Source organism: Xiphophorus hellerii, chromosome 2 (genome assembly GCF_003331165.1).
Source record: "Xiphophorus hellerii strain 12219 chromosome 2, Xiphophorus_hellerii-4.1, whole genome shotgun sequence".
In the NCBI taxonomy this organism is placed as follows: domain Eukaryota; kingdom Metazoa; phylum Chordata; class Actinopteri; order Cyprinodontiformes; family Poeciliidae; genus Xiphophorus; species Xiphophorus hellerii.
In genome coordinates, this window is record NC_045673.1 from 30,777,698 (window position 1) to 30,849,572 (window position 71,875).

Consider the following 71,875-nt stretch of genomic DNA (forward strand, 5'->3'; position numbering starts at 1 on the left):
GACATCATACTGTAAGTCCTTTCAATAATTTTATGAAATCCCTGCATCCCCTCATTCTTAGCTCCTTATTATTTCTTGGATAGAAATCAACAATTCCCTTTGAAAATAAAATAAATTGATAGACCTGACTAAATGCTTTCACAAAGAAAGCATTTAGGTTTAATGTGGGTATTGAAAGTAAAGCATAACTGAATTCAGTTCTGAGGAAGTCCTAGGAAACAAGCCTTAATATAGATGCTTCATCTCCCTTTGACTCAAACTGACCCCAGGCCTCCAATATAGAGAATTAATGTCAGGAAGCAGAAGTAAAAATGCTTCTGTTGTTTCTTCTAATATGGCCATTTTCTGAGAAAGGAAATTACACACTTCAAATTCTGCAGCCACCATGTTGAGTGCAGAGTCCAAACAATGGTCCATGATATAATTCTATCAGGAAAACACTTCAATGCAATGTTTTTAAAAGTAACAAAAAAATTAATTAACCCAACATTGTTCAAGCCAATTTTGACATGTTTTGAAGTGTTTAGTGGGGGAAAATCTAGTAATGCTTTTATTGAGGATTGAAATTTCATGCACTGAAAGATATCACTAATGGTATCATATTGTATGAGTCATCAGTGTCTGGTAATAACAGACCCAAAGGAAAAATAACATTGACCTGGCAACAATGTTGACACGCTGTTAGGCTCTGAAATAAGAAGGTAGAAATAAAACAAAAATATTTAATATCAGAAAAGTTCAGCTTTTAAGTAAGCCTTGGTTTGGATTTGAGACAAAACAGATCACCATCTGATCACACTGTAAATGGTCTTCAATTTTATACATGTTCAAAGGGAACATCACACAACCTGTGACTCATTGGATAGAGCAGTCATCTTGGTTGTAGGTTATAGATCAGGCTGAAATCATTCCTGATAAAGTTCAAATCCTGGGTTCTGCAGCAAATCTGATTGCTTGTTGATCATTTTCTATGTTTTGTCAATGTTTGTTATAAAAAGATGTCTTCACAAATTTTATACAGTTGCCTTGGTAATAAACCATTTACCATTTAGCCTAAAGGCTGATGTTAGATCTAATAATCATTAATTTTACTTCAATCGTTTTCCATCCTTCATTTGGACCTTCCCCCAGAGTTATTAGGATAGCACAAACATATTGAATTGAGAAGATGTAAAAGCAATGTCTATAGGGAGATCAATATGGATTTATGCTGATGCTGTTAGAAGATCTGGTTGTTCTCCTGTTCTGGTTTTTCTCTCTGCTGTCAGTAATGACCCATGTGAAGCTGTCAATTGAGTTATAGTGGCAGTTATGAAAAGATCTCTTCAATGTAAACTATTGACTTGTTTATTTCCACAGCTCTAAATAAAGCTGACTTTGAAGTAGTGATTTAAAAAATGATCATCTTCATCAGAGTTTTATGCTACAATATAAGTAACTCTTATCCTTTCTTAAGAGGGAATTGGTGGGAGGGTTTATCGTTTCAGGGCTGGACAGCTGCCATGAGTCCTTAAGGGAAAAATCACAGAGTGGCCCAGACAGTAAAATTCCACTCCTTTAACTCATCTATCTAAACTACATCCTATGGTGTTCCCCTGTGAAGTTCTTTTCATAATCTTATGATTGATAGGTAATCAGAGACCACCAAGTTCCTAAAGAATGGAGAAAATATTTTTCCCCTAAAAAATAAAAAGTGATGCCACAGACAGCTGGAGAATGGTGTTTCGGCCTGCATGTGTCTTCTTGCAACTAAGATTTACATTGAAAACAAGACGAAGATTGGCCGTGGCTCACAGCGTGGTTTTCTTATCTCAAGATTGCAGGGTTGGTCCTTAGCACAGATACCTTTGTGAAATGATACCTGACAAAGTACCATGTATCATACTAATGGGGGATTAACAAACAAACTGTCCTAAGTTAGTGTAGACCAAATAAGAGCACCATGTACAAGATAAAAACATTAAAATGTCATTGAAAAACAAATGAAAGGCAGAGACTGGAATGTGAATTGTAATGGGTTTTTTCTTTTTATTCCCCAAGAATTTTCAGTTATGATGCTTTAAGAGCTGGGGATGGGACAGCCTTGTGCGCGTTGCCGTTAAGCTCAAAGCAGACAAGGGGAGGACAGGGCAGGACAGACCCCTATTTTCTGAGAACACAAAGAAAAGAAAAGAGGATATGACTACTGAGCTATTATGGTAGCATTAACAGGTCCAGGAAAAGGTAGATGGAGTTACAGCCACAATAAGAAAGCCACAGCAGGCCACAAAGACATGCACCACAGAGTCCATCAGTGTTGAAACTGGCAACATGGGGTTAAAGTACTCTGCACAGCCTTCTTACGGCACCATCTCCTGCCAAACACTTAGCAGGTGAGTTGGGTCCTTCTTTTCATGCATACTGACTTGTGTGTTGAGGCTTGAGAGTTGATGTTTAATTAAGCACACAGTTAAGTGTTTAATTGAATAAAAAGGCACCTTATGTTACTTTTGAGGGGTATTGCTACAACCCTCAATTTACTGGAGGGAATGTTTGCCATGATAAAAATGAACTCCAAAGAATTTATGAAACCTGTGGTTGTAATGTGATAAATGCTAAAAAGTTCAAATGATATGAATACTTTCACTTTATCTGTGTAGCCCTTTTCTCATACATCCATCCAGACATAGAAGCAATGGGCTTATGAGGAGACACGTGGCAGCTCAGTGTCGAACACCTTCAAACACTTCATCACAAAGCGGGGCTGAGGATCGAACCATTGATCTCCCATTGGAAGCCAACCAAACAACTTCCTCTTCAAATAAACCTTCAAAGAGATTCCATAATCAGGTTTAGCAATAAGAATGCTATTGCTTTTGCAAAGGCAAAAATGATTTGTGTAAATGCTAATTAGGGAACTATGCAGCCCTGAAGCAACCTTTGCAGATGAATGACATGATCAAATGGAGAATAGCAAATGCTCAGGGAGTTCAGGGACAAGCTGGAGAATGTTATCTGAATGATTGAATGTAATCAAGGTAAACCAAATAATATGTCTAATAACCATTACAGTGTTTATTTATTTATTGTTTGTTCACACATACAAACACAGGCATGATCATTATGAATATGAGAGCAGTTTCATGTAACCCAATGGAATTTTCAATTTGTCTTCTATTATCTCTCACTGAACCTGTGGATGGGTTGGCCCATTGTTCAGAACGGTGCTGCTCGCTGACTCTGTGGTAGTAAAATAGCTGGCAGGTTGGGATTAGTGACTTTTAAAGATTAATTCATGAAACCAATCGCAGCTGATTGGTAATCAGCTATAACACTAATTCTTACTAGAAATATAAACTAATGATAATGTACTCCTCTGCATCTTGTACAGAGTACAGAGATAGTGTACAGTCTGTCATTTATGCCACTGATGTTTAGCTGTCTATGCCTATTCTCCATAAAAACAACAAACATAATCAAATATAAAACGAAATCAGTGACAAAGTTGTTGTTGTCCATGTTTATAATCTTGTCAGTTATGTGCCTTTGATGTGGAACAGTAATCTCTAACGCTATACCGACAGTCTGATGATATGTTGTTTACATATCTCGTTGCTTGTACTTGTGACAGTGCAATGACAATAAAGTTGAATTCTATTCTATTCTTATTGTTACTGAGTCTTTCCCAACAGTTTTTCAGAATTTTAGAATTTGCAAAGTCTCCAGCTTTAAATATTGGAGTGATTTTGGCAATTTGATGCCAAAACATTTGATGAGGAAATGACACCGTTGTGAATGACAAGTTATAGATAACGGTCAATGGATCTTTCTTGACTATTGTCATATTTTTTTTAATAAATAAAATGAAAAGTAAGATCATTTTTGCATGTTTTAATACATATAGGGAGAGTTGTAACACCATGTTACAACTCACTCCTTACTGTATGTACACAAAATAGATTTTTTCCAAAGCACCAAGCTTTCATGTCATAGACTCCAAGTCCCACACAGCTCAGAGGACTAAAGGGCCTTTGGACCTTTAGGTGTTTCTTGCTGAAACAAAGTCCTACAGCATTGCATATTTAGATAAAACTTTTACAGGCTGTTCTTCAACTGATCAAAATTTTAAGACTATAACACAGAATTAAAAGTGAGCTAAAAATATTTCCAGCTGGCTGATTGAAAAGTTGCTCCATGTGGTGAAGATGGCATCACAAAGGGAATCTGTTGTCTGAAAACGATCTCCATTATTGTAAATCTCTCCTGACATTCGTCCCAAACATTCTCAGTGAGTTCAGTTGGAGGATTTAGAGGCAGGAAGGGCCTCCTAAAAGAAGTCATACGGAGTGATGAACTGCATTCTCAACAGAGAATAAAACTTTCTTATCTTTTATTGTTCCATGTTTTATTCTCCCTTGTAAAGTCAAAACTGGCAAGTTTGTGGTGGGAAGAAGTTATATCCTACAAATATATTCTTTTTGTTTTTTAAGCTCTTTTCTTACATATGATATTTTTCTTTAACAGCACTAAGAATTTTGATCATTTTTCACTTTTTTCTGTCCTCTTGTCTTCATCAGAGAAGGGCAGATTCTAATAAATCATAAGTCTTCATCGTTAAATATTTAAATTACAAAATATTTTATCCATTGACAATAAATACATGATAAATACAACTGTAATATTATTTAACACTCCAAATCTTGATGTCTCCAGGTTTACTCAATGTAAAAAGTGTGTTTGAATCATATAGGTTAGCATTCTTATTAATGAATCTCAGGTGGGGTTTCTAAGGACCACTTCCTGTTTAAACAGACAGCGGGACCGTTGTTTCAGAACTAAATGCTTCATAACTAAAATAAATAAAAACGTATACGTTATAAAACGCCTTGGTTATGATCATTGACAAGAAGATGCTTTATCGACCAATAGGACTCTCAGTGATGGAGGGAACTCAAGAAATGAACTCTTGATCAGATTAGAAGGAAAAAATATAAGACAGGCGTGTTTTCTCCGTAAAATTCAATCTCAGGTCTCCGAGGGCGACAAGGAAAAATCTAATGATGGCACCATTGAATTCTGCCTAACCTCCCCATCCTGTGAGCAGGAGCAGGAGGGGCTGCTGACGGCAGCAGGCGGCGGCAGGATCAGGCTGCTGAGGCTAATAAAAGGAGGCCAGAGTCCTCACTTCATCCCAAGCAGATCAGAGACTCAGCGGCAAACTTCAGCTCGGACAGCGCCACCTGACGGACAGACCGATCAAAGAAAGGTAGGAGCACTTTTTTTTTTTGGCCAACACTGTTTCTGATGAAACGGAGCTTTTATTCAGCCTTTATTCTGTTTCTGACTCAGATGCAGAGGTGCTTCGGCGTTTTTTGCGTGACGCTCATCTTTTGCGCAACCCTCTCTGAGACCATCGGTCTGGTTATCGCGGTAAGTTTCTGCGCAGTTAACGCAACTTTGTCCATTTGGCACAATAGCTTCACATTACCAGCTTCTGTTTAGCTTTAGTTCAAAGTCTAAACATTTTAAACCAAATCAAATCTGGATTAAATGTTTGAACATAAACATATCAAAGCTCACCTCTGTTTGTTAAAACCTCTAATGGATGCTCTCTGTTTTTTTTTTCTTTTTTTGTCCTTTGATATTCTCACAACAAATTATTTAGTTTTAACTTTTTCTTTTCATACAGACATCAATGAATTTAGAAGTAGATTTGTGTATTTAAATACATGGCTAAACCACTGATAATTTTGTTAATTTCATTGTATTAGCAGAAGGTGAAGTTGACTAATTTGGACAGATTTAATCATTTACCTATCCTAAATTTACAAATGGCTGCATAATAACGTCTTCTTTTTCCAGCCATTTAAAAAATGTATTTGTTCATGTGACATCCAAGACAACCAATCCAACTCAGCTTTTGACAAACATTGCAAGACGGTTAAGGCTTCTGTTAGTAAAACCCTGAATTGAATCAAAGCTGTTGCTCTGTAACCTCATAGTTTCATGTTTAAATGATTGATATTATGTGAATTATGAGGTAAATATTCAACTTTGCATAAATTGATATTTGGAGGGTGTTAGGCGGTTATTTATTTTGCATTATTTTAAACATTAAAAGAAAATAAATCAGGTCTAATTTTCTTCTCATCTGTGTCTTAACACAGAAAAGAAAAAAAAAAAGTTTTTCAATGTAATATTTAATACATTGTAAAATGTTTCAAACTGGTATCTAGATTCCTTAAAAGCCATGAAAGAAACAAATGTCCAGAACTTACAAATGAAGATAAAACTGTGAAATGCAGCAATGCTAAAAGACAGCTGGGAAAATTTAGGACTCACTTAGCAAAGGTGACATTTAGCATAATAGTAGTTGACTGGACAATAAATAATAATATGTTTGATAGAATATTCAATATTCAACATATAGCTAAGCAAGGTGAATGGCATCAGCTGACTCCCTCAGACTGTGGTTGAAACCTGCAGGTTGCGCAGCAGCAGTTGAATTTTTCACCCCCGTGCTTCTTAACTACTTTAAAATAAACACTGGGAAAGAGTGAAAACTGTGTATCAAACAGAAAAGGTTACTCCACCAGTCTGGTAGTAATACAGATATTTAAAATAAAAATACAATCAATAGTTACCAATATCCACAGATCTGAAATGCTCATACAGTGATGTGTTTTTCAGCCATATTATGCAGACCCAGGTGTAACAAAAAAAACATGTTTAGCTTACGTACAGTATATTATAAGAAAAAACCCAACTAAATATATTTTCTCTTCTTATTCTTAACAGGGATGTCACAACCCTAATAACAATTAGGGTATATTTCATACAATAGATATTAATATCCATATTGTTGTTTTACATTTGGAAGTATTCCATTCCTTCTGATATCTGGGGTCTAGAGTTCAAATCAGCATCATGTCATCTTTTATTGTTAGAGAACTAAAACGACAGGAAAACGTATGAATGAGTTTGTTCTGCTGTGTCTTTGGAACCTGCAGGCGAAAGAGAAGCGTGGCTGGACTCTGAACAGTGCTGGCTACCTGTTAGGTCCTCGTAAGTAAGACTGCACACACCCCATGAGACACACACACACACACACATGCGCACCCCCACCAGCTCACACCCATCCGCTATTCTTTGTTCTCCCTGAAAATGTTGCTCATTTAACAAAGTGCACAAAAGAGCTGATGGAGCTCATCTTTGTGTTGATGTGTTTCTTTGTCTGTGTCCGTCTTCTCTGTGTATCAGCTAATGTAGTGTAATTTGAAGATGACTTCATTAGCTTCAGAGGACACATTAAGTTAACAATGGGTGTCCCAGATGTATGTGTGTGTTCTTAATAAGGTCCAGTTAGTTGAGAACATAAAGCCTGTACCCTGAGCAGTGTGTCCCCGCTTGCGTGTGCACTTGCGGGTGTATGTATGTGTGCGTGGGCGGGTGGGGGTGTGTGTGTGTGTGGAGCCCAGGTAAAGGTTGCTCCTGCCTCATCCTGTGTTTCAGGTCGTATTGATCACCTAATTCAGATAAAGGATTCCCCCAGTGCCAGAGGCAGAGACGAGCTGGTCACTCAATGTAAGATAGAAACATACGGCCGCTGCAGGGCCTTGGCATCAGGCCAGGAATTGCTCTTTATTAACATCTTTTCTTTTTAGCTGCTTCTGTTGTCCGTCAGAGGACACACCCTCATGCTGTTCTCTCATGCCGCCATTCTTCTCCATCCCAATGGTGAATTTTTGCCGATGCGTTAAACAGAAGGAATTGAGTGCATCATGAATAAGATTGAATCACAAAAAAAAAAAATCTGTAAAACCTCCTGTAAATCTCATAAATAGTCTGAATATATGTTCTTCTAGACTGTTATAACAAGTGGAATCATATTTGAAAAAAGCAACAATTAAGTAATAACTACATAATTTTGGAAAGGACAAAGGAGGTAAATTTGAATGGCAGTCATTATTTTCCATTGATATCAATTCAGGTTTGTCCAGGTGGGGCTCATGTTGCTTACAGCAAGACTGAGTAAAACCCAGATGAGTGATGTTGGAAACATCCTGAAAGATACTGGAGAAAATGGAAATTGAAGAATCTTAAAAAAAGACCTGGATTAAATAAAAATACATCATTTATAAACAGGAAGAATGGAAGTGCAATACCACCATTCCCACGGAAATAATAATAGTAATAAATCATCTGACTCCCAGCAAAAGCCAAAACACAAAAATCATGACACCATTGTCTTCTGATTGTTCTTATATCTGGGCTGTATATTTTCTTGCAAAATTCTGCAAAATATTCTATACCCAGACATAAAATCTCTGTAACCATAAATACATACCTGACTTTATGCTTGTTTCTTGTTGTTTTGTTTTTCTTTTTTACATTTATGTCTATCAGTATTTTTTGTAGTAACTGACATTTTAAGATACCAAACAGCAATCTGTGTCCTAACGCAAACCTTTTCTCATTGTGGCTTCTTGCATATTTTTATTAACCCACATAGCAAATAAAACAATATATGTATATTTTAGTTAAACTAAGTAAATTCATCCACAGACAAAACAAATTTAAACATGAATTTAAGCATCTATAAAAAATGACCTGATTTGGATGTAACTTGACCCACATATTGACCAGGAAATGGTACACTGTCCTGCCAAAAGTATTCACTCATCTAACTACAATCAGATTAACTTGAGTTAAATCTTATTCTTAATCCATCTGGTTTCATATGATTTCTACCCACCTTTTGCAACTTTAACAACTCAGACTATCGTGGGAGGAGTTCCACTTCCAGAAGCTTTATGACTTTATTTATGGCACCATTCTATAAAAAAGGTATTTCTGCTGTCTGTCTGTTTTTGGACTAATCCGGCTCAGTCTCCACTAAGATTTATCCAAAATGTAATATGACTGGTGCTCAGTCATATTACATCACACAGCTAGCTAGTTGCATCTAGTTGTCCAAAATGTTTGGCATGGAGAAGCACTGGGGGCTCTCCTCACTGAAACTAAGGGGCTGAGACCATCTGCTGAAAAACTGTCTCATATCACCATCTCTTTGGATCAAACTTTATACTGGACTCTACGCAGTCAGAGTAAGTTCTGTTGTCCTGGTAACTGCCAAACCCAGACTTGTCCATTGGCTTGACAGACAGAGGTGTGTTTCATCACAGTTGAGAACGTATCTCCACTTCTTTAATGTCCATCGTTGGCTAGTTTTACACCACTGCATCACCTTACATCGCTTTGCTTTACTCGGCTTTTGGTGATTTAAGGCTTGGACGCAGCAGCTCAGACATGGCAACCCATTCCATGAAGATCTGTCTGCCCTGCTCTTGAGCTGATGTGAAGGGAACATGAAGTTTGGATTTCAGTCATTGACTCTGCAGGAGGTTTGTGGTCGCTGTACATTATGGCCATCAATACTTCATGGCGAAGTTACTGAAGTCATTTCCACGTTGTTATGTGGGTGTGCAGTGACTGGTTCCACATGTTGGAACTAAGAGTTACCCGGGTCTGGATGGCAGACACTGGTATCACTGGCTTCTATTATGACCACAGCATGATACATCAACTGTCTCTAAGTGTGATCTGTCTCAGGCAAACAGATTCACTGGGATTGTTTCAATTGGTTCCAATATAAGGACAAAATATATATATTTTTAAAAATGTTTTCTTTTTCTTTTTTTTTTAAGCACAACCATTTGTAAATTTCTACTTGCTGTTAGACATACAGGGTTTCCCTCCAGTGTATTATAAACCTGGGTTTACTTAGTAACCCCGAACTGGAAGCGTCTTTGCTGCGCTGAGCATTGAACCGGCAGAGCAGACTCATTCCTGAGAAAAGGGGTTTATATATAGTGTATTGAACATGGCATGAAGCTGGGAGCATAACGATCAGCTGGCATCTTACCGCCAAGCGCATCACCGCAGCTGCATCTCTCAAGTTTACTCCGGTGCGGCTGGCGCACCACTTCTCACTCAAACTGGACGATTTGGCAGGTTTTCTTTTAGAGAAGCTTCACCTGCATTTATATCAACGCCCTGAGAGGAGTCATGTTTCTTTGGAGGACACTTCAGATTGTGGCTGAAGTACTCTCAATCTTAACTATGAAGACAACTCTTTGAACTTTTACAAAGTCAATGTTAAAAAATGTAAAATTTTTTAATTTATTTGGAAGCATTTAATTTAACAGCACTGACATTCTCAATAAACGAATGTTAAAATTTCTGTATCTGTGGTCTGTGTTAAAATGTTTACATTTATGGGGCCATGGAGATGCTTAGTTAATTTATGCCATGGGCCAGCTCTGAATGCATTAAAAGTGTTTTTAGATCTACTAACTGATGACTTAATTTGGAAGTGCAAATCATTTCTATTCATTTTGATTGTTTTTTTGGTTTTTTTTGGTTTGTTGTTTTACAACTCTTTAGTTCTGTTTTTATTTTTTAATTGTTCTAGGACATTTTGTGTGTTTGCATTAAGTCATATTTTGAATGTACCTTTCTGTTCTCAGCTTCATTGCAATTCCATGAGCCAAGCCCTGCAGCTGGTCTGTACAAGTTCTAAAACTGAAGAAAACATTAACAAACCAAATGTAGTGCTTAGTTATCCAACTGTTAATACTATCCTTGAACTCTTCTGTAGAGAGCATGTATGTATGTATGTGTGTCTGCATGATGCCTCTGAAACAGTGGGGTGTTTAGAAAATACTGTTTATCCTCAAAATAGTTAAACTTTTAATTGTCAAATGACATTTTTAGCTGAGCTAGCTTGGAAATCATTCTTCCATTAAGTTGTAGAAAACAAATGTAATGTATTATTAGAATTAACGCTGCACTGGTTAAAAAACTAATTTGACCGCTTCACTGCTTATATGATTACATTTGACTGTGGTCACTCCTCACTGTCCAGACGGAATAGATGGACACAGGACACTAGGAGACAAGGCGGGTCTGGCTGGCAAGAGAGACATGGGCCAGGACGAAGACTTCAGAACAGGTCTGTCACTCTCTCACACAGATTTTATGTTATATTCTGGAGTAGATGTGGCTGAAAGTTGCTTGAAGAAAAACCTGGTAATCAGAAAACCTGCATTTGATCATTTGTAAGAAGAAAAAAAAAAGTCAACTCTAAGGTTCATGCATTTTGCTGCTGTGCCTCTGTAGGTTCCTTGCGAATAGGAGATGAAGACATCATCCATACTGTCATCGATTTCCTGTCGTACCTCAAACTTAAAGGTATTTTTGAGTTAAAGTGAAACTGATGGCACAATTTTGAAATATGAAATAATATGAGAGTGTTTAACTGCCAGAGCTTGGAAATAAATTCAGGAGAGGTGTCTTATTTGAACAGGAAAACTTTCTTATAAAAGAATGCAAATCTTGTCAAAATAACAAAAAGATCATAACAGTAAAACAGCAAAATCTCTTGGGATTTTTAGATGTTGCCTAAAAGAAACAGAGTGAGAAGGATGGCGGCGAGCCCCTTTATGCAAGTCGTAATCTGTCAGAGGTGCGTATTTTTATATCTCATTGAAATGAGAAACTTCCTTGTTATAACAAGATACTGCTCCTCAATGTATTCCCAAACTCTGGCCATGAAAACGCTTCTGTAATTATCTGATTAATTCAAACAAATAATTATCTCACCATTTGGGGGCATTCATTAAATTCAGTAAATATTTTTCCACATATCAAATCTATTCAAGAGGGTTAGGGTTCTTACTGTTACACGCCCTGTCGAGACATCTCTAAGGTGATGATTAACTTGTGGCTCTAGAGGAAGCAGGACACGTTTTTCTGAATGCTGTTCATGTTTGTCTTGTGTGTGATTTCAGAGATGGGAGCCCTGGACAGCCTGTCTTCTCCTGTGTCATCAGATGAACTGGCCAATCCCTAACATCTCTCCTCCAACAGTGTTTCAGATGTTTGACCTCCCAGTTCTCTAAATGTCCAATTATCTTAACTCCATGGGCAAACTTGTATTCCCCAACTATACATCTTGGTTATTTCTGTTCCTGTGTAAATAAATCTTTTATCTACTGAAGCTCACTCTGTGTTTGTCGGCTGCAGATGGGTGCAAATATTAAATATTGTTATGTATATTTACCATTCTGTCACAGGACTGCAAGAATACAGTGAAATTAGCAAATTAAAATAGATTCATGATATGCCTTATTTTATATCCTTGTCTTTACCATTTGAAACAACAATTAATTCTAAAAATGACACAGCTCTTATTTTAAACAGCAAAAAGTAGTGAGTGGTTGAGTTTTGCCTTCTTTGTCCTCAGGTAAGGCAGCGCACACCTGGTGAGCAGTGTTAACATGTAAATACAACCAAATTTTACATACTGGAACGTTATTTGATAAAAATGAAAAAACTTAATACAAGTAAAAAGTTTTGTTAATCTGTTAACATTTATTAAACCACACAGACATCTGCCCTCTTATTTTTTTTTATTCATACAACTCATAAACAGTGAATTCAGAAAGAAAATAATTTAAAAGAAGAAAAGAAAACTGAAACTACTTGACACATTTTGTGATGGAGTGTATGTGCCAGGGGCATGACGGCATGTTCATGATGCGTCACGTTAAGCATTCAAAAACTGTAATACCACTATTGTACCACTAGATGTCAATAATGTCAAGAAATGTTTTTTTCTTTAAATCAGAATTCAAAGAAGAAAGAAACTGATTTTGCTATAGCAGTGATGGGCAAAATATTCTTTCAAATGACGTTTGTTCTTTTTGAGATGTTTGCATTTCCCTCCTATTTATCGCCTTAGTGACTTAGATATTGGTCCAAAATAAGTGATTAGTACATAATTTAATGGTAAACAATATTGGTTGAAGTGGTTTAAAAAAACTGTCCAAGAGAGCAGCAAGTGTGTATGGCAGACTATATTACCATTTAATTAGCTTGGCTATTGCCTTCCTTCAATTCTGCTCAATTCTCATCTCCATTCAATGCTTCGTCTGGAATTTCTCCCATTGACCTCAATTTCTCATAGTGAGTTTCAACCAGGCCAATCAGTGAACAAAAGTTGAGAAGAGAGATGCAGCCACGGTGGTGTGCTAATGCGCAGAGACGCCAGTGGTGTGATTGGTATGCTCCCAGCTTCATGCCATGTTCAATGCATCAACTATTTTTCAGGAATGAGTTTGCTCTGCCAGTGAAATACTCTGTGCAGCAAATACGCTTTACCACTGTAGCTTCTGTCCATGGTAGTCAAGGAATTCTCCGTGGTCCCGCTCGCTAAGGCTGAAGAGGACAGATAGGATTCCAGAAACACTCTGCTCTACTGTTAAGTCAGCCTGTAACACAGAAATAGATCGTCAGTGGATGATTTCCTCTGATATACACAAATTTCTCAGATATAGACCCAAATTTATATTGGGTTAGATCAGGGGTGGGCAATCCTGGTCCTCGAGGGCCGGTGTCCTGCAACTCTTAGATGTCTCCCTGGTCCAACACACCTGAATCCAACAGCTGAATCACCTCCTACGTGCAGTCAAGTTCTCCAGAGTCCTGCTAACGACCTCATTATTTGACTCAGGTGTGTTGAAGTAGAGATGCATCTAAAAGTTGCAGGACACCGGCCCTCGAGGACCAGGAGTGCCCACCCCTGGGTTAGATGATGGTTGAATCAACATTGATATAGTATCAGCTATGGTTGAAACCCCAACAATGATTCAGTATATAAGTCACAGACTAATTTTTGTATAATTTCAATGTCAGACTTCAACATGGATTCAATATTTCTGCCTAACCATATTTCAATGTTGATTCACTCATATTTTGCTGGATCCCAAAGTTTATCAGTACAACACCATATAGGATGTTCCTGTGATCCTTTTTTAAGTATTGTTGAAAGAAGCCCGGAGAGATTGATTTTAATCTAAAGAGTGCTTACATGAGGTCCTCCCATGTCCGTCCTCACCCAGCCAGGGTGAAGAGACATGCAGAGAATTCCACTGGACTCCAAATCAGCAGCTAGACACCTTGTCACCATGTTTAGGGCTGCCTGTGGAAAATAAACAAAAATATTCTTTTAGTCTGTTGTTGTGACTCACAAAAACATATAAAACAGTTTTACTGCATCATTTCACAGTGGCACCTAATATAAGTAGTTATGGGTATTACTTCCTCATATAAACCAAATTTACCATCTGAATTTTGTAACTATTTCTTGTGCATGTTCTGACCTTAGAGGTACGATAGGCATAGCTCCTGAATTTGGCGGCATCCCCACAGTTCAGTGTGATGGAACCAAGGACAGAGGACATGTTGATGACAGCTGCTCTGTGGATCCCCATCCCACCTGACCTGGCAGCAGCAGTCTCCAGCAGAGGCATGAAGGCCTGATCAAAACCAACAAAACAGCAAGAAGAACAGGTTGCAAAACATAATCAGTGTCAGTGCTCCAGAACACCAGAAAGGCCAAAACATGCTGACAGAACAACATCATCTGTAAAATTAAAAGATAAGTACCTGAGGTGCCCAGACCACACACTGTCTTTTCCACAATTATATAATTTGTACATGAACATCACAAACAGGTTCAGTGGCAAGGAAAAACCCTGGCAGAGTCCAGCTCTCACTAGGATGAAGCTTGAGTTGAACAGAATACAAACACAGCTCGTATTTTGCTCGTCTCACTTACAGTGAAATAAGAAAATGTCACCTCATAGTCCCTCCATGAAAGGTTTTTTTGTCCCGTTAAAACACACTTACTTGGTGAGCAAAAGGTTGACTCATTTACAAAACACATATTGCAATTAAGTCCACACTATCACACAAAATAAACAGAGAGTAACAGTGGATAACAGGTCAGAATAAGACGAGTTGGATTGCTTTTAAGGCATACATGAACATTATGGTCTGGCAGAGGAGTAAATCAGCTTTCAGACTGTTAATGTTGTCCTCATATGGCTTTTCTCAGGTCGTTATGCCTTTTTGTGACACTTTTCTCTGTCAGACAATCTAGTCTTGTTAAGCATACATTTTAATGTTGAGCTGACCCACCAAATTCTCCAGTTCTCATTATAAAGTTAATTATAAAGTCAGTGGGCAAAATATAATGTAGAACTTATGTATTTGTTGATTTCATACAAAGTGGAACATCTGCACATTTTATTTGCCAACTTTAGACCTGAAGGTGTTATAGAAGGTAAAAACGAGTCTCAACGTCTGAAATAAGAGGACAAACTGTAGTGGCACAAAATATTTCCCTAAAAGTTAAATGTGATATAAAAAAACTGCACATAAGAAATGTTTTTTTTTTTTAATGAAATCCATGCATTTTATTGCATTCAAATACATAACATACATACTGTAACACCAATCCTATGAAGAACATAGCATCTGGATCTTCCATACCTTTGTTACAAAGAGTGGTGCAACAGTGTTGACCTGGAACATCGTCATCATTGCCTCTGGGGTTACAGTGCTGATGTTAGTGGAGAATCCAATGGCAGCATTATTAATCAAGCAGTTGAGTCCTGAATTTCCCACAATAGACTGAACCTGTTCAGAGGCTGAACTTATGCTCTGCTCACTGCTCACATCTGGAATGAACGGAAACATGAATGTGCAATTTACAATCTTTTGTAAAAATGTTTTTGACACTAGAAGCCTGTATTGAACCGTCATTTGACAGGAAACGAGGTTAGAGAGAGGAGCCTGCAGAAGGACAACCATGTCAAGGACTATAGTGTTTACACATGGGTGGCCACCCAGCACCAATACAATTTAATCTTTAATGTGATTAAATATTCATCCATGACTGACTGTTTGGCCACTAAAGGGTTTGACACACAGCAGGCAACATCGCTCCTTCTCCATTAAATTCCTATAAAATGTGAGTGATGAGGTGACAATCACTTGCGCTCCTCCTACAAAATTTGTGCTTGTGAAATATTGAGCTTGTACACACAAACGTGCAAGCTCTGTGAAACAAGAAAGCTGAAAAATATCAAATTGTCATCACTGCTGTTGCTATTGAGTCCCATGTGTTGGGTTCACCCTGGGTGTCCTGGGGCCTCAGGTATACAGCGTGCATAACTCAAAAACTGTTGCGGCACATTGTTTGATGCACAAATGAGTATGTTAAAAAATGTATGTTACATGAAAGGTTGTGTAAATACACAAACTTTTTACCTGAAAATATGTGGCAGTCAAGCAAACGTATTGTCAATTACAAACTACAAAATCCAAAACTTACCTTAATACACTGAAATGTCACTCCATTCAGTGTTATATATTCAGTGTGCATTGGAACCAATATTTTTTCACCATTTTAATATTTTATTATTTAAAACTAAATCACAAAACTGATCCCATTTAGCCACATACAATCATATAACACACACCACATTTCTTGAGAAACTCTCAAGAAATGATTACAAAGTGAACAGAATGTTTTCCCTGTTTTTGTCTCATGTAGATGTAAATGTGCATTGGTTTGGGCACCAACGAGCATCAAATGCATGTCATCTGAGGGCACTTTCATTCTGACTGAAAAAGAAAACGGAGTCGGATCAGCAGATTAACTCCAAACAGGTCAGGTTTGATGAACCTTAAGGAGGACAAGGTGTGTACACAATGTCCTTGTGCAACTGCCTAACAAAAAGTGGCATGCTGGTCTGATTCAACACACAATTCCTTACTGTGGAGTAGCTTTCAACAGCATGTTTATTTCCACACTTACTGCAGAGAACTCTCTGGCTCTCTGCCTATTTTTTAAGTTCTGACTGAAATCTCGACTCGAAGAAGCATTTTCACTTTGATTGCTCAATGAGTCTGATAATTTTACTCTTTAAATTTTAATTTATTTCATATTTTAAAATATATGTATTTTTAATCATTAGTAGTTGGAAAGCAGAACTATTGTTATGGTTATTTAGATGTGTGGTAAGAGTCTTTGGATATTTATAATACTTTACATATGTATTTATGGGCGGGAACAGGACAGTCCATGTGGCACCTGCAGCTACTCTCTATTTCACGCAAATTCAGTTTTATGAAGGAACAGTGCATAGCCAGATGTGTGCGCATGATTTTATACATCTGAAATTTTTTCTGCACTGCAATTTTTAAATTATGTTCCTAGAGCCAACTTTGAAAGCTACAGATCCATGAGGCCCCTTTAAACTATCGGCTTTCACTGTCATTTATTGATCCCCATATGTCAAACCCATACAAAAGAATCAGTTCTCCAGAGACTGACGTTTGACTGATGTAGAATTAATTAGTTGCCAAATGAGCAAATTATTTATAGTCATTTTTCACCAGTTAGTAAGTTTTAGATAATGTTATTATAGCATGTGTCCATTATACATACCAATTAGCCTCAGTATTTAAAGCACACCCCTCAATCTGGTCCATTCAAGCAACTTTAACCCACAATCATAAATGTAATGTGGGTTCATGTGGTGTTGGGCACTGGGATTATATTATTTATTTATTGCTTAGTGTTTTCACACTAAAACTTTGTTGTCCACATTCATATAAGCACTGCACACAGGACTTCATGAAGTTCCTGAAGATAACATTAAGCCATCTCCAATTAAACAAAAAAATGTTATTCCAACTGGTGGGTTTTACCAAGACAGAGATTTTAATGTTGCTGATGAAATATAAGGGATGGACAAAGTACAGACATACTTACCAAATGTAACAATATGAAGTCCTGAGTGTGTTTTTGACAGCTCCTGCAGAGCCTAGGGAAAGGAAAGTCAAGTTTAGCATTTAATGTGTACTGTATATATTGCATGTATGGTAATAAGTTACACTCACAACACAGTCATTTTTGTATGACATAAAATTTGTTTGATGAACATTTAGCCCTGACAAGTAAAAGCGTTTTCACACCACTGAATATGTGCTTTGTAAAACTCTATAACTGCAAGCACAAAGTCTGCTTTTATATGAAGGAAAAAGAAATCTCTCTATTTTTTTAACATCTGCAGCATCATCTGCCACTTTTTATGAAGGTAACAAAGCTGGCTGCCCTGCATAGCAACCTGTGTTGTTGCTACACAATGCAATTGACGCCAGTACAAATTCTTCAACACAACAACCATGATCAACAAGCTTTGACATATAGAGCAGTTATATTTGGACTGAAGTAATCAGAGTGATAAGGCACTAAACACAGTGTTCAACATCTTGAACTTAAGTCTCACTACCACCACCTGAGGAAATGTTCAATAAAGCTGTGAGGAAAGTTAATGTAAACAAAGCCTATTTATACAGAGTAATGGTTGGTATTTTATGTGCAGCTAATCTTGTGTCAGATGGACGAGACTGTAGTGACAAGAAGTTAGCATCGCTTTGGAAAAACTGTTTACTTCTGTAGCACAGCTTATCACTTGGTAAGTCACATGGGTAAACTACAGAAAATGTATTTCCACAATTACATTAACAACCAGCTCTTTTCACATAGCTATACATAAGGTCACGATAAAAAGAAAAACTATGTTATTCAAATGTAGGAGTTTATGTATCAGGACATAAGAGAAATTAGCTGTTTTTCACCAAATTCTAATATATAAACTTAACACCCAGTAAACAGAAACTACACCAGTTTTATCTGTTGTTATGCACCAGATAAAAACATGTGGCAGGAGATAAACAGTTTTCCTGTAATGGTAAATTGTTTCTTCACCAATGAGCAGCACATACACAATCATGATTGACAGTGCTAAGAGCTTCCTCTTGGCTCTGATCGGATGTTTCTTACCAGGAACATGCATTTCTGCTGATGGCAATAGCAGCAACAAGCTAGCACTGTGTTTGCATTCTCATTTATCCATAACAGTAGTATGGAAAATATGTTGGAAAACTGCACTTTTCCCAAGTTCTGTGCATACTGAAGAAAAAATAACAAATATGGTATTTATTAAAAATAGGGTTTCGCATATTATATGGTTTGGTCGTCTTACTGGGGTTGTTTGTCCACTCCAGTGGAGGCAGACTTAAGTGACAGACTTTATTTCCAATTATTTCAATGTTTTATTGAAAGAAACATTGCCACTCAACAAACACAGCATAATTTTAACATTCAAATTGTCTGCCATCATATTCATGCAATTAAAACCAACCTAACCCAATTATTCCACCAAAGTGGGAGGTGGTGTTGGCCAAAGTTCCCGGATGTGTTTTTGCTATCACATTCCATCCGTCAGTTAGGGTACCAGTATCAGTTGCCATGGTGATAACACGAACCAAAAAACGAATCAGCTTTGTGACACTGAGAACTGCATTTTACTCTTTTATCTTTCTCAAATCAGACTATCTGACATTGCTTTAAGATTGGCTCAAGAAATAAAAAAGGTAAGCATGACTTAATGAGCCACAGCTTGTTACAGGATCTTTGTGTACAGCTGGGGTGCCCAAAGTCGGTCCTCTAGGTCCGGCATCCTGCACGTTTTAGTTCTCTCCCTGGTAGTACCAACAACCTTTTCAGCATGGCAATGTTCTACTTGTAATGAGCCATCATTTGATCCAGGTGCGTTAAACCAGGGAGAGAACTAAAACATGCAGGAATGCCGGACCTAGAGAACCGACTTTGGGCACCGGTCAAAACCAGACTTTATGGCTTACGGACCGTATTTGAGCCGTTGGGTCCAGACTATGAATTCAGTCAGTGTTATCAGTGACAACATAAAAGAGCGAAACTAAATGAGCAGCTCGGGTCGTTACCGTGGAAGCAGCAGGGTTGCGGGCTGTCGCTATGATGGTAGCGGGTCTGTTGCTGCTGTTAGCCAGCTCTTTAACCAGCTGCAGTCCTATCCCTCTGCTGGAACCGGTTATCAGCACGGACTTCCACACACCCTGACTCATGTTTACTTCGTGAAGTTCTTCTGATAGTTCTTCTGTAACAGTTATCCAACATTTTCTTCTTTGACATAATGTTATAACTTTGTTCGCACATTATACTGCCACCACCTGGAGAGAGGTAGCTACTGTGGGAGAAATGACTACATTTCACACGAGGTCAGCCGCATGTAGCAGACTCGCTCTTCAATAACTGCTTTTGCGTCGTGTTTACTGCACATGAGAAACCATAGTTTAAAAGAGATTGTAATAAATGTTAAAGCAAACACATTTCAGTTACATTTCATAAAACATTTGTAGAAGTTTTAGTAAGATACATTTCAAGCTCTATGTTGACATGTGTTCCACATATCTATGCTGACGTTCAGCATTTATTGGAGCTTTATTGTTCCCCTCGGATCATCTGATCAGAGGTTGTTGGTGAAACAACAGTCACTTTAAACTCGTCTTTCAGGTTGTGTCCCCGAGGCTCTGAATGAATTCCACTGTCTCTACGAAGCAGCTAAAGACACTGTTATTTTTACCCAGGCTGTTACATTTGGTCAGTTTTTATATTCTTGTGTTTTGTTTGTGCCTTTGAAGCACTTTGTGTTTTTAATATCTGTGATAGGTGCTATATAAATAATTTTTACTTACTACATCTCATTCACTCAACAAAGGTGAAACAAAATGAACTAAGACATAAGTGATGAACTAAGAAAAACAGAAAAAACACAGAAAAACAAAACCCCAACTCAAAAAGCCAGAGTTCTGACACTCATCCACGTCACCAAAGGTCATGTGATTTTATATATCACTACGGAGACTGTTAAAATGAGCTGATAAAAGTACACTTTACAAAAGACAGAAACCAGAATCAGCTAAAGAATCATTCTTCTGATTTCAGGACAAAACAGGTTTCTGCGTGGGCATGATGAACCAGGCTTTGACTGAGCCGAATCCTGGGCAGTCCACACAGGTCTATACTGAAGATGACAAGCCTCCTCAGAAAGATCCCTGCTCTGAAAAAGAGAATGTCCATGAAACCTGTTCTACTATGATTCCTGTTGGAGCAGGTTCTTGGGGTGATAGCAGTTTATCATGGATCATTCCCCATACTTATCAACAAATCATCTCACCAGAGATTCTGGACCCATTCAGCTTTAGGTAATGTGACATTATGTTTTATCTTCTGATAAAGTGATTTTGCTGCACTGTTGTACCAATACAGTGGATCTAAAAAATATTCACACCATTTATTTTACTTTTTTTTTTTACACAGTATTACACTATAAACAAATTAAACCACTGTCAATATCATTAGCATTTTCAACCTTCAGTGTGATACAGTGAGTAGAATAAGTATTGATTTCCAATGGAGTCACTGACATAAATGTTACACCAAATCCTGGCAGCAACTGAAGTCATGCAGACATACAAACAAGTCAAAAGCAAATTAGTCCACAAATTAAGTCACGACTTTTAGAGCCATAATGGTCAGGGTCAGTGGTGGTTCTTGTTATGGGTAAAAAGGCACTCTGCCCAGGACACCATAGCCCTAGGGGCAGAGCAACCATCAAGGAAAAAATGTCTTTCCATTGCTTATTTGCTGAACATAATGATACTGGTGGCAGCATCATAATAAGGTTGTAGGTTTTTTAGACGGAAACAGTTTTTTTTTTAAGGTAGATGAAATAATGAATATTTTAAAATCAGTTCTTAAATTAAACTTTCAGGTGGCAACTAGAAGGTTTTTCAATGAGTCTAATCATATGTCAAAAATAAATAGACATTGCTTCATCAGAAGAAAATGTAACTTTTGGAAGGACCAAAAGGCAAATAAATCTGGTTAGGTCATTTGGAGAGGACTTAAGATGAGAGATGTCATGCAATGTGGCAGATTTGGAAAACTTCTATGAGATTTATTGGGCAAATAGTATAGACCACAAGAAATTAAATGGTGAAGTTCAATCAAAGGTTGCTCAAAACAAGTATTAATTAAGGGTGGCCACATTTTGTAAAAACTGATGCTTACAATTTTGTTTTTCAGTGACCGTATACACATCATATTACAGATGGAGAAAAAATGGGAGATTATTCCTTATGGTCTAATATTTTACTTTGCAAGGACTTTGCTTTTTACCAGGGGTGTGTTTGCTTTTAAGATCTACTGTATAAGAATCTCTGAATATACTTCTAAACTGCCCAAGTTGTATTCATCTCAGATTGGAGTACCCATATCAGGCCATGCCGTGTCAGCTGACCTACCAAAACTACCACATGGAAACCCAGATGAACCAGAACCAACTCCCTGCTGAGTATGTCCTCATTCACCCCTCTCTACCAACATAGCTTCTCTAAAGACATGCAGTCCTACAACTGTCCAACTTGAGCTACAGTTTATTTTTAGTGTATATTGAGCAAACCTGGTTGTGGGCATTTAAACAATATACACTATTGTGATGTGTGGGCTCTGCAGCCTTAATACACCATTGTTTGAGTAGTGCTGTGGTTGGAATTTAATGGTGACTTAAGTTACTCTGATCTCTCCAGTCCTGGTCCTTCCTACAGCAGCCACCTCGACTCAGCCTCTGCCATTTGGTCGAATAAGGAACCAGTTTTCTCCAATGTAAGGGTTAGTTCAAACATTCAGAATCAAGTAATGACCTAACAGATTTAATCAGATTGCATACATCTGTTTCCAAGTTTCCAAGAGTGTGAGGTTTCCCTGTGCTTATTCAGGTGGATTTATACAATCCTGTACCCATGGAAAATCTGCAGTTTCAGCAGCAACCTACTGAAGTTGCATCTCACATCACTCAGACTGTAAGTGCAGCTAATTATTTTCAATTCGGTGGGCAAAAGTGTATCTGCAAACATTATCACACACAGATCAGTGGATTTCTGTGTCTAAAAGTATATATGTACAATTTAAAATTAAAACAGACAGATAGAAACTTTATTTCAGACTCCAGGCCAAACTAAAACAAAAAGAACAAAATAAACAACCAAATAAATTGACATCTGCTGTCATCTAAAGATTAGATAAAATTTGATATAAAATGACATTAAAGGTAATAACTAGACTGTACCAGTGTTTCCACAGCTGTGAATGGTATCATGTAGAGCTCAACTATGGGTTTTAAAGTCATGATACTTTTATGTTCAGGTTCATTTAAAATATATATAAATTTAAACCTCCCGCAGTCTTATCAAAACATCAAAGTCAAAGTAAAAAGTTCCTTTAAGTAAAAAATTTTTCACTTTTAAATTAATTCAGCACAAAAAAGTAAGTTGTCATTACTAAACCAAAAGGATTAAGTGAGATTTATGTAAATAAGTCCATTACATGAATTACAGCCTAAATAAACTTTTTAGAGTGTACAATATTCCCACATAGAGCCAGGGGCCAGGATTAAAGTAGTAAAGATAACCTCTTTTTAATTGTCAGGTGATGTATGACGTCGTTGGAGGTGGACAAGTAGTGCTAGTTACTCCCCCCGAGGCAGGACCCACATATCTGTCCCTGGATTCTGCAGAAACACATCAACACAATAAAATGGTCCCAGGTGAAGGTTAGGAGGAACTGAAACAACAGAGATTATAAAACTGCTTCAGGTTTCTTCCTAGACGTTTTTACATACACTAGCAGCACTACAACACTCAGACTTTTTTAACATGCTGGAACTGGCCTAACATTATGAACTAATGCTGCCACACCTATCGTCATACATTTAAACATAATAAAATGCCTATCCTATTTCATTTCTAGCAGCTGTACTTGATTTGTTTTCCTTCACATAGCTTACTTCATGTATCCTTTGTGATAAGGTTTTTACTGCAAAACAAACAGGCTGGAATGATCCAAGTCAGATAGTACCAATTATACAACCAATAAATAACATAGCTTAGAATGTGCATCTCCTTAATGTATCAAAGAGCAACCAGTAGAAAAAAAGAATCATATTAGTGCCAGTATTGGTTCTGAATGGAGGATCGTAAGGTAACAAGAACAGAGACTACAATCCTAACCTGGTATGTTTGGATTGCAAGTCAGGATTGTAGTTTGGGTGAGGCAGAGAAAAACGGCCAGACTCAGTCATTTCAAAGGTGCAGGTGCACCTAGACACGTATATTAAAGGGGAACATCTAATCTCTTAATTTGACTAAAAGTGTTAACTAAAAAGAATGGCTTATGAATTTTGAAGTAGATAGTCTCATAACTCGTCATTGTTTTTAACAGTTGCCAATGTGCTGGAGACTACCAAACAGGTAAGAGAAGATTTCTGTGCTGCATACTGTGCCATTTTGAACTTATTTGTCTTTAATAGTTAGTTATTTTTCATATCCATTTATTCAGTGATGTATTTATCCTCAGCATCCTGAAAACCATCAGACAGCTTGTTCTCTGTATGAGTGCAGAGTTCAGACAACCAGCATCCAGCCTCAGGCCTCTCTGCAGAGGTAAGATTTATGGCTGTTAAAGGTTTTTTGAAATAATGATCATGAAAATAACAATAAAATTACTGTTTTTCTATAACTATTTTTGCTATATTATATCTCTACATTATATATAGAAATTTTTATAAAAAAAGTTAATGAATGAACAGTAAAAAATTGTGACCAAGTAATGTTTAATGCATCTGTTGAGATAATTCATATGTTTAATTAGTTTTTAAGTTACAAATCTAATCATTCTTTTTGATTTTGGAAAATGACATTAAACATGTGCAAACCTGAATATATTAGACCAATATTTATAAAAGAACTTTAAATCAACAATATGTTTCCTGTTTTGCCTGCAGCTCTATTTTACCTGATTAACAGGCGCTGTTGGTCTTAAATAATTTACAATATATTTAAAGTATTGCATTAATAAGCTTTCAACAAAAAAGAAAAAATTAAATGGTTTAATTCAATATTCTGCCTCCAATTATTAGTATAATCTGGCTATAATTTAGTATTTTGTGCGCTGTTTTTGAATAATTTTAATTCTACGTTTAATTGCTCATGAAGTTAGATGGAACATGCGTTACCATGTGTGTCTATACATTCCCTGAATCTTATAATTGTGTCTCTTCGCTGCACAGGAAGCGCCTGTTTAAAAAGATTTTAAAAAACAGTTTTCTTGTCTGTGTGTTTCAACAAAAATACTACTCATAAAATCAAGTTTTCTGAGATATTTCCAGCCATGAAGGCAGAAACTGAACTGAACCCATTACTCCTACTAAGTGAAGACCATTTAAAAAATATATAGACAGTTGGACAGCATTATAAGCAAAAAGGACAAAAATCATCTAAAAATTAATGTTTCCAACTGGAAAATGAAAAAGAAAACTCTTAAAAAATTCAGCACTTGTCATATAACAAGCTGTAAGTTTTAGATATCACAGAATTAACTCTAATATAGCAATTAACATAATTAATGTGAGCAGTTATTCTAGTCTAGCATCTAAATTCAGTTAAACTCATGCTATTGTTTTACCGTTTATTTTACGAACAGGACGACTGTATATCAAAGACATTTTTACATTATCAAGTTGTGGAAAGCATTCTTTTTTCATCTTTATTTAATGTGATGCATTATGTGTTTAGCATGATCCAATGTTAAACTTGGTAACGTTAGCTTAGCACCAGTTGTTTCCATTTCTGCCTCAAAAAGCCCAAACTAACTCTACTATTGTAAACTTTCTATCCTGGTAACAACTCTTTAATAAGCCTGACTAAGTCAAATCAAATTTTATTTATGTAGCACATTTACAACGTCAGTTGACCAAAGTGGTAAAACAAAAACTATTTTATTAAGTTTGGTAAAAATAATAAGAAAATCATAAAATATCAAAAATATGAATAAAAACTAATGCATACTTAATTTCAGTTGCAGCTATATTTCTCAAAAAACTTCAGTGAAGTACAATTTTTTGTTGTTGTTGTTGTTTAACTGGTGTTGAAGATAGTTGTGTCCCTGGCCTTAAACTGGACTTAAACTGATCAACTGACTAAGAGATGTTAGCAGACAAAGGGAAATTGTTCCACAGGCTGGGTGCCGCCACAGAGAAGGCTCCGTCCCCTCTAGTCTTTACTGGGCTTTAGGGACAACCAATAAAAGCTGGTCGGTTGACCTTAGGTTTCTGGGTGGAGTGTAGGACTACAAGAGTTCACTTAAGATAGGCCCATAGAGTTTAGACACAAAAACAATCAATAAAACCTTAAATTATACCTGAGAAGCAATAGGAAGCCAAGGAAGGGTTTGCAAAAGGAGGTTCATGCCTCCTTATTTTCTTCAACAGACTGACTGCAGCATTTTGTATGCTCTGCAGTTGCTGCAGGGAGCTCTGGTCCAGCAATAAATACAAAGAGTTACCATAATCTAAACATGGTGTAATAAATGCATGGAATACATACAGTAAATGCCCTTTCAAAATCTCAAAATCGGGCAGAGGAAGATAAGATCTTATTTTATCAAGATCAAAGCCAGTTTCTGGAAGACACTGGCTTTGATAATAATTCTAATATGCTTATCAAATGTAAACATATAATCAACCATAACACCCAGATTTTTCACTGGCATGTCCAAGCACGGGATTGCATTAACTGAACACCAGAATCTCAGTTTTTTCCTTATTTAGGTTTTTTTTTTAAATTGCTTTCGGCTATGCCTGTACATCCCTAAGACAATCCTGTATGTACAGCAGACTGGCTGTCAGTTACAGATAGATAGATTTGAATCTCTCCTGTAAAACAATAAAAAGAAACTTTGTGCTTTAAAAAACACAAACATCTATTTTCAACAGAGGACTGAGCCTGGCTTCACATTGATGCCGATTTAAAACTGGCTTAAGTTGACTTTCATCCTTTACCCCTGTAGACCGGTTGGAGCTTTGATGGAGTTGAGATCCAAGAAGCCCTGCCACTGTACAAGATCCAGGTGCCTCAAACTGTGAGTCAACCATCTTACATCATTGTCTTCACCTCTAAAATAGCTGAAAGCTATTAACTTTTATCTAATCACTTACCCCTACTCTAACACTCTTTGTTTGAGCTGAAAATGTTGTTTGTGATTCATGTCTTAAACAATTATTATTCTCAGTTATTCAGGTGTGAAAAATATTTTCTCCAGGTTGCGCCAGGCTATATCGGAAATTTATGTTAGTATTACACTTAAATCCTGATCCTAAACCTAAGTTTTACCATTACCAGTACATACAGTACCTAACCCTGGCCTAACTTAAACTCAGTTCACACTTTAGTCCTAAAACTCACCCCTAGCCCATATGCAGCAGTTCTTATGGAGCCAGAAAAAGAAGCAGAAAAATGGTCCTTACAATGTATCAAATACAAGACCACACACACATGGGCACAGCATAAAGGGATTTGGTGTGATTTATTTGGTGTTTTTATCTCTTTCAGCTACTGTGAGTGTTTCGCCAATGGAGTGATGTGCAGCAACTGTGACTGCTCTAACTGCCACAACAATGAAGAGCATGAAATGAAGCGTCGTGAAGCAATCAAGGTATGACAACCCAAGTTCTCTTAATCATGGATTTATTTGTAAGACTAGAGTAACTAGAGTATGCTACATCAGTAGTGTCAAAGTATTTAAACACGATGTGCTAATTGCAGATTGCTGGCAATGTAAAATACCATATATCATTCTAATCATTTGTTATGGCTTGTTAACACAAATAGTTAATCAGCCAATACCACAGCGACCACTCAATATGTATACGTGTCGTCGTAAAGATGTCTTGCTGAATTTCAAAGTGAGCATCAGGTTGGGGAAGAAACAAGATTTACATAATTCTGACTCTGAGATGATTGCTGATGCGCTGACCCAACTTTTGAATACAGTTACTGTTCTAACAGACTAGCAAATGATCAACCTGAACTGTGAAGAACAATCTCTGAAATTTACACAAGATGGTTAGACAAAGAGAAAATTTCAGTAAGCAGCAGCTGACATCATAAACAATGTGTTGTTTATGTGAAAGGTCAGAGAAAAAGCAGCAGACTAGCCTGAGAAGAGCTGTTACGGGAGGCAAGTGGTTGTCTCCCAAGTTATTGACTTCAGGGGGCGGGGGGCAACCACTGGTCATTCTGATTGGAAGTGCTTGAAACTTAAACATTTTTCTCTTGAATTTTATCTTGTTTTCTGGTTTTGCAGCTACGTAACCCCAATGCCTTCAAGTCTAAGCTTGTTGATTGGAAGACAGGAAAGGCCAAAAGTTGGAACAACAAAGGCTGTAACTGTAAACGTTCAGGATGCCTGAAGAACTACTGTGAATGCTATGAGGTAACTCCAGCACACACACAGCACATCCCAGGGTCAAAGAAGTCTGTTTTGATGATGTAACTCCATTAATAACTTTTTTGTCCACATTCTTCTGTTGTTCTTCTATTTGTATTTGTCTAATTCACATTTTCTCACAAATTCTTGTCTACTTTGATTAACTAAGTAATTATATCACAAACACCTCTTTTCTTAGAGAGTCAACTAGCTTATTTATAAGGTGCCGGAAATTCCACAACTTGATAGTGGGGGAAACAAAATCAAAGTGCAATTCAACAGAATTCAATTTAATAAAATATGACAAGCAAAGGCAAACTGAAGAAAATTTGTTGTTTATATCCAAATAAACAAAAATTTTTTGATAATAGCTTTTAGTTTGTTAAATGGTTTTATTCAAAGTGCTGCATCAAAATAATCCAAAAATGTGCGAATCTTGTGTCAAATTAACCTAAAATTAGACACTGACTGTAAGTTCTGAAATCAAGCAGCATCTCACTCAGTAAGGTAATTGTTTAGGAATATTAGTAGATAAACATGGTGTTGCTACACCATGCTGAACTGATGAACATGTATGATGAATATTTTTTGTAGGCACGGAACGGTTACCAGTTTTCAGGGTAAAAACATTGTGTATAGTTAAATTCTTTGAAGCAGCATTTTCAATGAGCGCTTTAAAGAATTACATCTTTAAATAAATGAACCATCTTCTCTCCTACAATCAGGTGGAATATGTTTCATTTCAAGTATTTCTGTAGGAAAAGTTGTTGCCAGAAAGAAAAACATGTCCCTTTAGTTTGTGGTTTTTAACAATTAACCTTGAAGAACAATTTCTGTTAGATCTGTGGTTTTGCTTATTTTCCACACTTTGATAACACTGAAAAGCATGATAAATATAAGCACGTTATACGTGGAGTGAAACTGACGTATCACATTCTTATTTCATTTGCAGGCTAACATCCAGTGTACTTCCAGCTGCAAATGTATTGGCTGTTTGAACCATACAAACAACTCTCAAGTGGGTGCCAAGGGGGAAGAGGGGAAAGTGAGGAACAGGTGAGTCTGTCAAGTTTAACTTGGAACATTTTGTGACTAGTTTTAATCTCAAAGGTTGAAATTTCCTGAGTATTTTTGTGTATAAACTTATTATGTGTATACTGTATACCTGCATTGAGCTACAGCTTTAAAGATGGAACTCACCTAATGTAACTCCTGTTTGAAATTTAACAGGTATTTTGGAGCAATTTACAATAGGCCTTTAATAATGTTTGGTCATTCTGATTGGATAATCAGCTTTCTGCAATGCAACAATGAAAACATGCACATTATGTCATGTAATGTCTATCACATTCAAGTTTACAAAAATAAACTAAGTACTTTTTACTCAGATAAACCAGTTAAAATTATTCTTTCATACTGATTGTATTTTGTTTTTCACAAATAATCTGCATGATGTATGGTGTGTTTACTTGCTGTTTTACAGCCCATCGGGAACACACTGCATTTAAACAAATAAATCAGAAATGTACCACTCCTTTATGATATTGCTAATAGTTACCCATGTGTAATACAATAAATGAAACATAAAAGTAAATCTTTATTTTAACTGATGTATATAGCCCCCCGTTTGTATGTGTGTTCTCAGATGTTCTCAGTCAGTGTTGACCGCTGAATGGGTGGAGACTGTATGCGGATGTTTGCTGACTAAGGCAAGTGAGGCTGAGAAGGAGAACAAGTCACACACCATGGCTCAGCATTTGGTCCTGGCAGAGTTCGGACATCATCTCTCAGAAATTGTCAAAGCCATGTTCGACTACTGTCCACAGTAACACTTTCCCTATGAAGGACCAGAAAATCTCTGGAGCCCTGTGGTGAACTGAAAAGCTGGGCAGCATCTGCTTTAGCTACACAATTAGCATGTTTGAATGTTCTACAGGCTGTTCGTTGTTTTAAAATGTTTCCTGACATTTTGTGAAACTTTGATGAATTCTTTAGTTTGTTATATAACCCAATATAAAGTTTCCTTCTCATTTATTTTTAATTTGTTGTAGTTGTATTTATAACAAAAACAATATGTTAGATATATGGTCCTATTTAATGGATCAGCACTTAGCATTCATCAGCATAACACAATAAACCAATGTAGCATTATACACGTTTTAATCTTTATTGTTCAGCTCACATTGTCATGTAAACATTGTAACTTTTTAATTTTTAAAATCAGTTTTTAGGTTTGCCTTGATAATTGACAAATATCAGGCAAATGAAATAAAATACTACACATTGCTTTTCAACCATTTGAAATCAATTGAGTATTTTCTAAAAAGTCTTTGGGACTGCTATTTTTAAGACAATTGTATACCTTTATGTAAAACACAATTTCTATATAGAGACATATAGTCACAGTCTCAACAACACTTCACCTGCCAGGCAAATACGAAGCTCCAGGGCAGTGGTGCTGTGAGAGTCAACGTCACAAAACTGTCACGTTGAAAGCTCTTAGGAGCATAAGTGTACATGGATCAATAGATCTATCTTCAATAGATCTCATGGTCTGCTGAAGAAATCTGTGGACGCTTATTTACCTGGGTTACTTTAGCCTGGCTTGACAAAGCTGCACCTGAGCCTGGTTTAGTCTTTGTGAAACCAGGATGAACTGATGGCGTTATGTCAGCCTGGCTTTATCTCTGATCCTGGATTTCATAATCCTACTTTTGTGAAACAGTCCTTTGGTCATTTCTCTGAGTTTTCTTTTGACTCGCATCCATCTCATATATGTAACTGCTGTTATCAAAACCAGACCTTGTCCTACGCTATTTTTTTCATCCAGAGGTTCTGGGTTCTCGGCTGTTGAGAAACAATTGTTTCATTGAGGTGTGGCCTGTGTTGAGGTTTTAAATTTTACCCAATTTCTAACATTTGCTAGGAATTTACTAGGAATCATACTGAAAATTGCCTGCGCTGTAAACAAACAACCTCCACTGAAAAGTGCAGTTCTAAATGAGGCAGCTGGTTAGTTGAATATTTGGAAGCGTGACAAACACGGGCTGAACAACTTTGCTGCCATTGATAAAACTACAGGCAGACTAAACCAGCGCAGAAAGCAGACATCATCATTAACAACTACTCCTTCTCTCTGCTGATTGGCCTGGTAGGAAATCTGCTGGAGAGAATTAGAGAGAATTGGAGAAAGCCCACAGTGTGCTGTAAAAAAAAAGTTTTTTTTCCAAGAGGGGTTGTACAGGGTTCCACATACATACAGGGATCCAGAAACAACTTCCATATGCAGACCCATCGGTGGCAAAACTGTGGTTGACACATCCACAGGAATTTAAATCAAGGGAAAAATATTTCTTTGTGTAAAACTGTTGTGTCTTTGAAACTTTTCAAAGCTAAGCCAATTTCAATTTCCTATGTAAATGTTACTATGACAACAGTAAAATCTTTGTATCTGACCTAGTCCTTTAAAATAAGAACTGGTTCTTACTGGTTCTGACTCGCCTGGATAAGCCAATGTAAAATATAATTTAAAAATGACTGATGAAGTCTGTGGGATCAAATAGTTATGTAAGTATGAACACAAACAGAAATAAAAAGAGCGCTAACTAAAAACCTATTATTTTCCTAGGATGACATAACTTACACTTGCAGAACTCAAACAGAGGAAGACTATCGACGTGCAGATTATTGCCATGACGTCAGCCTGTTTTTGTGCTGCTTTTTTACCTTTGAGTAAACAGGAGTCCTGCCAGGTCCCATGGGGAGCAGGATCGAATCCGTTCCTGCTTCCAGCGCTCCTTATGGAGGATATAAGCGGCCTGGAACATTGCTCTGATCCACAAACACATGCTGTGACTTGGCCACTTGTTCTTGCTACAGCAGATATGGTGAGTGCAGTTTAGTGTTTCTTTATTGCAAAGCTTTTTCTAAAAGTAAAAATATCTAAATCTGAATATTTTAAGTGTCCGCAGGTGACTTTATTTCAGAGTATGTAAAATTGACAATGTAATTAAAGAAACTGGTTTAAGATTGACTTTGTACTCTCTTATAAATAATTAAAGTAATCTTCATTCTCCAATATTAATTAAAAAATTAAGTATTGTTTGTAGTTTGACTATAGATTTGTTGAAATTTTATTTATTTATTTAAACTCTTTCATACTTTTAAGACACTTTTTAAAAATGAAAACTAAAAATGTCTACAATTTGATGTGCTTTTTGACAAGGATGAAAGTCATATCAGTAGTATGATAAGAAAAAAATATTTATGGACTTTGTTGTTGGTGTGCCACCCTAATATTATCAATGCAAGCATGTGAAATGGTGAAAGGCTATGATAATTAGTGCACCAACTAGAAACTGTTTATTGACTGTGTTTAGATAGTAAGGTAACTAATTCACAACTGTATTTTACAGATCCTCAAATCAATATGGATCCTCAGGCTAATAAAACAAGCATGAAGGAGGCATTTATTTATGAATTCAAAAGCAGAATAAAAGTTTAAAAAATCCATAACATTTTTTCCCCCCCAAAGAATCCATTATATGTTTTTCTAATTACAATTTTTTCTCATTTTATTTCTGCATGTTTTCAATATAAAAATTTTTGCACTTTGATTGTGGTAATATGCCAATTTAAATCTTTCAGTAGAAAAAGGTCAAACATGTTATGTGGTCGAATTAGATAGAACAATGAAATGTTTGGGAAATTACCTGGAATTCCACCCATCAGTCATCTGGACATATTTTACATACAAAGTTTATATTTGTATTTTAGTTGTCTTCTATACTGCATCATTCATTTAGCAAGATCTTCATGGTGCTATGGTCTTTCCTTTTAGAGCCAAGAGAATTTGGTGCATCATCTGTTGATTCCCTGTTTTTATACTCTTGTGATGCATTCTTGTTCCTCTGCAGAACAAGTCACAATATAAATTTCTTACAGTGCTTTTAGACCAAATTTACCAGAGGGATCAGAGTGGGTCAGTGTTTTTTTAATGGAGGCATAGTTTAGACTTAGACTTACGTGTTTTGGTAGTATAAAATAACAGGGACGGCTGGTACAAGTGGGCTAGTAGGGCTAAGCCCTCCCTGACATTTACAATAAAGTTGTTAAAATAAACAACTTAAAAATAACTATCTAAAAATAAATACATTTTATAAATAATGTATCACATTTTGTTAAATTTTCAACAAACCTGGTGTCAAACTACCTGGGGAAAATCCCGGGGTCTTTCCGAAGCGCTAACTTCTGACAGCCCCATTCAGTGTTACTGTCTGTCACGGCTCAGAATGATTGAAGGGCGTCTAGCCTCAGTTTGCGGCTCCTTGGGGCTAAGTTTGGTCAGCCCAGGACCAGCCCGCGGCCACAGGATTCATCCAATCAGGATGGACTTTCCTTGAGCTCAAGCTTCAGGTCTGGGGACAGGACCGTCTACAGTACAGCCCGAGCTAACTTGAAGAGCGGCATCAGAATGGCTAAGTCTGACTACAGGAGGAGGACAGAAAGCTACCTTGACAGCAACAACAGCAGGCAGGTGTGGCAGGGAATCCAGCATCTCACCAACTACAGGACCAACCTCGCAGCTGCGGAAGGCGACGCCACGCTGGCAGAGGAGCTGAACCTCTTCTTTGCCCGCTTTGAGGTGAAGCCAACAGAGGCAGCCACACTACACCAAGCGACCCACAACACCACACTCCTCGTTGTAGAGGAGCACGAGGTGAGGCTCACACTGCGGGCTGTCAACCCAAGGAAGGCTGCTGGACCTGATGGCGTCCCTGGACGTGTCCTGAAAGACTGTGCCGATCAGCTGGCTGGAGTCTTCACCAGGATCTTCAACCAGTCCCTAGCCCTGTCTACAGTCCCATCCTGCCTGAAATCTTCCACCATAGTCCCCATACCCAAGAAACCTCACATCTCTTGCCTCAACGACTACTGGCCAGTGGCACTAACCCCTGTGGTGACGAAGTGTTTTGAAAAACTGGTCCGGGGTCACATCACAGCACTTCTCCCTCCTGGCTTTGACCACCACCAGTTCGCCTACAGAGCCAACAGATCCACAGAGGACGCTGTGATCACGGCCCTCCATGCTGCTCTGTCACATCTGGAGCAGCAGGGGAGCTATGTGCGGATGCTCTTTGTAGACTACAGCTCTGCTTTTAATACCATCCTCCCTCACAGACTGGTGGACAAATTGGGGGACCTGGGTCTCCCTCACTCCACCTGCATGTGGATTCTGAGCTTCCTGACCAACCGACAGCAGAGAGTTAGGGTGGGAAAACATACATCCACTGCCCTCAGCCTTAGTACTGGCTCTCCACAGGGCTGTGTGCTGAGCCCCCTGCTCTATTGTCTGTACACATACGACTGCACCTCTGCCCACCACAGCAACACCATCATCAAGTTTGCTGATGACACCACAGTGGTGGGGCTCATCTCAGGAGGCGACGAGTCCGCCTACAGGGGTGAGGTGAGGCGGCTGTTGCAGTGGTGCAGGGAGAACAATCTGCTCCTCAACAACTCAAAGACAAAAGAACTCATAATAGATTACAGGAGGAATAAAACGGACATTACACCACTAACCATTGGGGGAAAATGTGTGGAGAGGGTAGCTGATTTCTGTTTCCTGGGGGTCCACATTGAGCAGGGCCTCACATGGAACACGAACACCTTCGAGCTGATAAAAAAGGCCCAGCAAAGACTGTACTTCCTGAGGGTTCTCAGGAGGAACAACATCAAGGAGAAGCTGCTGGTGTCCTTCTACAAGTGCTCCATAGAGAACATACTGACTTACTGTATCTGCGTATGGTATAACAGCAGCACTACGGCTCAAAGGAAAGCTCTCCAAAGGGTTATGAATACAGCCCAAAAAATCACTGGCTGCCCTCTCCCCTCACTGGAGGACCTGCACAGCGACCGCTGTCTAAGAAAAGCACAACACATCACAAAGGACACTTCTTACCCCGGACATTCTCTGTTCACACTGCTGCCTTCAGGCAGAAGATACAGAGCAACCAGAACAAGAACCAACCGTCTCAGAGACAGTTTTTACCCGATAGCAATAACAAAACTAAATGCAATCAAAAACAACCATTAATCATCATGAATGATGTATGTGAGAATGTGGCTGTTCTTATTTATTTGTTTTTTTTTTTACCAGTTATTTGTTAATTCTTACATTGTGTGTGAATTGTGAGACAGTTATTTTTTGTTTTTAAGCATATGCACTGACTGATGGCACCTTTTAAATTTTGTTGTTCTTGTGACAATGACAATAAAGATTTATCTCTATCTCTATCTCTAAGTGTGTGTAGGCGTGGTTTGGCGTAGGCTGAGTAGGTGCTATGGTGAGCAATATTAGCATAAAGGAGGTGGATTATTTAACCTTTTTGCGTCCCAGAAAAGTCGTTGGAGTGAGTTTCTCTTTAAAGACATATTGTAGCTTGTTTCATTTTATCAGTGTGATTGTGTCCAGTGTTAGGGAATTAATTTGGACAACTCCAGAGGCTCTATGTAATTGGTCTCTGGTATGTTTCCATGGTTGTTTTTTATGGTTGTTTATAGCAGGTTTTTTCCTTATTTTTCAAATTGGATGGGTCTCATTGCCCACCCTTCAAATATTACCACCAGCCTCCACTGTAAAATAATATAAAGTGACAAAAGAATGAAACAACCATTCAAGAACTTCCAGGTTCCAGACCCGTAATCTAGCAAACAAAATCTGTGACCCAATCTCAACGGTATGATTGTAGATGACGTCAGACATCTGAGACGTCAAATTGAAAAGGCTTAGCTCATTGGCTGGATGGAGCTAGTCGAACCAACCATACGTCATTTACTCATAATGCATAGCAAAGTAAACAACCTTGCGACGTCTGTGTGACTATGTTTTATTTAAATGTACAAAAACCAAATAGCCTACAGTATTATTACTGTATTGTTTTACATGTAAAATTAATATTTCTCAAATAAGGTCTATTGTTATAACCTTATAACAATAATCCCTTTAATTTCCTACTAGGTACCAAAACTGTTGCTGCACAATAGAAAAGTGGTGTAGCCATGTCCAATTTTAATTTCACCAGACAAACTCATGCTGGACACAACTTAATAGTACTTCATGAGACTGATTGTACCAAAAAAAAAAGGTTTAGTGTCATAATGTTTAATCTAACAGTGTTTGTATGGATGTTTCTTTTCTGATCTGCCAAACAGAAACATTTTGTTATAATAAGAAATTGTACAATATAAAATACCACAATACTGAACTCTACCCAGTTTGGTGGCAGTTTGTGGTGGCGTTTCCTGGGAATTTTTGTACAGTTCAAATCAAAGACCAAGGAGGATTACAGATATGGTGAGGACAGAGATATGGTGTGAGAAGAATGGTAAAATGGTAAATGGACTGTACTTATATAGGCCATTGTATAGCGTTTATCATGGCCAGAGGCCACAAAGTGCTTCACACTACATTCACCCATTCAAGCACACATTCACACCTAATGGTTTGAGCTACTGCATTGTAGTCAAAAGCTGCCCTGGGGCAGAGTGACAGAAGCCAGCCTGCTATGCACTGGCACCACCTGGCCAGTGGGTGGCACCACCACCAGCAGACAAGTTGAGTGAAGTGTCTTGTGAGAGGAATCAAGGGCCTTCTCATTTACTTTATATCTGAAACACTTCAATCTTTTATTACCTAACTCCCCTGGCACATGTACCCTCCAAAATAACTTTTTTGCTTTTGTTTACTCTTGTTCCAGAAGACAAAAGTCACAGTTATCTGGACATGCAGCTTGCTGATCTCTCTGACTGTAGAGTCCTACCATGCTCAGAAGGTAAAATTCTCCAGCTGTGACACCTACTGGCAGGTTTCTGTAACACCATCCTCTCTTACCAGTAAAATATTATCTTTTCAGCTCAATATTCACTGGGGTCCTCAGTCCATGATGTACTTGAAGGGCAAGTGTGAGTGCAGATAAACTAACATTACACACCAATATCACAGTCATAATCATTTTAAATTAAATATGGTTGTCGTTACAATGCAGAACAGATGTGTTTTGACTGTTTAATGTTTAATGTTCCACGTTTAGGACAGTACAACATCTGCATGCTCTGCCTCCCATGCTACCATCCAGCATCACGCAAACCAACCATGTGACCTCCATCAAGTTCTGCTCAGACATACTGCTGTGTCATCAAAACATTCTGTTTCTCTGCTGATCTCCATGCACCGTTTTGGCTGCACAGCTCTTCAGTTAGCCCCTCTGGTCCATGATCCATGTTAAAGGGACTTCTAATTAAATACCCAAATTCATATTACCATTACTGCTTTTTATGCAGAGCAAACTACATACTAGTTAGGCATTTTCTGTATCTTTCATTTGGTACTTCACCCTTTGGGTCATTTCTGTGTTCTTGTGTGAACTTACTGGAGCATTGGTTCCTGAAGGTCAATTTTGGTCCATTTAGTGATGTAACAAATTTAAAGGCAACTTCTTATCACGACAAGGAACTTCATAAGACAAACACCTAGTTTTTTCAAAGATGTATATAATCAACTCAATCCATTAATCCGAAGTACAAACATTCCTATTTGATCGTAGCTAACATATAGGGCAAATTCAGTTTATATTCTCAGTTTCTAAAGTTGTTATTGGAAGCACATTTGATTGCATTTAGTCAATGTCTCAGCAGCAATTCCTCAGACTGAGTAAGCATAAAACAACATTAAAAAGGAACTTGCTTGACAATTTCTTATCTGTTTTAATGTCTCTATTATAAGAGAAAATCTGCTAAATCTAATGTAATATATATTATTATTTTTGTTCTTAGATGGGAAAAGGTTTGTTTTGGAGGACAGCACCAGTGTTTTGAAGCAGAGTCTTCAGGGCTTCAGTGGACTGCTCCAAGGTACAGTAACACCTCCACTGTCTCATTTGGTTATTTCTTGTATTATAAATAACCATCTCACAATTATTAGTGAGCTTATTTGTAGAAGATTTTACCGTGAGAACATTTTATTATTATTTTTTTTAAAATATAGCCATATTGTATTTGAAGAACATAGAATAAAAAACAACTATGGCAAGCCAACAACAATCAAAGGAGAGACCAAGAGAAACTACTCTTCCTCTCCAGACAGTTAGAAAATAAATAATGCAAATATGATCAGGCAGTCCAAAGTTTAGGAGTTTCTCCTTTGTCTTCACTCTGACTATTAGTTTGCTAGGAAACTTCTTTTAAGTTGATCAAACTGCCATCATTTAAATATTTCTCTGCTCCAGGTTATGGAGCAGAGAAATATTTCAAATATTTCCGTTTGATTCAGACAATAATGATGCCAAGCCCAAAGTAATCTTTGTTTAATTGTTAACTGATAACCATTAGTATCAATACAAACTAAAAGGAATATGTTTCATAACTGTATACATTCAGACACTACATGAATATGATGTAGATTACTATATTTAGTGTCGTATCCAATTCATTTCAGAATGAAAATTATTTGACGATAAACTGAAGTAATACTGAAGGACAGGAGTGTGTTATATGATTATTAATTCCAACAGATCAAATGATATTACTGTTTCAAATCATTGTGTCATTATGCACATCAAAAAGCAGTTCCCTGTTCCTTTGAACAAGTTGCAAATTCTCAAAGTAATTATGAAGATGACAAGCTTGATTTGTTTCCTCGGGAGGAAGTTGTCTTCTCTGCTGTTTCCTGCATTTTCAATTGCCATTATCATGCTGATCAAAATGTATTTATTACTTTGTTGAATAGTCTTGACCTCCACAATATCTAAACATAAATTCATTGTATAAGTCTTAACATGCAAAATCCTTGAATAAGTTGTGATAATATGCCAAGCATATTTCTATGCATTTCTATTAGACATTTTTTCTAAATCTGTCCTGAACTGGTAACTTTCTCCCAGACGAATCCTGAGTTTCTCTACCGTAGGTAAATATGTGAAGCATTAGATCAACCAATGATCATCCAGTTTTCTGAAATAACTCAAATGTGCTTCCCATCAACTGGCACGTACATAGTGCAATTAGCCAGAACACAACACAATGTTACATTTCTGACAATGGAAGGACAAGGATCAGGACAGGGTCAGCAGCCAGAGAGAAGAAGAGAAAGAGGAGTGAAGATGAAGACATAATGTCAGCTTTCATCGCTCCTACATCATCAGACAAGAGTTTGTGACCTACAACAAGATGCAGATGGAGTTCCTCTCACCCTACTCCTCATTCCTGAACCCTATTGAGACATTTTTCTCAGCATGGAGATAGAAAGTAACTGGAGACTGCGCTGTAACTCCTACAGCACCGCATGTGTTGTTTTTTCTGAAACACCACATTTTCTATGTTTTCATTTTGTCATGATGTGTGAGGGTTGTAGTGGATCCACGTGCAGGGAGGCCGAGGCATAGGTACCAGTGACCCTCCCGACCCCAATAGGGACAAGGGTGAACAAAAAATGGATGGATGGATGGATAAAAACATACAAAAACCACAGCGAGCCAGGGGAGAACAAAAATCATAATCTACAGAGAAAGAACCAGCAAGGAGACATGGGGAATACATGGGGTAAACTGGGAAATAACAGGGAAACAGTGGGAAAATAAGGGGAGGAATAAGCAAGGAGTAACTAAGAATGAGTTACTGGGGAGGATGATTACAGAACAAGGACCAGATGGCTGATTGGAAACGGGTTGCAGGTGTGGGGAGGAGAGAGCAGAAAGCAGGCTGAGGAGAGAGAGGTAGAGTAGACAGAGGACAAGGACATAAATCTAACACTAAAAAATAACAAGACCTAAGAAACATAATTAAACTAGAGTAATTAGTTTAATTACTCGAACACACAAGACACAAAAAATCAACATAATAAAGTAGAATCACTAAGAAAGGACCAAATTCAAACAACCCAAGATCCTGACACATTTCTACTTTTTGTTTTTTTCTTTGTGCTCTCATTTCCTTCCTGTATCACAACGACATGGTCTGTCAACACATCACAGTAACAGTATTAATGTAAATCTTGTCCAGTCTCTTACTATTGATCTCCCACAATTACTATCTACAATACCTGTCATCAAAACTTTAGCCATGGTTTACAACAGAACATCCCTCCATATCACACTGTTACATTGACAAATGACTAATAAATCTGACTGTCTTATCCGAACACAATGAAACAAGGACTTGTCTTTCTGAGGGCTTGACATGTTCACTGACAGATTTTTACTTTTGATAGATTTTAAGAAAGAAACAGAATTTTGCAGGTAATCCAGGCAATTTTACTGATTTTATGAACTGTTTTTAGAAATTCACTCATTACATCCCTGCTTCCATCATTTGATAGTTGCAGTTTTAAAGAGTATCAGGACAGGGTCAGCAGCCAGAGAGAAGAAGAGAAAGAGGAGTGAAGATGAAGACATAATGTCAGCTTTCATCGCTCCTACATCATCAGACAAGAGTTTGTGACCTACAACAAGATGCAGATGGAGTTCCTCTCACCCTACTCCTCATTCCTGAACCCTATTGAGACATTTTTCTCAGACCATGTCGTTGTCTGTAATGTTTTCTGGGGTTATTAAACCATAGTTTAGCTGGTTTGGTTTTTATTCTGTTCTTTGGTTTTGTAAAAGTGTATGAAAGGCATCAAACGTTTTAAAATCTTATCCAGGTTGACAACATGTTAAACAGGTTTTGAGTGTCTAAACTTTTTAAGCTATGTTTCTAGTCACAGCTACACTAGAATATTGTCCATATCCGATGTGTGTTGTATTTTGCAGGTATCCAGATGCTCCAGTCATTGGAACTGAAAGAAAACCCAAAAATTCTGAGTTTGGAGAAAATCTTCATCCAGAATCTCCAGGAGAGATGAGTCACTCTGCCTTACTTTACATCCCAGCACTAATAAAGAGCTTCTTCGTCAGCCTTTTTAAATGAAAGCTTTGGGTTTGTCAGTAACCGGTTGTGTGATTTCTGTTGGTTTTCATGTATCAGATTTAATTTTATCTTGTTGTAAAATGAAAAACTCTGTTAATAAAAATTAGAGAATGGTGTCGATATTTCTTTTTCCATCTGCTATATTTTCTGCGGTGGTGAAACAATCTGTTTGGCTTGGCTATGAATTAATAATTATGAATTATTATTATATATAACAATTATTAACAAAATTACTGTTGAATTATTAGTTGCAGAATTAGTTTGCAAATATATGAAAAACATACATTTTCCAATCTCAATTTTTTATTTTCATACGTAAGAAGTAAGAAAGACCATGCCATAAGTTTTTCATCTTTAAATGTTGTCTTTTTTTAAATGTTGGCAACAGTGGAGTGACTATTACTAACCACACACACAGAGATGTGACCTGGTGGGTCTTTATTACTGCAGAGCAGAACTGGACAGTGGATAAGGTTGGTTTTCACATGTAAGTAACAACTGATCTACTAGAAATAATAATATGGTCAACATACTCACTTTTCAAATAATTATACACACAATGTTGTTAGGGCTAGGAACCCTAACCAGAAAAAGTTTGGCCTCAACTGTGCTATTTATAGCAAGTTCAGTGTTTTGTGTGTTATTTATTTCTCAAATAAATAAATTCTCTAAGAATTTATTTCTTGAAGATGTAATTGAAGTGACACAAGGCTCATCATAAACCACATAGCATGGTGCAGCATCCTGGGTACTGGATTTAGGCCACATAACAGGATGTACTTTTCTCTTTCATCTAACTTTCCATTAACAATGCTTTGACAGAGCAACCTTTGAACAAGTTTCTTTAACTATACCATTTTACTGTAAACCATAATAACCAACAAAAACAAAAGCTTTAAATATATCACCTTTGTAAAATCACTCTGTATTGTATTCTAAATTGAATTTTATTTCTGAATGATGTATGAAAAATAGTAAAGCAGCAAACACACTGTGTAGTTTAGGCAAGGCTGGCATCACTCAAGGCTCAGAGAAACAAAGCTCACAGCCACTGTGCATTTTGAGCCTTAAGTCAAACAATCAAATATTTTGGGACAGTTTTCACAAAATAACAAAAAACCTGTCTTAATGTGTTGTGTTACATCTGCTTACTTCTACTAACCATCACTTATATTTAAGATTCAGATGTTCAGAAAAGTTTTTTTAATGTTGAGCTGTCAATGTCTCACTTGCAGTTGGTAACTCTCAGGGGTCTTTTTAATCAAATCAGTTCCAGTGCTTGGCTGGTGCTAGAGCTTCCTGAGCACCAGTGTTTTTGTGTTTCCATACATAGAAGGCCCTGGCCCTGGGACCGAGTGGGCGGCTTCATTTTGAACAGCAGCCAAACCAGAGCTTGTGAGAATCATGGTTAAAACATCATAGATTCTCTTCGGTTGGAAAACTAAAACCTAATCCTCAATGGCCGATGTCCTTCAACCTTTAGATGTATCTCATGTTCAATACACCTGTGCTTAATACTGAGGTCATTAGCAGGACTCTGGAAAACTTGACTGCATAATGGTGTGACATGATGACCAATCAATGCTGGTCTGAACAGATGAGTTTTCAGCCAGTTCCAGTGATCCTGATGTCAGGAGGGAGTGCATCACAACTCTTTTTTTCATATTACTTTGTGTACCAAGTCTGCAGTGTGCAGGGGTGTGTGTGTGGGCGTGTGTGTGTGTGTGTGTGTTCAGTCTGTGTATGTCAGCCGAGCTTGGTTCCAGTCTGTTTCCCTGTTTAATTTTCACACGTTCCTGATGAACTTTGAGGCAGCAACATTGAACAGTCAACCAAATCCCATTAAGTTTTGTAGATAATCACATTTAAATCAGAAAGACTTCCATGGAATACAAAGTTATTTGTCATTTGGACAAATCCAGTCAAAAGTTTGAACATAAAGTTCAGTAGAAACATGTTGTTTTGCTTTTAGAGTTGCACTCATATGAACATAGTCCTACCTTTGTTCTTTTTCAGCTTAGTCTCCTCTTAGTTGACATTCAAATTACTGGACATTATTTCTGGCCACTTATTTATAATTTTCATAAATAATGACTTCATTTAATTTATTTTTGTCAAACAGGATGTGCCACCTAAAGCATGTTAAGCATGGCATTTGGAGGCAAAATAATAATTAAAACGACAAAACTGTTTGAATAAGTATCATTGTAAACATATTCACTGAGTAATGACAGCCATACTTTAAACCACTCTCATTTTCACCACTGAAGCTTCTGGTTGTCCAGCTGGAGGCTGTTTAGCGAGTTAACAAATGCAAGTTAGATACTGACTACTCATAACCTCTACAAAGAAAACCCACTTTTAAAATAATCTCAGCTGTTCATTCAGGTAACTGGATCAGTAATAGATGTAATTGAGCATTGAGAATGATAAGCTTCTGGTCAAACATTAATACAGCAGAACTGGCCACGTCTGTCATGTGTGCTGTAGAATCCATAAGATTTAGGGATCACAAATGAAAACAAAATATAAAATGTCAAGACAACATTGAAAGCAGAGTTATATAGCTGTGAAAATGACTCTGATTTGTCCAGAACTAAGTTATTAAGTTATTACCATAAAAATGGTGAAAACAGAAAGTATTACAAAGGTCACTCACTCCCTTAGAGTTCACATAGTAGGTGCTAGACTGGTTTATTGTTTGCAGTTCTTTTGTTCTCTTTCACAGTCAGCAGTTCAAAATATCATTAAAATAATTTCCATAATTCCTTCACTATAATAAAAGAATACATAATTACTCTTTGCTTACAGAACCTGATAATGAAGCTTCCTAAAGAAGCCCAGCTCCGTGTAACCCATCATTCTGGCTCTGTTCTCTGGAAAGCGATGGAGAGTCCAGAACGCTGGCGCTGTTCTCAACAATGTCTGTGGTCTAAAAGGAGAACCTTTAAAAGTAATTGTGCAACTGATCTGCTTATCAGATGTCAAGTTTACAACATCATGTTTTAATTGTTCCACAGTCAGAAGTTGTTGCCGTGGTTACATGTGTCACAGTGTTATTACGTTGCCATCTTCTTTCATGCTCTCCTGGCTGCTGCTGACTGAGTGTGCGGAGCCGCCGTTGTGATGGGACATCATGGTGGAGCTGTGGCTCAGCGAGGTGCCAAGGCTGTTTGGCATGGACATGCTCTGTGGGATCGCGCTGTGTTGCCCTTTGTGAGGAGAGTCCCTGTTCAGAGTGCTGCTGTTGCTGTTAGTGACTGGATAGTATTTATTGGGCGACAGGCAGTCATTATCCAGAATGACATCACCGTCATCATCTTCCTCGTAACTGTCTCCCTCGGCGATGCTGCTGCTGTGGTAAGAACACACAACGTGGGAAAATACTGAGAAACAATATGTAATTTAAAAAAAAATAAATCTCATCTTTCGTTTCCTCAAATGTTTCACCTTATTATCTTATACATTTCCTTCTTCATGGTAAAAGTGTTTGTTATGATATAAAAAATGTTGGAAAAACTCTACTTCATAAAATAAAAAATCGAACACCCTTACATCAGATCTACATACACTAGACAGTGGTTCTCAAATGGGGGTACGCGTACCCCTGGGGGTACGTGGAGGTACTGCAGGGGGTACGTGAAGCTTTTCAAAATATCTTTAAAAAATCAGTAGGCTCCTCATAATAAGTCTTGGAGCAGCTGCTACCCTTTGCATCCACATATTTATGTGAGGCCTCCTTCTCAGCAATGATGCTGATCAAAACAAAGCAAAGAAACAGACTGTGCCTGGAGAAGAACTTGATCACTGCAGTTGCCTCCCTGCCACCAAGAATGACAAAGATCCTCAGTGAGGTGCAAGCCCATATTTCTCACTAAAATGTACTGAGTAATTTTTTTCCTGTTCATAAATCACTGCCTGTTACATACTGTTCAAATCAAATCAAATGTTCAATGCAAAGTGATTAAAGTGCAATCTTCTTTTTTTTGATCCTAAAAGAGGTAACGTTTATTTTTTTTGTGAGCAAATCTTTATTTATTAAGTTAATTTATTTTGTAAACAAAATATAATTTATTTATAATTAAGTTATAGATTTATTTCTGTGAACACATTTTAGTTATTTATGTATATATTTGATTTTGTACCATTACAGAGACCAATATAAATTAGCAGCGTTTTGCATATTTCAGTTTTGACTGGTTTTATACCTTCCTGGTGGTCACCGTCTTCTGCTTTTCTTTTTTGTTTAACCATGCAATGTTTGCAATATGGATGAATTTGTCAGGTTCACTGATATAAGTTGTTTGGCTTTAATAAATCAGACAGTGATTTTACAGCACTGTACCTCTTTTTTATTCCAAAAATGTTTTGCCCATGTCAGGGGGTACTTGACTAAAAATATATTTTTAAGGGGGTACATCACTGAAAAAAGTTTGAGAACCACTGCACTAGAATATGACAATACTGTTTAAATATTTTAGTTGTTGAATACATGGTTTTATGGTTCTTTTGAATTGAAACTGAAAGGTAAATCTTAGGGCTCCGATTTCACCGATTGCAGTTTTTGGCCGATCGCTGATTAGCGATCTTTAAAAAGCCTGACTTGCTGATTCAGATTTTGGCCGATACTATTTTTTTTTTCGTCTGAAATGTTGCTACCTATCCACCTTATTCCTAGCCCCCATGAGGCTTTGCGTGATTTATGGGTGCGACTTCCGCCGCAAACCGGAACCGCCATTTGTTTACATGTTAGCAACTCACAAACCGGCATTCGTCACAGCTTTTTGGCTATAAAATATGTGGGGACACCAGCTATCAAAGCTTAAATGTGACAATATTGTTTTGCTACAACTTACAGCTATTGCGGAGAGGGATGGCAACTTGAAGAAATAGCCGCATTTCTTCTCAGTTGCTCAGTCGACTCAGTTGCTTCGGATGCAGACTCGAGTTTTTTTCCTTTGGCTTTTTGTCCACACAATGAAATGATCACACATAAAGCATTTAGGGTTCTCTCTTCAAGTTTAGAATTTTTTTTTTTTTTTTTTTTTTTTGAACTTTATTTTTTTTTATTTTTTACAACACATGTTGAAGGTTACATTCTTCCGTCTCTTACTGACATTTGTCATCTGCATTACAACTTGGCAACAGGAGATGAGACAGTAGGTGTTCTTAACAAATGTAATAATGATTACAGAACAACAAAACGAAATCAACAGACAGATAACAGCAAAATAAAAAAAAATACAAAACATACGATTAAATCCTCCCTGAGTTAAAGTGGTTCCCACCATGGTATTTTAGACCGACCCAAGAGAACACACAAGTGCAAAAGGGCAATCCTGTTATTGTGTCACTGAAATAATAACGGTATGACAGAGCTCCACCTTATATTAACAACTGTTTTTTGAAGCCTTAAGGAATATGTGATTTCTTCCATCAAATGAATGTCCCAAACTTTTTGTATCCATGTGTTATATGTAGGAGGTCCTGGCTTCAGCCATCTGATAGTTATGCATTTCAATGCTGCTGTAAGCAAGATTCTTAGAAGATATCTATCATCCTTCCTGTCCAATCCATCGGGTATTACTCCCAAAATTGCCACAAAGGGGGTTTTTGGAACATTTCTTCTAAAAATTACCTTGAGAGCTTCAAAAATGTCCTCCCAGAATACACTTAGTTTAGGACAAGCCCAAAAGATATGAGTATGATTTGCATTCTGCGTCCCACAGTTTCTCCAGCATGGACTGGGTTGTGTTGGGTTCATTTTACTGGTTATTGCTGGTGTTCTGAAAAACCGGACTATTACTTTCCATTTGAATTCTCTCCATGTATTAGAATTTGTTGTTAATTGTGCTTCAGTACATATTTCTTCCCATGTGTCTCCTGCTATTGACTCCTGCAATTCAGTCTCCCATTTATGCTTTATGTTTGTGGAATCGTGCACATTTATGGACAGAAACAGGTCATAAGTTTAGAATTTTTATCCAAATTCTTTTTGTTTGCTTATCTGTTGGTAGGCAATGAAAACTACCGCTTTTGATTTGGGAGCCCGTTCAAAACACTTGCTGCAGCCACAAACTAAACGTGGTCACGAACAGCACAACAGTTACCCGAGCTCCACAAGGGCATCTTACAACACTTTCCATTGGCAAGTTGCTCTAATGTGTGATTCGGTTCGGTTCTAGTCCAGTGCGGAGATTCTCCATATTACGGTCTGGAGCGCAGCAGCTGCGGTCATTTCTCCTCTGATTTGCAGCGACACTCAGCAACGGAGAACCTCGAGGTTCTGGTTGTGATGGACTAAATAATCCCAGATATTTTATATTGTCTTATAAATAAATTTTGCTGGCCCAATCATAATAATAATGACTCAGATCATGAACTTGATTATTTTTTAAATTCAAACGAAAAATAAAATTCACATCACACAAAGCTAATATGTAGTTCTGGTGTTTAATACTGTCGGCACAAACCTGCAGCTCAGATCTCTGACCAGCTTCTCCTCTTTTCTCTTTTTTACTGTCAGTTCTTCAGAGAAACGAGCTGCTAGCAGCGCTGCTAATTCACGGTCATTCCGTTACAGAACTTAACAATCGTGTTACTGTCACTCCTGGTGATTAAACTCACAATAACAATAATCTGTACTGAGCAGCTCTCTGATAGCAGACGGTGTGTCTGTAAACAAGTTTTACTAAATATTGTATTATAACCGAAAAGAGAGATGTAACTTCTATCATGAATATAAACTAGCAAAACACTCTACAAATTACAATAAAATCCTGCTACTTCCGGTGGGCGCTTGAAGTAAGACCCATAATCGTTTCCCCAGTAAGCCTCACAGGAATAAGGTGGATAGCAAGAAAGTTGCTGAGCTGGCAAAAATGAGGTGATTATTATTAACCACAAACGTGCAGACATGACCTGGTAGGCCAGTCTGTCAGTCAGACCTCTCACTGTAGAGCCACAGAGGACAGTGGTTAATTTTTAGACCTTTGCTACAGTAGAAAAGAGTGGTGGATAACATTGACTTCACATCTAAATATCGACCGATCATCAATCTCCTTAAGGAAATCAGTACACCCCTGGTAAATTTGTTCGAATAAAGTCCTGTGGAAGAAGCCCAATCCAGACATATATAATCCACTGATTGCATCAGGAACCATCATTTATCAACAGCTGATAAAACCAGTGGGGGAAGACATTACTCCAAGAAACCTACTGGTACCACAACACTGCTAAGTACCTGGAGTTGTACTGGGCCCTGTGTGGATTAGGGCTGCATGATGAAAATGTTGTGATGATGATATCAGTTGTGATATGCCTTTTTTCTTCTTTCCTCTCTTTCTAATTTATCCTTCTATCTCTCTGTGACCTTTAGCATCTTGGACATCATCATTTAGCAACTGCGACTGACATGAGCAACTGCTACCATGAGACTATTGAACTGTTTAAATATTAAATTAGCACAAAACATAAAAAGTTCATGACACCTAGAATAAATTAGCCAACAATTATTGCACTCCAACTAGTCCTGTGCACACACTTGTAACAATGTATCCACTGTATATTGTGCAGCCTTAGTGTGGATGCAACTGGAACACTTACTTAATGGCTCCAGTAAACAAACAGTATATAGTTAAGTATATAATCTCAGATGTATAGATGGGGGTGAGGTCCTACCTTGCAGTGATAGGGTTGCTCTGAGAGGCAGGACTTGGGGAGTCATGTGACAGTGCAGAGCCTATGGATCCACCCGAGCCCACAGAACCAGAGTGACCCATCGAGTTTTTACTCCCACGAGGTGCAACGTTGTTCCTCTGGTTAGCTGGTTTCACAGTCACAATCAAGTTGTGACTGTTAGCCACCATCATGTCTGTGACCTGAAATGACAGAAAGGCTGCTCAAAAAGTACAAATACACTACAACAGTGAAAGGACCTGTGAAGACTAAGAATTCTCTTTATTTTTACTGACAAGCAACACCAGTAAAAGCTCTACTAAACTAAGTGAACTGAATCAGACAGATGCCAATCTGTTCCCCTGTCTTCTACCCAAGCACTTGTACACAAACCATCTCATATTAGGCATGAGTTAGCCTGGCTATTACCCTCCTGTATAACTGCTAAAATAATCCTTGCTTACAGCAAAGTCTTGGCTTCCTCCCTTTGCTTGGATTCCCTTAAATTCTCCTTCTGTTTGCCAATCAGTGAACAGAAGGAGAAGTTGTGAATGATGATGCTGATTTTGTGTGCTGTTTTAGAATTGTAGCCTGCCTATAGTTTTAGTGATGGCAGAGGAGGAAGTGAAGGAAGTAGTTCAGTCTGTGTTGATCACGCTTCCAAATATTCAATTAACATTAAAAGCTGCCTTATTCAGCTCAGTGCTTCTCTCTTCACAGTGAGCGACGGTTGTTTGCAGCGCATGTAATATCATGCAAGCTCCATACTGTTGATTTGGCGCATTACACAAGTCCCAGGCAAATGTTAGCGATTGGGTGATGGCCCACCCAATCTCTAACCTGGTCCACGCCTACAGGAAGCAATCGATTCTCAGCAGCTGATAGCCCAGTCCCTCTGGATGAAGCAAATAGCATAGAACAAGTTCTGGTTCTCATCAGGCCAGGCATGGGCTGGTTAACAGCATTAAGGGCTGGCAATAGTTATTAAAAGCCTCAGTTTAAAAAAATATGAAAACATTTTGCTATGTTCTCAATACCACTCCTACACTAAAACATCCCTTTAGTAAAATGTCCTAGTTGTAGAGTGAGGGGAGGTGGGAGTGTTGTCTATTTCTACTCTTTCTCAGCTGGCTCCTAAGAAACTTGGGCTGGAACTAGGGGATACTAACAATTGTAATGTTTAAAATAATGCTCTTTTGAAAGTAAAATTGTTATGCTAATAATCTGCAGACTATGGTCTGGCATGGCCTGCAGGAATGGAACCAATGGGACACAGGGATTTAACTATACTCTGGTGGAATTATCATGGTTAGCGAGATATTTCACCAAACCTGCAAAGGTATGAAATGGCAAATAGACAAAATAACCTGCACCCCAGTCAAACACAGTTCTATCAACTCTGCTTAATGAACAGAAAACAGCAAAAAAACAAACAAAAGACATAAGAAGCAGTCTACACAGTGGAGTCACAAGGTGGCAGTATAAGCTGTGTTTCCTGTTTTAATGGTGTAGCATAAACCACCTGTCCTAACACAACCCAGAAGAGGGGTTTCTCTGACCTGCCAGTTCTGTTGCATAGTGTAAAATACAAAAATGCATTTTAGAGACAAGTAATTTATGCATATCATTCTACAAACTCTTGTTGATGCTCTTCAAGAAGAGAAACTTTACACAAAAGCTATGGACTTTATTTAGCTCACTCTGCTACTTTATGTTCTATGAGGAGATGAACTGAGGTCAATTTTGACTTGTTTTCATCTGCACTGAATTTCTGAAAATGAATTTTCTGAAAACATTTGAGCAGTCTGATGGTCTATGTGGATTTGGCTCAGCTCACATCAGTCCAGCAGACCAATTGGTGGCAATTGTCTAAGCAACATCGGTGTTAATACCAGGATACAGGTTTTCTACACTACAGCTTTTCATTTCCAACAAAGTAAGAACTCACATAAAGTGGTCATAAAATCATGGTGGTTCAACATGAAGGTTTATCTTACCACGCAAAACAAAAAGAGGGCCTTTAGATGTGTTTTAAATTCTCATGTTGCATTTTCTCTTTCTGTAGTTTTTGTTCAGCCAAAACTGAACAAAAACTACAGACTTTTTCTTCAATAAAATCCTAAACCCAGAAACAGGAAGGTAGTTCTTGTTACGTTACTCTGCCTAAACTCTGTGGGGACCTTTACACTGAACTATGAAATCAGTATTAAATTTGCACATTTTCTACAATAAAATAGAAATAGACTGTAGAATATTTAAAACCATATGCCTTTTTATTCACATCTTATACACTCAATATTTTTGGGAACATGTTAACATCTCAGACAATTGTTTTTAAGTATGAATTTTAAAACTTTAATCTTCACTGAGCTTACCTGATCTAAAGATTTTCCAGTTAAATCGATGCCGTTGACTTCGAGGATTTCATCATTAACAGCCAGTAATCCTGTGCTCTCTGCAAGCCCACCCCGCACCAAGCGAGATATGAAGACCCCTGGAACCTACAAGAAGACAGGAAAAATGGAAACAAACAGATAGAGCAGATAAGATATGTCCTAAGTTTTTAATACATCATCAACAACAAAATATCTGCGATATGTATGAAACTGCCACCAATTGATTTTTTTTTAAATCAATTGGTTGATTTTAAAAAACAATCTTATGCTCAACATATCTTTGCTTCATAGTTGGGCAATGTTATTGCAACAGTGACACCATACAATTTGATATGCAATACTAGATGTCGTGAAGAGCAGCTGTAATAAGTCTTTTTTTAAAAAAACATTTTGCTCTATTACAGAAGAGATGTTTTTACTTATGGCCCGAGTACTGTATAGTGAGCGCTCTCCTCATTGAGCTCACAATGCCCTTCATATGAGTTTTGTTTTCAGCAAAAAGTGCCCAGAGCCGATAAACCCCCCCAAATTCTAAAAGATGAGAATATCCCTAGTATCCTTGTGATGTGTAAATGTGAATATGCTGACATGCAGCATATTCACATGCACTTTACATGCAGAATCAATGTTTAAGGACAGTTTTCCCTAGTAGTTCTCTTTCTGAAGCCTCAAGCCTGATAAAGATATTGCGTAGTGACAACCTGGTTATGTACTTCTGCCAGTTTGTAACTCATTAAATTACTGAATGTGGACTTTTGGATGTGGATCTTTTCTTCACATACTGACCTCTTAAAGCACTTTTCACTCTGGTCACATTCACCCAGTCTCTCTAATACATACAAGCACTACAGATCAGTAGATTTACTTGCGTGCCTTTCCCAAAGGAACATCGAAATGTGGCAGAAGGACAACTGCTCTTCCCTCTGAACCACAGTCATACACATCAGTAAGTGACCATTACAACACTGAGGAATACAGTGTTATTGCCTTGTGTTGTTTAAGCAGTAAGTCTGGTCAGTGAGTAGACTGTTTCCTGCGCTTTGTTTTCTAATGAAAAAAAAAAGCTTTTTCTTTTCAAAGTGGAGATTTTTTAAACAACTTTTGCTGAATATCAGTTTGATAAATCAACACTGATGTACAGAACCCCACTGTATGCATTCTACAATTGTTTCCAGTCTGCTGTGGGTTAATGTCTGTGAGGAAATAAAAAACAAGCTACAAACATTTTGGCACACTCTTTAGTCTCATATTTAGTTATCATAAGGAACTCCCACTTTTAAACAAAGAAAATAATGATCAGTTTAGGAAAAATTACAAAAAGCAACAAATGGATCCTCTATGTAACACAATTGCATTCATTGGCAAAATACTAACATCATCCTTGCTGTTAGTATTTAGGCAGTAAAACCCAGAACCAACACCAATTACTCCTGAACTGGACTCATTTCAACAGGATGCTCAGTCATTTTGCTCAAAGAAAATAAGAATCTCACCTTCTCTACACCCTGCGGTGTCACCCGCACGCTCACCCCGTCCCGGATGTAGAATCCCAGAGGCTTTTTGGAGCCATACTTGTGCAGTCGAACTCGCCTATATGACTCAGGTAAAATGTCCACGTCAATAATGGATGAGATCTGTCTGAAGTCCTGTGGTGGGCCAATCATGAGGCCCGATTTGTTCTTTGAGTGGATGGAGCCAGAGCCAGTTGGGCGCAGGCCTGTTAAGCCCAGTCCTTTCCTGCGTCTCTGGAGAGAGTTGGTGGTATAAACAACGGAGTCACCCTCTATATGAAAACATGAAGAAGGAAGGGGAGAGCTGGGATTAGATGACAACTATGTATTTAGCTTATGAAAACATAACATTTTTTTGTTGTTCCTTATTTTTCAATCTTTGATACTTTGTCTTTTAGTTTTTATACTCGCTGCAACATCAATTGCCCAATTTGGGATACGAATAAATCTGAAATCTGAAACATGAAGAAGGAAGGGGAGAGCTGGGATTAGATGACAACTACATATTTAGCTTTTTTAACAGGGCCTTGAAAATTTATTTTCTCCTTTACAGCTTCCATCTGATTTGTCTTTTGTCCCACTGAAACGTGGAAGATCATCAAACAAACTTTAATGTAGGACCAAAATTATCTGAGCAAATAAAAAATAAATAATTTTCTAATTGATTAATTTATTAAGCTATCCTATCCAACCTGGTACCCTGGAAAAGATTTGTGATTGTTGAATCACAAATTAACTGTGAGAAGCCACATTTTTAAAAAAAAGCTGAGTTCAGGTTGATACTTAGATATAACAAATCAATAAACTGGAACTGTGATGTCAAAAAAGAAAAACCTTACCCTGTCCTAATGTAACACAATCTTTTGAAATGTCACAACCTTGATCCCAACACACATGCCCTATTCAGAACTAGCACACATCAAAGATGTGAAGTTTGATGTTCCAAAAATAATCTCTTTCAATTGCTCACATTTAGGTCAATCTAACACCCAATTTCAATACAGCACCATACATGGCAGGATAGGACACAGCATGAGTACAATTTACAAACCAACAATAAAAAACAATGTGTAAAGACAATGACTTGTGGGGGTTTATAATAAAGCTTTAGACCTGGACACATCTGAACCATGGGAATGGAAAACTGAAGCTTTGGTACAGATTAAACACTGACAGATTTAATCAGTCTATAATCTGTTTGTATTTGTTCAATAGAACCAGATTATTCTTTGTCTCCTTTGTTGCGTGGATGGACACATCTGTTTGTTGTTAGTTTCTGTTCTGAGGTTTGTAAGAAATCACTTTAAATAAAACAATAACAGCAGAATTTCAGCATCATATCTTTTAAGTATTACAATATAATATCATCTAATTTGAAAATAATGGTTGAAGTTTAAATTCTGTCTGTCACTTCACTAACCACAGTTAAAGAATGGTGTTCTGAATCATCAGTTTACAGAAAAAGATGTTTAAATACTGCTAGCCCCAAATTATGTCATTCTCATAATAAGTCTTCATGTACAGTAATGGAGAAAAAAAAACTATGTATTCGCTGCAGTCATGAAAAAACAAAACAAAACGAAATACACCCCATGATAAAACAGCCTGTACAAACTTCAGTAGCTCTACATGTAGTTTTTTTCTGTATGGGTTTATCAGTCTCCTGCATTGTCATTAGAGAAATTTTGGCCCACTTTTCTGAACAATGTTGTTTTAATCTGTTGAGCTGAGTAGGTTTTTGTTTCTGTACTGATTTCTTAAGGCCCCACCACAACATTTCAATCAGGTTTTTCAGTCATTCTGTTGCAGATTTGCTGCTGTTTGGGATCATTGTCCTGTTTATGACCCAGTTGCATATGAGGCCATCTGTCATGCAGATGATCTCACATTCTGCTACAGAGTATGTGCGCATACACCCCAGATGACAGTAAACTGCAAGGCACCACATGCCAGAGGCTGTAGAACCAACCCTAAATCACTACACCTCCACCTCTGTGATTGGCAGCTGCTTTGAGACATTACTTCTATACCATGTTTTTATTTCTCCAAAAAGGCACAGCTCTCATCTGTGCTGAATCGCTTGGTTATTTGAGATGTAACCATATTTGTTTTTTGAAGAAGAGCCATTCTTTGGCAACTCTTCTTACAAACCACACTTTCATCAGGCTTTTTACTAAACTGTACTGTGACAATTATACAGTGAAGTAGTGTAACAATTAAAATGATAATTGAGGCTTGTAGAGTCTGAGACTCTTGTTTGTTTTGTAATTATCCTGACAGTTGGATGGTTGGAGTCTCACCTGATCTATTTTCTATGAAAATTCTATGAAATATTTTTTTCTGATTGGACATCAAATTGTTTGAAAGAGTTGTTTCTCTGTCGTCCTTGCTAAAGCATTTTGTCCTTAGAATTGTTTTGTGATACCTGTCTGCTCAGGACACCAGCTGGTTCTTCAGAGGTGGTTATACTTGCTGACGGCCAGTTAATGAAGATCATTTGATAAAAAGCACCTAGCTGTTAATTTCCATCATTATTCTAAAAAGGTAACAAGGATGAACTATGGCTAAGTTAATGCTAAATCTCACCCTTGAGACCTGTGTACCCTGGTACATGCTAATCATCCCTGTGACAGTCAACTCTGACATCTGGCACTTAACAAAACCAAAGGCTTTTTTATTCTCACATATCTTAATCACAAATCAAGCACAGAAGGGCAAGAACACCAGTATAGTAATACTTCCTCAGAAAGCAAGGAAGTACTACTGCAACACAGCACATTCGACTGCAACACAGTCGAATGTGCTGTGTTGCAGGTCAAGTGTTCAGGGAAATATCTATATTACCCTGGAATTTAGAAATATTTATATTTCCCTGAACACTGGATCTGCAACACAAAATGTGAAAGTCTTGCTGAGCAGGAGGCTGTGTAGGCCAATCAGAAGCACATGATTGCTGCCCTGCAATAAATCTCCAAAGTTAAGGCCAGATGTGATCTAGATTCTAAAGCAGGGGTGCCCAAAGTCGGTCCTTGAGGGCCAGCATCCTGCACGTTTTAGTTCTATCCCTGGTAGTACCAACAACCTTTTCAGCATGTCAGTGTTCTTCTTAGGCCTTCTAACGAGCCATCATTTGATCTAGGTGCATTAAACCAGGGAGAGAACTAAAACATGCAGGATGCCGGCCCTCGAGGACCGACTTTGGGCACCCCTGTTCTAAAGCATACCTGACAATGTTATTATTGTTTACCCGATTCCAACTATCAACCCATTCATCCACTTAATCCTGGCAGGGTTCTGGGGAGTTTATAGGCTGACATCTGTTGTCACTAAATCACACAACTATCAAGAACAATTTAGAAAAATTAATCCACACCGTCATTCAGTGTGTTTTCTCTATGACCATATGCCAGTAAAAATAATTATTATTATGTCAGATTCAGACTCAAAATGATACATGAAGACCACCACTTCAGGTCTTGATTATTGCCCCCCAGAACTGTCCTGAATCAGCTCAAATAGATTTAGATGTTATTAACAGATAACCTGTTAGAACAGGTTATCTGTTATCCTTATCCATAGGAGCTAGAGCTAGAGATAACCTCCTATGGATTTCAGATAATCCATAGGAGCTAGAGCTCCTATGGATAAGGATGAAAAGGCAGGAGCAAAAGCTATAGCCACCATTAGAAAAGTGACTCCGATATGCTTAAAACACAAACATATCACTTAAACTTGTAGGTTTTTCTTTAAAAATATCTTCATGGTTGCTGGAACAATAAAAACACTGAAAACTAGCAGTGAAATATTAGACAGCTCCACTACTGGAGAAAAATATTTGACAGACAGGATTTTTTATTTCTAAAATACAGAATCTATTTCTTTTTCCAAAGGCAAAGATAATCTCTAATGACATTTCCATGCCCAACCTAGGCCCAATAGTGTTCATATAATCATTAGCCAAATTAGTCAGACAGTAAGTCATGCCAACAGTTTTACTTTTAGCTCTTTCATACTTTTATACAAGGTCCAGATGTCAGTGTGTAATCAGCTGTTACAGGATTGTATTTATTGAGTGAAGGAGCTTAATATGTAAACGACATTAACCTGAAATATGACATGTTTCCCCCACACCATCTCACAAATCAGATCAGTGGTGTTATGGCCTACTAGCAGAGCTGCTAGAATGCTGTTTCTACAACTCTTACTTGGTATGTTATGTTCTTCTTTCAGAAGCCAACTCTGGTGATATGTGCTCTTGTTTCCTAGTCCAGGTTAGAAGTTTCACTGCTGCAGCTAGAAGCATCTGAAGACGGTGAAAATTATTGTGATCTAAACCCTTATATATAGAGCTTCAGTTATCCAAACAGGTTGTAATAAAAGTATGAACAATTTCTCAACATTTTTAAAACAGATGCAGGATTTAATCTTAGCTAAAAGAGGTAAATAAATAAAACTCAATCTAATGACATGACTCACTTATTCATCCATCTTCAAATGGCAGTCAATGACAGGAAATGGAGATAATGTACCAAGAATTGTTTCAGGACTCGCATGAAAGTTCTTCTGTCCAAATAAAATTACTTGAGTTTTCTTTTAATTACTTGAGGAGTTTTTTTGTTTAGGTGAAGAAAGTTTGAGTTCATCCATGATTTGGTGTGAAGCAAGGATTTTAGTTCGAAAGATAAGGTGATGAGGTCAGGAGAATTGATTTGAAACTGACCTTCTAAATCAGGAGTGGAATAAGGGTTAGTTCTAGAGTGATCACTCTGAGACATGACCCACTTCCTCATGTTTTATTGGGTAATCCTGAAGCAAAGTGTGTATTCTGTTTTCACTTGTTCTTTTTGTCTTGCACCTCCATCTTACTTTCCCTTTAATCCTTCCTCTACCAGACCTCAGAGTAAATCTGATTAAGCTGGCAGCTGAGTGTAATTTGAAACAATACCGTCTGCTGAGCAGCAGATTAACATCATTACGTCACAAATTATGACAGACACAGGCGCAGAGCAGCAAAACAAAGTTAAATGAAACACTGCAGTGCTTTTAAAAACCGAATCCAAATGCAGCTGAGATAAATGAGAGCAAAGCGTTTAGCCAAAATCATCTCACGTCTATGACTCTTACCTTTCTTTGTTATAATAGTCCGCAGTACGGGATTGGCCGAAGAAACAGCTTTGTGGAAGTTTTCATCATTGTTGATTGGGAGGAGATCTCCATGGATGTCAGCGTATTCCAGCAGCACCTCCACACCGTGGATGTGATGGATGTTTTGGAGGAGGTGGTAGAACTCTTGGAAGCCACCAAATCCATTCCTCTTCAGACCAAAGCGACGGTACTCTGCCTCAAACTGCACACGTCAAAAAGTAACCATCAGAAATAATTCTTACAAACTATACACAAACTATACATCTGTCTTTTAGTTTAAGTTTCAAACCCCTTAAGCTACATCTTAGCAGGGCCGGCCCAAGGTATAAGCCTTTTTTTTTTTATTAATCATTTCTATGTCATTATAATATCAAAAGCACACAATTTTACTACAAAGTGATTTGTTTTTACAATAATATATATTTGGTAATGTATGTAGAAATTGTTATTTTATTGATAAAAAGAAAAAAAAAAAATTGCTCTCGGGGGCCCCTAGTGGCCGCGGTAGGTACCGCACTCTTCGCCGGTAACATGAGCTGCCGTGCAATGTGCAGAGCGCATCCAAACCTTCAAAACTCCGGACAGAAGTTAAGTAGGCAAAACAATGTCTTTTTAAAAGGACTTACCCTTCGGGGAGGGAGAAAAGAAAGAGGACGAATAGAAAAAAGCCAAGATGAAGGTTTGTTTTAATGTGTCTTTGTAATGTAATGTAAAAGATTTGTAAAGCTATAGCTTGATAGCGACCTGGAACGGTCCAGTTCAACAGCCAAATATTTATGCTAGGGTCTTTGTGTTTGTATGAAACTGAGTTTAAACTTTAAATGAGTTGATTCTCGTGGTTGGCTCTGTATATTTCTGAGGTATTTTTGGCTTCAAAACAGTGTGTTTGATAACTTTTGATAACAATAATTAAAACTACTCAGTGTTTGACATTGTCTAGCAAAATGTTTTTATGTCAGGCTACATAGCTGCTGCATCTATGAACTGCTCTATGCTGTAGTTGGGGATTTGTTGTTTGCTGCTGAGCAAAATCATTTTGTGGCTGAAACAAACATTATTTTTACATCAACTTGTAAGTTATGTGAAACTTCTGTTAAAATCATTTGAAGGCTCAGAATCAGTCCAGTACCGGTCCACATTCTCAGGGGAGAAAGACTCACCTGGTATAAATTAAATTTTTAGCTATTGGAGTTATGCTTAAGAGAAATTTATTTAATCAAAGAATGTCATGAATATGTGTGTATGTATTCCATCTTAAGTTGGGCTGCACCGATTGCAGTTTTCTGGCCGATCCCTGGTTACCGATCTTTAAAAAGCCTGACCTGCTGATTTTGATTTTAGTTGATATGAATTTTATTTGTCTGAAATGTTGCTAAATATGGTAAGAAAGTCACTGAGTTGGCAACAATGGGGTGAATATTGTTAACTGTAAACGTTCAGACATGACCTGGTGGGCCGGTCTGTCAGTCAAACCTCTCACTGCAGAGCAGAAGAGAACAGAGACTGATTTTTAAACCTTTGCTGACGAAGATAAGATTAGGGGATAAGATGGGCTTCATATGTAAGTATCGGTCGTTTACGATCCCCCAAAATAAAATCAGTGATTTCTGGGCATTAAATCAGTTGGCCAATAAATGTATCCTATATTATACATGTATATAATGCAAACAACACTGCCAGAGATGCAATAAGTTTATAGCAGGTGTGTGAATTATCTAATGATCAGACTGCTGATTGCAGCCAGTCCACATTGTTAGCAGAACTAGAGGGCCCCAAAAACAAATTTCGCTTATGGCCCCATGGAGGCTTGGGCCGGGCCTGTATCTTAGCAATGAACACTAACTTCTTACAGTTCATATGATTAGTTACACTGAATTAATACAACTCACTGAAACAGTCTCATTGTAATTAGTTGAACTATTGATTTTTTTTCACACTAAAAAGGGGGGCAGGAAGAGAAAGGAAAAAAACCTGTTTGGGAGTCAAACACTGGACCCCTTTGTCATGGATGAATAACCCAAGTACAGTTGAAACCAAATGTTTACATACACTGAAGAAAAAGACACATTTTTTTCTCACTATCGGCAGTTAAATCAGACCAAATTTCTGCTTTTTAGGATAGCAAAAATTATCAAAATTATTTATATTTGCTAAATGTCTGAATTTTTAGCTAGAACATTTTTTTACAACTTTCATTTAATTCAGTAGTTTACATACATTTGGTCATGAAGGGATAATTGTCTTCTAAAATGTGTGACTTGGGTCAAAGATTTTTGGTTTCCTTTCACAAGCTTCTCGTGATAGTTCTGGTCCATTCCTCCTCACTAAACCAGTGTAACTCAGTCAGATTAGTAGGTCAACTCAGCCTCAATCACACACACCTTTTCAGATCTCCCCACAAACTCTCCATAGGACTAATATTAGGGTTTTGTGATGGCCACATTACAACATTGACTTTGCTGTCTTTAAGTTACTTCAAACCCAAAAATCTGCCCAAAAGTGAAGATCTTTGTTCCCTGTGTGCATTTGCAAACTGCAATCTGTCTGTGAATTTCCAGTTAAAGGCTTATTCCTCGCTTGACGGCTATTTAGCTCATGTTGGTACCGACATGTTTCACTGTGGATAATGACTCCGTCTTACCAGCTTCAGCAGCATCTAGACCAGGTCTTTGGCTTTTGTTCTGGGGTTTATCTACACATTTCAAACCAGAACCCATTCATCTCTGGGACACAGAACCCATCTCCTTCCTGAGCATTAAGATGGTTGGACATTCCCATCATGTCTGCACTTGCATGATGTGGCACCTTCAAGAATTGGTAAATTGTTCTTAAGGATGAACCAGACCGGAGCAGCTCCACAATTCCTCCTGATATCTTGGTTGATTTGCTTAGATTGTGTCAAAACAGAAAGCAGTGTGTTCCAGCTGAGGCCTTAAAATGCATGCACAGGTGTGACTCCAGTTAACTCAAATGTGTCAGTTACCCTATCAGACTTTTCCAAAGCCATGACAACATCATCTGGGCTTCCCCTTGTTGTTTATAGAAATACCAATCATTCTATATGTAAACTTTTGAATTTAAAGAAAGTTATTTAAAAATTCTGCAAAATGTTCTTGCTAGATTTTTTGTAATTTAGTAAATAGAAATAGGTAATTCTAACTAACCTAAAACAAGATCAATTTGCTCAGATCTAACTTCAGACCAAAGAAGTTAGTTTACACCATACATATTTGGTGTATGTAAACGTCTGGTTTCAGCTGTACATGAAACTAAAAGACTTTGAACATATTTTAAGTCCTGAAGAGGAAATATAACAAATGTGAAATTCAGAAAAGAAAAAAAAAAAACTACTTTCACTCAGTTTAAAACACAGACGGAGATTACGTTTCAGGTTAATATTGAAACATGAATTACTAATAAACTTTATCCAGATTTTAATTCTGTGTATTTTACCTCTTCCAACAACAGTAATCGGATACCTAAAACTTCTTTAAAATAATGTATGAGGCAGTACGACTTAAACAGTTCTTACTTTCTTACAGATTTGCTAAAGAAATATTTATTTTTTTATATGTTTGTTTAATTTAACTGAGACCCATGCTAAACCTGTTCAGCCTACGGTTTCTTCATTATATGGGTGGGCGTTATGACCAAAATTGATCATAAAGGATTAAAACATGTTAATCTGCTGTTCAATGTTTTAGCTATCAGATTTATGTTCCTCTTGTTCTTTTATTTTCATAAAGTAACTTTTATTTGAAGAGCAAGAGCACTTTACCTGACCACAGGTCTGACACCATTAATTATTTTAGTAATTGATTATTAATTGGATACAAAAATTGGCACATTTTGCAGACTTTTCATTTAATCACTTAAGCTTATTTTATACAGAATAGAAACACACACATAAATAATTCTTTTTTCAAATGAGAAATTAATTATTTTATTGCAAATAACAGTATTGCTTTGGAGATCATTTATTGCAAAGGACGCAAATGACCAAGATGACCATGCAGGCAATTTAGAACCATTGCCATGTTGACCTCTTAAGATGCATGGAAAGAAAAAAAAAGACATCTATGTTGTAAGTTAAATATGACTTTTTATGAAAAAAATATATATATATTACTTTATATGAATCAAATGAAAACTGCTTCTGAATTGGAAAACAAAATAAATGTGTTTGGAAGTTGATTTGACTTTTTTTTTTTTTTTTGGCTGCTGAGATGTTGACTATTGATCAAAACATTGCACTGTCTTGACTGGCTGATAAATAGCCGGTCAAGACTTTGCACTATGCGGACATCATTTTTATCTTTCTCAATCTGTGTATGACATATCCTGGTAATTCACAGATAAAGATCCAAAGAACTTCCCCTGAAGGAGCTCAAGATCTTCTGACAGTCTGTGTGGACCCGGCAGCAGAGATTCAAATCAGCTTTGTGAGGATCCATGTGGGTAATTTATGATTATGGTTCTTCTCCTTGGTTAAAAATTGACTATGCTGCCTTTGGAATGATATTAACTCAAGGCTGACGCTCCAGCACTTAAAACTATCAGGTTACACTGAGAAGTTTTGTGCTGTCACATTTATTTTTGTTATGGATGGAAGCAGTTTGAGGCTGCAGATCTTTCCATCCATCCTCCAAGTAAATAACTGAAAGGACAACAGAAGAAGATGTATTTAATTGATTATTACATCTACTGTGCTTGAACAGAAGCAAGATTTTATTCAAGAGGAACACTGCAGAGGGTTAAATTATTTTGTGACTAAAAGTATATAAATATAACCTGATTTTCTTTTACAGTTGAAAAAAATCTGAAAAGCTTGAATCCTTTTGTCCAACACAACTTGAACTTTCAATATTTAGCTTTTATTCAGTGTTACTCTATATGGTTTTCACATTATTGTTATCAGATTCAGAAACAAAACTATGAACTGGACCAAGTTAAATGATAGCTACTGCTGATGCTTTGATGATATCAAAGTGAATTTCCCTCAGTCTGTATTTGGTTTTTGAAAAACTTAGTGATTATAATGATAAACAGCTGATAAACTACAAGTGTATTACTTTACTACAGCATATCCATGGAACTAAAAGTGGGCAAAATGGGCATTATGTTTTAGGGATAGACCCAGATATTACCTGCTTAAGAAAAAACAAAACACACTCTTAGATATCAGAATAGCTATACGTAGATTAAGAAAGACAAAAATTGTGTTAAGATTTCTGCTTGAGAAACAGAACAGCATCTGTGTGGACCTGAAGTTAAGAGTTTTGCCTAAAGATTGGACCAATTTTATCCCATTTAGTTGCATTTGAGAATAGACTGCAGAGAGAGCCTTGTTGTTCTTCACAGACCACCATTTTACAACAACCTGCTCAGCCTTGCTCTGCTTCTTCCACAGGACGAAATGGGAGGAGGGTTACTGGGCTGTTCTTTTCAGCCTACCGTATTTGGTTAATGTCAGACCTTAGTCACTGTTACCTGTTTTCCTGTTTTCTGGAATGAAAACCTGTCCAAGTATGCTGGGCCAAACCCATGACTTATGATTTCAGCCAAAATAACAAAACATATAATCTATATTTTTAATATATATTTTCAACCAAGTACTTAAGTAGAACAAGCAGTACCAGTCAGTGTCTGGACCAGAGCAAAGAGTGCCCTATGTGACTAGTTAAATCTAGGCCTTTTTAACACTTCTGTTACCAGTGAGCTCTGGCTCTTAAACTGTCACAAATACTATTTTTGATTTATCTAATAAACATTGTTAAATTGTTTTTTTTTTATGAAAACAAGAAGGCACCTTTGTTAGGTGGTTTGAATGTTATCATTGAATGAGACTGCCTTATTCTAAGTCTTTTGGAGGACAATGTTACTTTCCAAAAGGTGTCCAAATCTAACACCTGAAGTTCACAGTTAACTCAGGTCCCCTACTGTTCAGACTGAAATCACACAGCTTCACATAAATATGGTGCATTTTCATTCAGACCAATGTGGCGCCTGTTGCTATTTTAATTAAGCTACAAAAAAAAAGAAAACATACAAGGTCATGTCATATCCTCATCTAGGCTTTCTGAGTTTCTTTTAAACAGTAGTAATCAGAGAATATGTAAATTCCAGAATTAAAGGAATTATATCATAATTATCAGGATAAATATAATTATTCTGATATGTAGTTAATTTTGAGACCTAAAACAGGAAATAGTTTAGTTTGCTTTGGTGATACACAGTGAAACACAAAATGTATGTTCACAGTAATGACCTGAGTAATTACTACACCTTTAATTAGAGTCAAAAGAAGCGAAAACTTCAACTAAAAACCAGAAATATTTCCTATCTTAACCCACCCTATTACAGCTTTGGTAAAAGTTACGGTACATTTCAGCTACTTGCCAGTTTCACTGTAGCAAAGAACTAAACATTGTGTTGTTTTAGGTCAGGTTTACACTTTGAGGATCAGCGGGAACTGGAGTGACGGTAACAATTGTATGCTTCTGGCGGCGACAATGGGGTAAATGCAGCTTTAAAAAGACAGGCTACCCGGTCGGCCTGGTGCCTGAATGCGCCATCTATCTGCTACTCTGTCGTGACATTTAACATTCTTACCTCGGAAAACTGTAATGTCCGAGAATTTCTGCCGCTCCGTGTAACAAAAATCAGCCGGTTTCACCCCCACGCTCCAGGGAGACATCATGAATCTCACCTGAGCTACAGCACAGCATTCTGTCCGAGCCACAACACGAACGGCACCTTCTAACCTCTTATTTCATTACAGTAAAAATATAAACGATGAAACACAGCACTCACTTTGCTCTTGACCTCCACCGTGTTATCAATGTGTCTTATGGGCGTCCGGTGCTGCTGCTGTGACTGTCTTGACATTCTGCTCCTCGGTTCTCCGCTCGGCTGAGGCACTGCAGATAAAAACAACCACTAGAGCTGGGATATGTGTTTCCTCCTGTGTGACTGCGAATAGAAGGAAACGGAATGCTAAGCATAGAGTTGACTCCGTGAAAAAAGCAGTCCCTTCACCTGAGGTAGTGTTCCGTGTTCCTGTTAGTCTAGGTTAAAATCAGAAGCAGAAATCAGCCGCGATTAGCTGCTGCGTCGCATTTCGTCCTGAGTCAGCACGCGCCAGTGTTATTCCCCCACAACACACACACACACTCACGCCCTCGCTCATGCGCACGTGCACATGCGCGCGCATGCAAAAAAGAAAGAGAGCAGCCATCCTGACAGGTGGAGTCTAGTAGATCCGGTATGGGACGTGAGGTGCCAGTTGCCCCACACCCCCAACCCCCACCCAGGGCCAGACAGAAGGACGCAGCAAAAGGGGGCGGGACATGGCATCAGGGTAATAACACAACACCAGCCAGCCCTACTGTCCCACTGATATCCACTACTGTCAGCTGCAGTACTGACTGCATTTCTGCACACGTCATAGCTAATCTTAGCCTAAATTTCTTGGCTTCCAGATTACTAAAACACCCCCCTCACTACCCCCAAACCCTTCTACCCCACTATCATAGTGAATACAAGATGCAGTTACAGTACTTTGTGTGTCAGATCGATAGTTGTCATTCTCTTTGTTATCCCGTGACGTTTGCTCATTCACCTCAGGCATGACAAGAATTAAAACCATCTGGAGCCTGTGGCTGAACATACCTGAAAAACTTGAGTTTCCACCCTGTTTCACAAGGGTCATGTCTGAGGGCAAAGATGTTTGGGCCAATCCTAGCAACAAGAAAGACAAAATAATACAGACTTAGAAGAAAAGTTCAACCTTTTATTTTAAACTGAACTCATTTTATAGAGCCATAAGGAGGAAGAATGGGAAAGAGAATCCGAGTGATGTTACGGTCATCTGTTGGCTTTTCAGCTCATGGTTGGAAAAACAGAAAACATCCAGTGACACTATCCAGGGAGGGACATTTCTGTGGATAAGAATGCCTTGTTGATGTCAGAGATCAGAGAAGAATGGGCAGACTGGTTGGAGATGATAGAAGGCAACACTTGCTGAAACAACAGAGGGATGCAGAATAACACCTCTGAGCACATCGGGAAGTCATTTTGGATTGGAAATTTGTTGCTTTGATTCCATCTTCCTCCCACATCTTAACTTCAAGTTGTTTAACGTTGTTGCTGTATGATTGGGTTCTATGACTGCAGCTGGGCTCTAGTGTAAAGTTGCTTTGTGTGGTCGGTATGACCAAGTTTACTCCATTTGCCTTAAATCAGATGGGTCACAGCGGAAGACCTGTCAGCTATGAACAAGGACATGGAGCTGTCTGTCCAAGAGGCTCACCAAAAGCAGTCCCTTCTGATATAATGAGTTGCTTTCAGCTGCAACATTCAGATGGTAAGGTCAAAATTTGGCATAAAGAGTATAAAAGCATGGCTGGTGGTGTGAGGATATATTCTGCTGCTGACCATGTCCTTGTCTTTATTAGTTTAGTGTACCCATCTTCTAATGGCTACTTCAGAAAGAATATTAAACATCACAAACCTATGATAATGTAACAGTGGCTTCTTGAACAGGACAGTGAGAACTTGGTAGCTAAAATCTGCCAGATTTGAACAGTCAAAACTGGATTGAACAGACTTGACTGTTCAAGCCAACAGAACAGTTAAATCTTCCAATTCCTGACTCCAAACAGACAGTATTCCCAACTATATGTTGAGTTTGCAAGTATTAATAGTATTTCAGTTAATAAAGAGACAAAGAATGTCAACAACCAATACATTTCACATTATCTACAATCGCATTTGTTTATTTATTTTTTACCCATGATGAACTTTGGGAAACACCACAATAGAGCTCCTACCATAAGGCATGATGGAACAGTGGAGTAGCATTATGTATGTGCAGCTGAAAGATCTGCACCAGCTTTGTGACACAGTCATGTCATGTCAACATGGACCAAAATCTCTAAGAAATGTTTCCAACACCTCGTTGGTTCTATGCATTGAAGAATTAAGGTGGTTCTGAAGCCAAAAGGGGATCCAACCAGGTTTTAGCATAGAAAACTGAATAACAGTTTTCTGGAATTTTACATGGAATTTTACACAAATAAAACCCCCACAATACTTAAGAATTATGGTCTGCTGTTAAACAGATGGAGTATTACTTTTTAAGGTTTAGTTTTCAAGTATTTGCAATCCAATGTTATTGTATATTTCTATAGCTTTCAACAAAACAAAGTTGAGTTACGTTTTAGTTTTTGTTACTTAAGAAATATTAACTTAATTGTGATGAAGACAGGAGTAACAACTGGTTCACAGTGACGTTGCATACCACATCACCAAGTGTGTGTGTGTGGGTGTGTGTGTGTGTGTGTATAAGCTGTTTGCCCCCCTCTTTTTCTCTTTTTACTCAGTTTGCTTTCTCCTCCAGGCTCTTAGTTGTAATCATCTCAGTACCAGTCGGCACCAGGACCCGGGTGTTTGTGTGCACCTTCAATGGAGCTCAACAGACTTAAGACACAGATTTTACTTCATTCAAGGCAGAAAAACTGAAAACTGCATCATAAACTACAACTACTTTGTTGTAGTTTGTGATACATTAAATACCTTTAATTTACTTAATAAATGCTTTGCCAAAAAGTATGTTACAGAGTTCTGCAAGTTAATGACTGTATGCAGACTTCTGGGTTTACTTAGATAGAAACTTTTAAAGCTACTTTAAATAACTGATTGTACTGTATGATAACTAGGATCAACTGGAACATATTTTTTGTAAATGCCTCAAGATGGCATTTGTTGTGAACTGGCACTATGTCAATAAACTGAATTGAACTGAATAATAAATGTTTAAAAGACATTTTGTTACCTATTTCATAATGTCCTAAAACATTTCTCAGAAGAAATTAATAGGATTATGCTTCAGTATATGTATATTTTCAGTTTTCACCAAAACTATCCTAGGTGATCAATCATTTCCAGTCCATCTACTTTTTTGTAGCTCACTTTAACATTTCTATCCCCAGCTGTCAGCTGGTAACGGTGGTTCAATTATTCCTCTAGAGCAAGAAGCTACTTTGAACAGCAAATACATTTTAAATATGCCAGTTGATTAAAGAGTGCTTAACTTACTTGACCATTCAACATTTGCCAATTGCTGGATTCTATTCGAAAGTTGAAAACAACTATGTAGGAACTAATAAGGAATCCTACAAAAGCAGGAATTTAAAAGCCAACCATAGTTCCTCTAAAACAAAACACATATAGGGAACGAAGTCTCTCAAAAATAAGAACTTCAAAATGGTTCTTGTGATCTAAATGCTGTTTTCAAAATGGTCACATAGCAGGAACAGGACAGACGAGTATCATCTGAATGATGGAGGTGTGGGTGGAGCTAGTGTAATATTTGTATAAGTCTCCACTAACTGAAAGAGGAAATGGTATCATGGCCAAAACCAGCTTAGTACAAACTTTATGATTTTGATCTTGTGCCAATAATTCTGTCTTGTTGTCATTTCCCCTTTAATTTCCTTTCAATTTCATGACATAAATTGCTAAAGGACTTTCATCAAAAAGTCTCCAAATGACTGAAAGATTAAAGAGGATTGTAGTTTTTAAACCAGATGTCCCTTCCTGTGAGGTGTGTGACATCAGGTTCATCTGATGTGGATCTACTATGTGTGGTATGTCCCAGCTACTGGGCAGGTCATACCCATCTGACTGGGTGTGGACCTGTGGAAGGACTGGTTTTTATCTCTGACACAACTTTACGTGAATCCGGTTGGCTTTCTGTTGCACTTTACCTATTTGTTTTTAGAAGGACAAGAGGGAACAAAAGCCTGTAAAAACCAACTTAAAGGGATTGTTTGAATTTTTAATGAAGGGAATCTATTTACAGGTAGTTAATAGTTAGAATCCTGTCTGTATTATAAAAAAAAACATTAAACCACACTGCTTAGCTAAGAAGTTTAATCTGACCAGTCAAAAACAGACTTTTTAAATTCTAGGAAGAAATTATCCCAGCAGAATGAATTCTTATGCAGTCTGCATAAAAACCCAGATACATTAAAGTTACTCTTGTTGAAGCTGAAGATTAGGAAATATTAGGAAGAATGACAGGACTGCCTCCGCAATTCTCTGAACACAGAGTACATCATGCTAAATGCTTCAGAATGGGTTTTTACACTTACATCCATATTCACATCGCATGTCTCCGTTTTTTAAAACAGTGTCTTTCAAAGTGCTGCATTTCCTCACAGACTGACCTCAATCTGTAAGACAAGGACCCAACAAGGAACAAGGAATTAAATACACAGAGAGTAATCAGGGAAACGAGACACAGCTGGGAACAATCAAGGGTAGACAGGACAACACAGAGACTCAATTCACTGAAAACGACACAGAAACCTAAATTAACAGAGAAAAACCCAAATCATTGGTGAAAATACGTTAAGGGTCATCTCCCTCAGCACTGGCTCCACCGAGGGCTGTGTACTGAGCCCACTGCTCTTCACCTTGAAGACCCATGACTGCTATGCCAGGTTCAATATGAATTATGCGGACGATACAACGGCAGTGGGTCTCATCAGGGACAACAATGAACTGGTCTACAGAGAGGATCTGAAACATCTTGTGGACTGGTGTGATGCAAACCATCTAATCATGAATGTCAATGAAACATTCAGGATTAGACATTTCATGTTGTTGATTTCAGGAAAAATCACCCAAGTCACACACCCCTCCTCATCAATGATGCCGCAGTGGAACAAGTCAGGAACATTAAATTCCTGGGGATACAGATTACTGACACTTAGACCTAGTCCCTCCAAACCTCTGGTATGGTGAAGTAAGTTCAGCAATGTCTGCATTTCTTACGTTGAATTAGAAGAGCGAACCTCCCCCCTCCATGCTCACCACTTTCTACAGAGGGAAAGTCAGGAACATTAAATTCCTGGGGATACAGATTACTGACACTTAGACCTAGTCCCTCCAAACCTCTGGTATGGTGAAGTAAGTTCAGCAATGTCTGCATTTCTTACGTTGAATTAGAAGAGCGAACCTCCCCCCTCCATGCTCACCACTTTCTACAGAGGGAGAATAGAGAACAAACTGACCAGCAGCATCTCTGTCTGGTTTGGAGCATCTAAAACTTCTGACTGGCAACGTATAGAGAGAGTGGTGAGAACAGCTGAGAGAATCATCAGGACTGAGCTTCCTTCCATCCTTGACACCACTCCCAGTCACTGCCTGTCCAGGGCTCAGCCAATCACAAAGACCCTTCCACCCTCACTATGATCTGTTCTCTTTGCTGCCCTCTGGGAAAAGGTTCAGCAGCTTCAAATGCAGAACAACCAGATTCCACAACAGCTTCATCCCTCATGTCATTAGACTATTAAACTCCCTTTAAACTCTTTATTGTATATATTTCTATTAATTCCTTTTGTTACTATTTATTTGTTTTATTATTATTGGACCCTTGCAGTGCATTTCAATTGGATGACAATAAAGTCTGTCTTTGTCTTCTCAAAAGATACTTTCTAAAATCAAATATAATTTTCAAGACTTTGAAAGTTGGAAGGACTTGGTTAATATTCCACTTGTCTGCTTCATAAACCAGTCATCTGTATCACATGATTTTTTTCTTACTCATTTAAAAGAAAATGAGTAGAGGAACAAGTCATGAATAAAAAGTTGTTAGAGCGTAGGCAGGTTTTACATTTGAAATGAAAACGGAGCAACATCAGCTTCAACATTCCATGCAGTCAAAACACTGCCCTCTGGAATGCTGACAAACGTGTCTGATTATCAGACTGCCAAGGCCGTAGACCTGACCACACAGTGTCACAAATAACTGTGACACACACACACGCCCACACCCCCACACACGCATCCACACCTTAATTTTCTTAAAAGAGATTCAAAAAGTTACACACGCCCAACCAGAGATATTTTAATTGTCAGAGATAAAAATGGAAGCAGAAAGACATCTTTCCCCTCCAAGAAGTTAAAATATTCTTTCTAGAATCTAGATGTACAATCTGAACCTTAATGAGAACTGTCGAGGTTCCTCCAGTCATTTCTTAGAGTTAGGATTTATTCAAATACGTTTTCTGTCATAACAGCACATTTATTTATGATTTCATTTTTTTCTGATGTTTGCTAATATGGCTGTACACATTTGATAATCAGCTCGACTGTTTGTTTAGATCATTAACTGTCTTTATTTTTGCTGAGCCTGAAAGAAATGGCTGGAAGAGAGGACTTTTTATGAGCTATTGGGATTTCTAAATTCTACAGATTGGAAACTGTTTTGTGTTTTATTTTAACATTCGTGTTGTACTTTTCATTTCCTGACTTGAATCAGTTCCTATTCAGTGTTTGCCCTCGCCTGCTCTCTGCTCCCCTTCTCACATTTGCCTTGTAAGCTAGTCTTTGTGTAAAGTTCCCCACTTTGTTCATTGTTGGATTTTAGTTTTTGTTGATATTAATTAGATTTGCCTTAGCTGACATTTTCTTTTGGGTCCTTTTTAGTACAATTTGAGATATTTGCTTTAGGATGCATTTCTTAAAATTATTTTTTGGAAAAAATTAAATGGAAATTATTTTTTATACCTTTATCTTTGTGCCTTATTGTTTTGAACATTGTGTGATTTTGGGAATGACTGCAATTCCAATGATTGAAACAGTAAAGCCACAAATGCTAAAAGTAACAATTTTATGAAAAAAGAAAAAAACTGTTTAAATAACAATTTTGGTTTGATTGCATATTTTGTAGGAGTAGGTGTGATATGCAAACACACACACACACACACACCCACATGCATGCATCTTCTTCCTTTTTTACTTTGAATCTCATATATCTGGAGGTCTGAAACAAGGTTGAAGAGAAATATGCAACTTTCTTTGTAGAAGTGTTTGAATGTCAACAAGCTGTGCATACTTCTGACCTTAGCTTTATCAAGCTGTTTTGACTTCTGTACTGCATCCTAACAAAAGTGAGGGGAAATGTGTTTGTTTTCTTTAGTGACTCTCAGTAAGATAAATTTACAAATGAACTTCAGGCCATCCCAATGAAAGAGCTATGCAGATCTAGATGCTATTGATGGCTTTTT

The 71,875-nt window shown here is 37.7% G+C and overlaps 4 protein-coding genes across 6 annotated transcripts; 2 read left to right on the forward strand and 2 right to left on the reverse strand.

The window, feature by feature from the left end:
* The first annotated feature begins 3,666 nt into the window (after positions 1–3,666).
* Positions 3,667–12,040, forward strand: gal (galanin/GMAP prepropeptide). 2 transcript variants are annotated; one of them, XM_032550792.1, is made up of 7 exons: positions 3,667–5,245; positions 5,329–5,409; positions 6,990–7,044; positions 7,492–7,563; positions 10,907–10,993; positions 11,161–11,232; positions 11,832–12,040. In XM_032550792.1, exons 2-7 carry the CDS (start codon positions 5,329–5,331, stop codon positions 11,891–11,893), a joined length of 429 nt encoding a protein of 142 aa, XP_032406683.1. In that variant the 5' UTR covers positions 3,667–5,245; the 3' UTR covers positions 11,894–12,040. The 2 variants fall into 2 exon arrangements, with proteins under 2 accessions (XP_032406683.1, XP_032406687.1); XM_032550796.1 differs by lacking the exon at positions 7,492–7,563 and having other exon boundaries at positions 3,678–5,245.
* Positions 12,041–12,435: 395 nt separating this feature from the next.
* Positions 12,436–19,924, reverse strand: LOC116711460 (C-factor). The gene is made up of 6 exons (XM_032550784.1): positions 19,705–19,924; positions 17,669–17,720; positions 15,379–15,566; positions 14,205–14,360; positions 13,913–14,023; positions 12,436–13,313 (listed from the first exon to the last, which is right to left on the reverse strand). Exons 1-6 carry the CDS (start codon positions 19,843–19,845, stop codon positions 13,200–13,202), a joined length of 762 nt encoding a protein of 253 aa, XP_032406675.1. The 5' UTR covers positions 19,846–19,924; the 3' UTR covers positions 12,436–13,199.
* Positions 19,925–22,584: 2,660 nt separating this feature from the next.
* On the forward strand, positions 22,585–30,246 carry tesmin (testis expressed metallothionein like protein). The gene is made up of 8 exons (XM_032550289.1): positions 22,585–22,644; positions 23,270–23,393; positions 24,062–24,090; positions 24,197–24,282; positions 27,229–27,331; positions 27,983–28,111; positions 29,058–29,161; positions 29,751–30,246. The coding sequence occupies exons 1-8, from the start codon at positions 22,585–22,587 to the stop codon at positions 29,932–29,934; spliced, it is 819 nt and encodes a 272-aa protein (XP_032406180.1). The 3' UTR covers positions 29,935–30,246.
* An 11,247-nt stretch (positions 30,247–41,493) lies between these two features.
* Positions 41,494–65,107, reverse strand: pard6a (par-6 family cell polarity regulator alpha). Of its 2 annotated transcripts, XM_032546941.1 has the most exons (7): positions 64,836–65,104; positions 64,611–64,717; positions 57,777–57,999; positions 52,635–52,924; positions 51,121–51,246; positions 48,749–48,948; positions 41,494–44,423 (listed from the first exon to the last, which is right to left on the reverse strand). In XM_032546941.1, exons 2-7 carry the CDS (start codon positions 64,683–64,685, stop codon positions 44,117–44,119), a joined length of 1,221 nt encoding a protein of 406 aa, XP_032402832.1. In that variant the 5' UTR covers positions 64,686–64,717; positions 64,836–65,104; the 3' UTR covers positions 41,494–44,116. The 2 variants fall into 2 exon arrangements, with proteins under 2 accessions (XP_032402832.1, XP_032402841.1); XM_032546950.1 differs by having other exon boundaries at positions 41,494–44,420; positions 64,611–65,107.
* Between the last annotated feature and the right edge of the window lie 6,768 nt (positions 65,108–71,875).

Excerpts from the sequence above, each read along its gene's own strand:
- gal (XM_032550792.1), top strand. The coding sequence starts at position 5,329 with ATGCAGAGGTGCTTCGGCGTTTTTTGCGTGACGCTCATCTTTTGCGCA. Across the intron at positions 7,045-7,491 it reads TGGCTACCTGTTAGGTCCTC|GTCGTATTGATCACCTAATT; the intron begins GTAAGTAAGACT and ends CCTGTGTTTCAG. Across the intron at positions 10,994-11,160 it reads GGACGAAGACTTCAGAACAG|GTTCCTTGCGAATAGGAGAT; the intron begins GTCTGTCACTCT and ends GTGCCTCTGTAG.
- LOC116711460 (XM_032550784.1), bottom strand. The coding sequence starts at position 19,845 with ATGAGTCAGGGTGTGTGGAAGTCCGTGCTGATAACCGGTTCCAGCAGA. Across the intron at positions 17,721-19,704 it reads GCAACCCTGCTGCTTCCACG|GCTCTGCAGGAGCTGTCAAA; the intron begins GTAACGACCCGA and ends TCCTTTCCCTAG. Across the intron at positions 13,314-13,912 it reads CGGACATGGGAGGACCTCAT|GCTGACTTAACAGTAGAGCA; the intron begins GTAAGCACTCTT and ends TCTGTGTTACAG.
- tesmin (XM_032550289.1), top strand. The coding sequence starts at position 22,585 with ATGGAAAATCTGCAGTTTCAGCAGCAACCTACTGAAGTTGCATCTCAC. Across the intron at positions 24,091-24,196 it reads TGCTGGAGACTACCAAACAG|CATCCTGAAAACCATCAGAC; the intron begins GTAAGAGAAGAT and ends ATTTATCCTCAG. Across the intron at positions 24,283-27,228 it reads CCTCAGGCCTCTCTGCAGAG|CTACTGTGAGTGTTTCGCCA; the intron begins GTAAGATTTATG and ends TATCTCTTTCAG.
- pard6a (XM_032546941.1), bottom strand. The coding sequence starts at position 64,685 with ATGTCAAGACAGTCACAGCAGCAGCACCGGACGCCCATAAGACACATT. Across the intron at positions 51,247-52,634 it reads CACCGCAGGGTGTAGAGAAG|GTTCCAGGGGTCTTCATATC; the intron begins GTGAGATTCTTA and ends GTCTTCTTGTAG. Across the intron at positions 48,949-51,120 it reads CTGGAAAATCTTTAGATCAG|GTCACAGACATGATGGTGGC; the intron begins GTAAGCTCAGTG and ends CTGTCATTTCAG.